This window comes from Haplochromis burtoni, unplaced genomic scaffold, assembly GCF_018398535.1.
Source record: "Haplochromis burtoni strain Fernald_Lab_line unplaced genomic scaffold, NCSU_Asbu1 Contig_391, whole genome shotgun sequence".
NCBI classification, from domain to species: Eukaryota; Metazoa; Chordata; class Actinopteri; order Cichliformes; family Cichlidae; genus Haplochromis; species Haplochromis burtoni.
The window spans coordinates 161,594-221,319 of NW_024582752.1; the positions used below are offsets into that span (position 1 = coordinate 161,594).

Genomic DNA, 59,726 nt, shown 5'->3' on the forward strand with positions numbered 1-59,726 from the left:
CACAACAGCAGTGATGCTGTCTACGGGCAAGCCTCCAGCTAAACCTCTGACAGGCGTGTCATGACGCAACACGACAGCAACAGCTGCATCTCAATGCATTCAGGTGAAGCGCATTTCATAACGCCACCTGAAATAGACACCCTTCCTTCAGCAGTCTCCATTCAAATGAGGCTGCACACTAAGCTCTTCCTGACTGTTTTTAATTTAAGTGTTGCGATTAAAATGTTTGGCTGATAAAGCCGAGAAAAGGAATTAAGAAAATCTCATTAAGGGTCTAAATAATACACATGGAGGTGAAATATTCAGATTTGAAATTAGAGCCTAGGACTCTGGGGCACCTTTAATGAGCAAGATAAAAGGAAGGCAGCAGCTGGCAAGTTTAACTCTTGGTACTGCGTTCAGGAACACTGGGAAAAAAAAGAAGGAAAAAAAAGAGCTGCTTTGTGTCCAGTGCCACTCAGGGCAGGAGGGAGGGAGAACGTCAGCGAAGCAAGTTTGTCCTCTGCTGTTTCTGCAGAGGTACTACAGGACAGGAAAGGGGCCATGGATTGTTTCAAGTCCAGTTTGAACATGTTCCACTATTTACCTGTTAATGAACAGTGGCAAGAGCTTACTAACAAGTCAGCGAGGAAGTAAATTTTGTGTCCAAGTACACACAATAGCCACACAAACCAGCACACTGTTACAATACATGTGCCCAAGAACCCTAGGTCTGAACAAATCTGAAACAAAGGCCTCTAGCTGTGTATGTTACGGGAGACAATAGTATCACCAGGTCCCAACAGGAAAGGCAGAACAGTAACTTGTTAGTTTTTGTGCTGCAGAGGCAGAATAGTGGGGAAATGGATTTATTTACTGTGTTTTGTTAACCTAGCCACAAGAGATTTAACATCATCTAAAGCAAATTCTGCTTCAGAAGACTCACTTAACAAGGGCCTAATTTAATCAAGACAATAGGATCTGTTGGAAGGCACACAGGCCTTCTGTGGGTCTATAACAAAGGTCAGATTTGACAGTGAAGGTACTGTTGTCTGCCACAATAAACACAGCTAGCAAATGCAACCTCTAAAACACTTTACATCGTAAAAAAAATAAATAAATAAATCAGCACCGGCAATAACACAATTCTGATACTCGGGGAAGTCCTGGTGCAAAAAACAAACACCCCTTTCGTTTAATGAAACCTACACACCGGCTAACAAAAAGACGATTGTTATTAGCATGTTATTAGTCTGCTAGTAAGTTTGGAATCTCTAAACAGAATTTTTTTTCATTTGTTTACCAAAAACTGAATAACAAGGCTCCATGCACGTTTTATCCCTTTAAACAGAACCAGAAAGGGCCTCGTACTATCTCTCCGCCATGATGATGCTCACACTGTAACGCACACATCTGCTAACAACCGTTTTCTCTGCCGCTCGTTAGAAGCTGGTAACACAGACCCACACTAACACTTACCAGTCCCTCAATCTGGATCTGCTTTACGGGAGAGTCCAAAGTGCCGCTAGTAGAAGCCATCGCTGTGCTGGATACTGAGCTGGACTCCTTACGCGATGCCATCTATGTTTCGCTCCACGCGGAAAAAGGAAGGAAAGTGCTCGGCGACGGACGTTTCCGGTGATGATACGCCCGTTTCCCTGTCCGTGTAGAAACAAAGGCTGAGAATCCGATCTACTTCTCGTCTAGAAGTTCCAGTTGAAGTTGTTGGGGGTTTTTTTTATTTAGCGCATCGGAGTTGTAAAATAATACTTTTCTACAAGTGCCCTAACATGATATATGCTGACAACCGCCGCTACAAAATAAAATGAAGGAGCAATCCCCATACAGTTGTGGTCAGAAGTTCACATGCACTCATGATGTGCATGATCTACATGGTGCTTTGGGGCTTTTAACGCTGTCTTTGAACTGTTCTTTTTCTTTGATTGTACAGTCTACTAATGACTTTAAAGAAAAAAAAACCCACATAGGCATAAACTCAGGGTCATACACACACGTGTATATATATATATATATATATATATAGAGAGAGAGAGAGAGAGAGAGATATTAGAATGTTTTAGGGCGTTCAGGAACACCCATGAACCATCAAAGCTTAAGCCCGCCATGAAATGGAAACTATCCAGTTTTACATCACCACGAAGTAAGAGGTTGTCAACTAAGAAACAAGTCCCTGCTCTAAAATCGGTGGAGAAGTAAAGGTGAGGTTTTCAATCCTAAAAACAATCTAAGAGCTATCAAGCATGGTGGTGGTAGCAACATGATATGGAGCTATTTTGCTAGCACTGTTATATTGCATTGCACAAAGCAGATGTAATAGTGAATAAAGAGGACTAGTCAACAGCTAAATGGTTAGTAGCCATTTCAATAGGACAATCCCCAAAACACACCAAATCTGATTAAAAGATACAGCAATCTAACATTAAGGTTCTAGAAAGGCCTCCCCAAAGCCATTCCTGAGTTCAAATAAACTCTACCAATCCTGCAAAGAAGACTGATCAAATATCCTTCCAAAATTATACCAGAAGCTTGTTCAAAAGGTAGAGCTTGCTAACAGCTAGCTAACACACACACACACACACACACACACACACACACACGCATACAAGTTTGACACAGTTTACATTCAAGATAACCCCAAATACATTAAAACTTTTGAACCATTTTTTAAGTCATTAAAGATGTTTACTATACAATTGTTCCAACCTTTTAATGATTTTACCAAGTATAAAACCATTAAAGGCCCTACATTTCCATGACATCTATGCCCACAATGTCATCTATGCTCACAACTGTAACATTTAGTATTTTTGATCCCAGTCTCTGGTTTTTGCATTTCAGTGCTTTCTTTACATGGTCAAGCAACAAGAAAAAACTGAAAGCAGTTTTTTCTTGTTGAAAAATTTAAGGTGAATCAATACTCTCCTGTTAGTAATCAAAGTACTTAAAACACTTTATTTCAAATCTTTACAGATGTATCACAACTAGAAGTTACCCAAAGACTAAAAAGGTGGGATAATGAACTTAACTGTAACAAGGACATTACCTAGTTATATAATGCAAAGAGGTGAATAAGCATAAACTTAAAAAGGTACAAAAAAAGAAATTTACATGAAACTTAATCGACAAACTTCCTGAATTATACATCTGATACGTGATATTTAATGCCAGGTAAGATCGACCAATTTTTTTAAAAAACAGATTAAACATTTTGTTTTTCAAAGAACAAGTGCAACAAGGAGAGGATGGGAAAGGTTACACTTCTGAGCAATAAAACAGTACCTTTGCAGAACATGGACAGTCATTACAGGATGTTTTATTGAAAAGTACACTGGGGGGCTTTATCTAAAATCTGCAATATTTCAGTTGAAACAGGGGCAATGATACAAAACTCAAGGAATAAGCAGACAATAGAAATTTAACTTAAAAGTTTACAAATTGGTGACTGAAAAATGTTGCTTTATAAATATTCTGTTAAACATTCTTCCTCGCTCCATTTGAACCAAGAATACTGCATGATTCAATCTGTAGTACAGTAAAATCTGTTATTTTAAAAAGTTTCCAACGCATTCGCGCCTAATCCCTCCCCCCTTTCCCCAGGGAAGAAGAAGGAGAAGAAAAAAAAAGAAGAAAAAAAAAGAAGAAGTGTGTGTGTGGGGGGGGGCATCAGGAAAACACAAAATAAAAAGGAAAATAGTTGAGAATCAAAAATGTATGCCTGTTGCAAGCAGTGTTTGTTGGTTCTTCCAATGTCTAAATAAGGTGGAATTTTGGTCCAGCTGTGGCGATGATGTCGCTGTAGGGCTCAGACTGGGTCACTTCGATGGCTTGCTGCTTCTTCAAGACGAGGAAACTGTAAAACTTGGCGGCTGCCTGCTTCCTGTTGTTGTTCCGGCACAAGTCCAGCAGACTAACAGACTGTGCACCAGTCTTAGCCATAACGCGCTATGAGACAAAAGCATTAAATAGATGTATGATCAAACATAACACAACTTTGAGATGATTCTCACTGTTGAGGTCAATTTGTGAGGAAAAGTTCTTAAAAGACTACCATGTTTCAAATTTAAATCCATACCATGGATTAAATCCATCCAAACCATGTTGCAAGTAAAGTAAAAAGGTTAGTTGTTTTGTTTTTTTTTAAAGCACTCTGTGAACTGCCCAAAGCCTTTTCATTATTACTTGCTAACAGGCTTAGTTATTTAAATTCCATTTTCAGAAATGTGTAAGCACCATAACAGCTTTCTTACCTGGAGACCATGCAGCATCTGTTGGGTTCTCTTGTTCCATCTCTTCTCTTCCTGATCTTGATCTCCACCCTGCCCTTCCTCTTCCTAAAGTACAAAAAAAACAAAAAAAAAAACAACAATGATTAGCATCAACTGGTCCAGACATGTATAGCCACACAGACAGAAAAACTACTTCTCTTGATTGGGAACTTTGGACTAATTGGCAACACTGTCAACTACAAATTCTCCAGTTTTGCATGTAAATAAATGGGCTATTTCCACCCACCTCCTCTTCATCGCTTTCATCCTTCTTGTCTTTTTCCTTCTCCCCAAGAAGGTTGAGTTCAGGGACAAGCTCTGTGAGGTTGAGACTACTCTCCTCTGGGGGCAATTCCACCTGAGGCATGTCTAACCTCGGAGGCACGACTGAGCGGTCAGCCAACTGCTGCGGCTCCAAGGGAACCATCTAAAAAAGGAAAGAAAGCAGAAAAACATCAAAATCAGGACAGAGTTAATACAAAATGCAGTAACCTGAAATGTTTTGTTTCTACAACTGGACCCATTTTGATGTTTCAACAGATTCAAAACAACTTCATCTGTTGGAACCTTTCTATTAATAACATTTAACACAAATGTGACCCTAACCAGGTGAAATCTTTAAGCCTGGTCTAGGAAAACACTGTTTAACAACTGAAAATCTAACAAGAATCAGCTGTCAATTATATACATTTTAGATACAAACAACAGCACATTGTTATACGCAATGCAAAGGTAAACTAGACATCTGTAATTTTGCTGATTTTACAGCATAAATAATTTTTATTTATTTATTTATTTAAAAAAAAAAAAAGGAAATAGATATTCACAGGAAGGGTGCCGTCTTTGTCAAGAGCCTTGCGTTTGACTGCACGTGGGGTGGAGGGAGGGGGCATGACAGTTTCATCCAAGGCCGTTCTGCTGCCCTCCATTGCAGAGGCTGCCAGTATGCTGGGCTCCTCCATGATAGGCTGGTCTGAGGGACACAAAGAAAGAGATTAATTGAAAGTAATAACAACTGTCGAGGTGAACACCACCTTATTTGATGAAATATGGTCTAACTTCTGAGGCTTTAACACAACTAATGACATGATCTCCTCTCGTCATTTCCAGCAGGACTTACCAGTAACATCTCTGTGCTGAGTTAAGACCTCGTCTCTAGGCACCTCTGGGTTCTCCAGTTCTTTGAGGAACTCATCCAGACTGTCTGCTTCGCCTCCCTTCCTCCTCTTCCTCAGCTCATCTGGCACCAGAGGTGTCAGGCAACGTGTGAACATCTGGTATCAGATATGTAAAAGTAAAAAAAACAAAAAAACAACTTGTGAGAGGGGCGGGTGTTAACTTCTTCTTTTTTTTTTTTTACACATTTAAAAACCACTATATGACAAGTTAGTATTAAAACAAAAATGCAGAACTGTTGGGGAGGACTCATGTGAGACAAAAGGAAATTGTCCTAAATTATGCATCGACACATTTTCTATTTAGTATTCAGAAGCAGTAACGTCAGTGTTAAAGGACAGGGAAAGAGGCAAAAACAATCACTTCCTCCACCTCCTGCTCCTTCAATGCTCTCATTGTAAATCCCACAATCTGAACAGAATGCCAATGAAAAAATACTATGTTATAAATCTACTCCATCTCCTCTCCCTTTCCATTACACAGCAACTGAGGCTGACCTACTTGGAGAATTGGACTGCTGTTGTGAAAGCGGTGATAAGCACGCCAAAGTGCTAATATTCCTTAGCAGTGATTTCAGACAGGCAGCTGAAAGTCTGTGTTAGTTCTCAATGTGTGTGTGCATTAACCCACAAATACATGAATATTTATCACAAGCATTTGTTACCTTGAGCAGCCTGGCATTCCAGAGGGGCTGAGCAGGCAGAGAGAAGAGCTTCTCCACTCCTCCAGTTTCCTTCCACATCATAAGCTTCTTAGTGGGAGGGGCAAGGTCCAGGGTGGTGACAATATCTGAGTAGTCAGACAGTTGGGCTCTGATGGTCTTGCTGTCCAACTCCTTCACGCTGTCCACAATCAGTTTCCTTTTACGCTTGGCCTTGGTCTCTTTAACTGAAAAGAAACAAGAAAAAAAAATAAGTTCACAATGGTTATTTCACCATAACTACCCTACAATTAAAATTACAACTTTAACCTCCTAGGACCTGGCGTCCACATATGTGGACATCACATTCTAGGTTATTTAGACCAAAATACTCAATTTTGCTCTACAAGCACCTGATATCCACTTATGAGGACATTATACTGCTGCTGTTCTATCAAAATTTTAAACGAATATCCTCATATGTGGCTCTCATTTTTCTTAGAAACAAAAATTAAGTTAAAAATTTTTTTTAAAAAAAATCTGGTAATTCTTTGTTTTTACATTCATCGAGTCCCAATATGCCCAAATATCAAAGAGAAATTAAAAATGCATGCGATGGAAGAGTTCGGGTCTTAGGAGATTAAATTATTACGATAAGTGCTTAATGATGTTAAAGCTGTGTCTACAGAGAAGTTAGTAGTTTTTTCCCTATGTTTGTTACACCAAGCAAACATGGTTCTGTTGTAATCACTCCAGCTGTATACACAAATGGCACATTTAATTCATTTGTACTATATGCCCGTAAATACAGCCTGCACTGTATTTTCATGCTTCCACTCTATATAGCCCATTATTACCCAGAGAGTAAGAATGTATTACACTAAGCATGTTTATTGGAAGTGAGGACATTATCTTCCTATCAAACCTGTGTACATCTGCAACTATGTGGCTTATCCTGCAAAATATAGACAAGTAAAACTAAAAGTTAATTGCTCTGAGCAAATTATATATCAATATTACAGAAATTTAAGCCTTTCTTCAGTCCTATTAATTTGCAGCACTGCCTTCAAATTTCTCAGTACAACTAGAGACATTAAATAGAAAAGCTATCACAGCACTAAAGAAAAAGTGTAATGTTATTAACTATCTGTAGTTGGTTTTAATTTTGTGGCTACTTGGTGCTTATTACCATAAACTAATCACTTTTAAGCATTTAAAATTGCACAGCGAGTGTGTTTATGCAGCATTGACTATAGAGGCCCTTTTTTTTTTTATGGAGCGCAATTTAAAAAAAAAAAAAAAAAAAGAAGAGTAAAACTGCAATGCTACAAAAGAATAATAAATAAAGAATTCAATTCAATTTTTTCTCCTCTTTAATGCAGCCTTTCATCTCAACAAAAGAGCGGGGACTTACCAGTGATATCAATGGGCTCCAGGGCAAAGGCCTCCTCCTCATTGTGAACCAGAGTGGTCTGTTCTGTCTGGTCAGCCATGGCAGGCAGGGGCTCTGGTGGACCTGAGTCTGGGCTGTCTGGGCCCGCTGGACACACGCATCAAAAGAGGCAATATGGTCACTTATAACGGCACACAACTGAGGAGTTTTATCACCATAGTTTCTACAATTTTGTTTACTTACGTGACTGGAGGTTGTCAAAGTCATCCTCATCATCACCATGATCTGGAGGCATCATGACACTTTCTGTAATAGCTGGAGGATCGTCAAAGATACCGCCGCCGTCTTCAGAGCTCAGCAGTTTGTCAACTAAGAAATAATACATTTAGCTTTATCATGTTATCATATCTCACAGAACAAGAATTGTTTGCCAAGTATGAGAATGATGTGGCAGTGATGATGATGCGGTCACCAGATCCCAATGTGTAAACAAATATGCTTCTCACCCAGCATCCCCCCATCACTGTTGCCCATGGAGCCGTCCCCAAAGTCATCATACTCCATGTGGTTGGATTTGTCAGGAAGATTAGCTGGACCAGGTTCAGCCTCAAGCAACAGGTTAGAAGCCGTCGCACCATGTATTATATCCTCCTCAAATGTGCTGGCATCACGCATCATCTCTCGGTCGTCCATGCCAAAGTCAGCTGAGGAGTACAGCAGATATTATTATAAAATATACACCACATTTCTCATTACACAGAAATGAATTAAACATTTCAAACCCCAATGGATAACAAAGACATAATTAGTAAATCTAAATTTGCCAAGTGTGGTGACCATTACCATGGTTGGGTTGTGCGATGTGTGTGTGTGTGTGTGTACACATGAGAACATAAATAATGACCTACCAAAGTCATTGTCTTGCAAGAGGCTCAGGTTGCCTACATCTTCCCTCATGGTGATCTCCTCTACTCTGCTCTGGTTCAGGGTGAACTGCTGAGCAACATCTATGTCACTATTTGAAGGAGAAAGCAAACAAAGGTATTAGAGATGAGTCAAACAGTTGCCTATGACGTTATTATAAAGCCTCCATGTCAGCCCATCACTGAAACTCAATATACTTGTTGTTAATTGCAGTATTTATTTATTCATTTATTTACAATACAACTTGCAGAACTACATTTTTCTATGTAGTATACAGACTTCCATTAGCTACAATAGCCCATGTTGGTCTTTGTCACCACTGTTTGAATCACCAAATAGCTGCTCTTATTTACAAAGTTTTCATCTTTCTGTTATTGAACAATCTGTGTAATGATGGCAATTGTGCAATGAGATGGGCTTCACTGACAATAAAAATGGTTGATGAAAGCAAAAATTGGGGGCATGCGTTGCTGTCATGCTTAACACCAAGGACTGAAAACACAGACCTTACACTGCATCCTACAAATGACAAAAGTATTTGGTAGAAATTACAAAATAAGAGTCGTTTACATAGTTGACTTACTCCAGATCTGGAAGTGGCTGGTCAAAATCATGGAATTCTTCAGGTAAGGTGATAGCATTGTACGCTGCCTCTCTGTTTTCCTCAGGTAGATCCACTACACCTGAACACAGACAAGCAGCAACGTAGTTTTAAACACACAACTTTGTATGTGGTTCTTATTTATGAGGTGTAGCACAATGGATCAAAGTCAGTACCACAGCAATGGGCTGGAAAATGTTTTTATTTGGGGAAAATGGATCAAAACTTCAAGAAACAGAAAAAAGACCTTACCTGGTCTAAAAGCCATTTTGATCTTGATGAAAGCTTCATTACAGTCAGCAAGCAGATATTTGGCCTTCCTGTGGTAAATTCTCACCACCCCAAGGAGCAAGTGGCCTGATGTACGCAATGCCATCTTCACCTAAAAAACAAAAGTGCCCAAAATGCTCAAAGAAAATAAATTTTTACAGGGTTATTTGTCCTGTTTTAGTATTTCACCAGCTCAAGATCAAAACAAGCATAGAAAGTGGACTAAAAAGTCTACAGTAGAACCACCTGAGACTATTTTTGTTGTGTTACCTTGGGTGAGATGATGCTCTCCACACTGCTCTCGAGGTTGCATTCAAACACATGGGCCTTGGTCAGCTTTTTGTCCCAATGGGCCGCCAGCCAGATCTTGGCCAGCGGCCCACGTTTGCTGAGGACAAAGTGGGCGTAGAACATTGCCCTGCTTCTCCTGGGTCACACGCTCACCCTGTGGTATAATTTACCTGTAAACATAATAAAGTAGTTAAAAAAAAAAAAAAAAAAAAAAAAAGTCAAGACAAAAGCATTACCATCCCTTAGGATTTGTGGAAAAACAATGCATCTTTTGCCCTACTTCAACAATACAATCCTCAATACTTTTGACTGTTCTTGATGTGGGATTAAGAGTCAAATCTACTTTTTGAAAAAAGTCGAAGAAAACACCACTGGATAGTTGCACACAATTATTACTTAGTAATACGCTGCAACTATCATTTGTTCAGAAATATGCTGAATATTTAAGCCAAAATAAAACCTATTGCTTAATTACATATAACCTTGATGTTCCAACAAAACAAGCCATTACAAATAAAACGGATGGACACTCATGCAGATTGTGGAATAGAGATTCAAAATTTAACCAGGCCACCAAGCCGGAGTTGGGCAACAAGTCGCATGAGTCGTTAAGACACTACCCCATATTTTAAATAATAATGCCATCAGAATGCTTCTATTTAATAAACAGCGGTCTATTGTATCTCAAATTAACATTTTGAGACAACTTCGAAAGCCGCCGCTCATATTAAGCAGGGGGCTTGCTAGCTGGATTTACCGAGGCTACTTCATACTTCATCCAATTGAGCTCCCTCGAAACACTTCGTATACTTTTTTTTCTTACAAATAAATTAAAGTTATGAAACTTTAATTGTTACTTACTGCTGGTAAGATACTAACTACACATAGAAAGTGAGATTCGAACGTTATCAAAACATGCGCCGTGACTTCATTCAAGTTCCGCCTATTTCCCACTCTCCGAGGCAAACACTGTAAATGCACATGTCTATCTGTGGAAAGTCGCACTTTGGCGGCGCTTAACTTCAATAATACGACAAAGTTTTACATTTCCAAAATGCAATAATTAACTAGAAAAGCCCCACGCGTCTTTGAACACGCACTTCAGACAGTTTAACACGTTAAAAGCGCCAAAGAGTGGTCTGCGCCAGCAAATAGCCGGCGCCATCAAGTGGGATGAACTAAATTAGCCAGCAGCTAACTACAAAAGAAGCAGTGAGCAGCTTCGCGGTGAAGCAGAAAATGTGGATCAAACTGAATTAACTTAATTTGAGCAAAACCACAAATTTTATAAAATGGCAAGAACACAAACGAAGCACGTGAGGGGGGGGGAAGTGAAGCGCACAGGAACAAGGCGCCCATACTTTTTCCCTCTACACTAGCACAATACTATCGCTAACTGCTGGCTAACGGCTTCTTTTACACTGAAGGCCGCAGTGAATAAACTCACACATGCATGCTTACTTCCTATTGTAAAATACACAAAACTGCGCCCAAATATTTCCGCTGCAAACACACTTACCGACAGTATCCCCTCTTGAGCGAAACCCCAATGATTAAGTTATTTCTCCCAGCAAATTCTTCCCTGTTGTACTCATTAAAACAGCCAAGATGGCGCCAGTCGCCTTCCTCCCGCTCACCGCTGTCCTTTTAAAATCGACAGGATGTTTACAGTCAAAAATGGCGAAGGAGGAGTCTGCTAAGAAGGGTGATACTAACAGACAGCCTGCTGTGAACAGCAGCGGAGGATAGGAGGCGCTGTTGCACAGAGATCGCCAAGGTAATTTTAAATTCTGAAATATATATCGCGTATGTATTATTAAAATTCCAACAACAACAACAACCACAATAATACATATTAATAATCTTTTTTAGGACTTGCTAAGGGGACTGAGCTAATCAAGGTTATGTTAAAGACTATGTAAAGAGCAAAAAATGATCGGTTGTATTCACATGGGATGGTAACACTCAAACAATGTCAATCCTTCTAACAGTATCCTTAGTGGGCAGTGAAGTGGTCATCCATGCAGTCCATAAACTATTTTAGACACAGAGATGAGGAACATGGCTAACAGAATGACTCATCTACAATCAAATTACAAAATGCACTAAGAGGATTTGTCTCATAGGCTACAGCATCTGTTGCATTACAACTGCTGCCAGTTGAGCATGTTTGTAATTTAGCAGCAGCAGCAAAGCTCTGTATCACTATATGAGGGAGATATCAGAGGAATTACTCTGTTAAATTCGTTGTTAAAGAACTGATTTATAACAATATTATTAGTCATCTTCAGTGAACATCAAATCCTAACAAGACAGTATGAAGTCACAAGGTCTGTTTATGCACCACGATCACATAATGCCGCCACATTCCTCGTGCATTCAGTCAATGTGATCTAGGCCAGATTACATTGGGGGCAAAAATACATAAAAAGTGAATATATTTCAAAACTGGATGGAGGTGTTTGAATGGAATACATCACTAATTTATGGGGACATCGTATGAAGTTTTAGAAAATGGTCTATGACCCATTTCAACACACTTTACTCCAGAGCCGCGTCTGGATCGCAACACAGTTTTGAGCTTCCATCTGTTAAACAAGATAATATTATCTAGATGATTGCTGTCTGCAGCTATGATGTGACGGATACGCCTTAATAGCTTTAGAGAAAGCAGCCACTTCTCTGTTGATGCTTTCCTGCTTTAGACGAGCTCCTACGTTTGATGTACAAGGTTTGAGTCAAAGCCTGAATGCATCTGATTATCTACATCTAAAAAACAGAAGTATATTATTATCTGCAAAGCTCTATTTAAGTTGAAAAAAAACCCACTTAGGCTGTACTGCATTCTTATATGCAGAGATATGCAGAGACTTGCAGAAAAGGATGAAGCCTAAAAACAGCTGGAGATTTTTATCTAGGCAAATACTTAGGACTTGTATTCCTTTAATCCTGTGAAATTAATTGATTCTGGTTATTAGAGCAATAATGTCCCTAATCTAAATGTATTCAATTAAGTCACCACAGGGAGCACCATCAACTCTTCTGCAACGTAACTGCTTGTTAGAAGTCCTGTATGGCATTCAGATGAGCTGCAGATGATGTACTCTTCAAACTCTAAATGACTTATTCCTCACGTGCTTAGTTTTCTTTAAATATATGCATTTGCATAGACTAGATATCATCTACTTTTTTTTTTATTATGGATAAAGGCAGTTAAGTGTTTTATACCACTTGCAATAGAAGTGTAACAGAAAAGCAAATGTGCTCCCTCAATATAGTTCAAAATGCACAATGACTCTCAGGATTTTATCCCAAAAGGCAGCATGGAAGAAACATGAAATCCTTTATAATGAATTGTTTTTAGTTGCAGTGTTTGAAGTAAAGTAAGGCAAACAGACACCATGACTATATAAATTCCCATATCCCAAGAGATCTATATTGGCACTACAGAAAATAATATGTCTTATGACTTCAAATGCAGCAGAGATAGAGAGAGGAAAAAAAAGAAGCCCTTTCTTCTCTTTCTGAAGCTTGAGTGTGTCCTCAATCATTTCTCTTAGCATGGCATAATGTTATCTGATAGGGAGTGGCATTTCTCAGATTTGGCCCTGAGTCACAGTGCTTAATCCGACAGCAGGGAATTGTCCTGCCTGCCAAAACTGAGACCCATCACCACAGCAGATACACATCTCATCACCAGGATTAAGGAAAGTTGAACTGATTTGCAGAACATTAAAAAAATAAAAATAAATACAAGAATACTTTTGGCATTGGATAGCATCCCCAAGGCGCTGTGGAAAAACTCCAGCGGTATCATCTCTGTAGTTTCCCACTTCAGTTTATCTAAAACTACACATTTTCAGCGACGCATCTAAATCATTTCTTTCTGAATTGGACCACACCGTGGATGTGGACCTGGTGTGAGTGTCCAAATGGTGTTCTTTTTGGTGTGACATGATAATTCATCCTGACTGGGCATTAGTCCAGCTTTTTCCAACTGCAGATCTTTTTTTGCTTTGAGTTTTGCCCAGTTGAGTTTGTGTGTGCGTGCGTGCGTGCGTGCGTGCGTATTGGAGGGAAGCAATCTTTCCTGTAGCTGTTGCTCCAGCTGAGTTGGCAGCTCTCATGCACCATGGGATCATCCTGGATAGATGCTGTTATTTATGCAGCGTGTCTAAACCAATCATCCTGACACAGATTTATGTAAACACTGCAGTTTCTTGGCATAGGATGAAATTCACACAAGCACAAGAAGGAAGCTGGAAGCATTATTCAGTTTGGCTCTTCTTTAGTGTGCACAGTACACAAAATATGTTTTGGGAGCCTAAAAATGGGTTGTGGGCAGGTCAAACAGGAAAAGGGAACAGAGCAAAAAAAGGGTATCCGGATCGCAGCCAAACAAAATTCCAACTTTAGTTTCAAAGTAACGAAAATTAAAACCAAAAACCACACAAAGAAAACCGTAAACTTATATCAAACATTTTATTAGATTTTTTTTTCTCGCCCCTGATTTGTTTTTATAAAATTCATTTTACAAAATTCAGAATTTTTCACTATCTTTCCAGTTTAATCTCTATAAAATTAGGTCTGCAGTTACAGAAGAGAGTGAAGGAAGCAGGCAGAGATTCATTCAGGTCACAATCCTGTCAGATGAATACCGCGTGTGAAAATTTACAGTATGTGCATTACATGTACTACTACTGCTATGACAACTCGGAAGGAGGAGGATTTTCGGGGGAATTCGCAAGTACAGTAATACAAGGCAGTATGCGTGTCAGGATGAGTTCAAGAAGACATTGAAAAATGATCCTATTACAGAAAAGGCAGGAATGTTTGTATCAGATGTGTGGTTATAGCATTCCAGTGTTGAACAATATCATTTAGGCAGCCACTATGAGTTACTGGATTTTGATAAAGGAAAAAACACTACGAAGCAAAAGGCAGATGAGGAAAACTTTAAACTCGTGACAGTATTTCTTCTGAAGGCACATCAATATGTAACCTCTCGCCCTCTCAGATATTAACACAAGGGCACAGAAAAGAAAAAGATAGAGAAAATGTCACCTTATATATATTGCACCGAGTTTATTTCAGAAATGCAATTCTGTTTTTTGTTTTTTTAAATTTACTGTCAAGCTGATAGCACATTCTCTGAAGTGAAAAATACCATGCAGCACCCTCATCTTTGGACTTCCCCTTCCTTTTTCTCACATTCCCATATAGACAGAAAAAACACACCTGCTGGACCAAATAAATATGAGAAGGCGAATGGAGTTCTTCATATGAGAAAGGGAAATGGAAAAAAACTTATGCTTGTATTGGCACATACAAAGGGCCGAGGAGCTTATCAAACTAATCATATGCTTGATCTTCTTTAAAAAAAAACAAAAAAAAAAACTAACAGAAACAAACAAAACAAATTATTAAAGGATGTACAGGGGTTACGGGGTTAGAGTTCTAAAGAATTGCATTACATTTTGCCTGGATGATGCAGTGATTCAAAAACACATGCCCCATTCTAAAAATCATCACGTGACAACGTTTTAGATAAAATGATATGACATATAAACCAAAAAACAAATGCTGCTAATGGGATCCAACAATCAGAAATTGTTTAATAAAGAAGCAGAAAATCCCGATTTCTTCTTGGCAGTCAGCATATATTACTGCAGAAAATTAGATATGTCTCTCAGATTTAGAAGACTAATACATGTAGCAGAGGCCGGGAGATAATTTACCAGACTGACGTACTGAATTATGGAAAATACTTTCCAGTGTCTTTGTTTTGGATTACACTTGTTAAATGCGGGGTACGCACAGTGTCATAATGCCAATCTGAGGGCAAGTTTAAATCTGTAATTATCAGTGAGGTTTTTGATTGTGTGTATTCTTTAAAAGGAACATTGAGAATAATCCCTTACTACAGGATCTCCAGGACATTCCCCAAGCTGAACATTTCTACCCAGTTAGAAATAATGCAAATGCTCGGTGCAAATGTTTGTCAGCCGCGTCCTATTTATTTATTCTAAGTGAGGAAAAGTGGTAGTCTCCTTCAGTATCATTTTTAAATTAGATAAAGGGTTTAAATGATTTATGAGGATTTAGGCATATATATAAATCTTGCCAAAAAGCTTTTCTTTCTTGCCTTTTCACAGTGGTGTGTGTTTCAATTAGTTGGCTCAGTTTGCTAAGCCTGTTCTAACAAAGGCAAAGCTGTATTGTTCGAGCCAAAACACATGTACAAGTATCCTAGCTTGTTATTTAAGAAGACTTTTTTCTAAAAAGCTCTCAGGGAAGTACAGTCTTGGATTCAATGAGAGATTTCTATTCCTGCATTTGCAAATCTAGTTGTGTAAGTTGGCTTTAACACCATTATAATTATACCATGAGAATGTAATCAGAATAGCACATGACAAGACTCAGATTTTTTCTTTTTTTTTCTTTTTTTTGCTCATATGAATGAATGCATGAATGAAAGAGCTACAACAAAATATATAAAAGCTGACTAGGAAGATTTTACTCCACGTTCCATGATTTCATTTACACAGAAAATAACAAATGACGGGGGAAACCAACAAAATAAGATAAAACCGACAGCAGCAAGATCAAAGTGCTCATTCTGCACCATGTCTTTTTCGGAGATTCCCAGATCCCAACGGCATCAGATAAAACTGTGAGGCACTGTGAATGTCAGATCAACGACCGCAACTCGATTCTGTGGTCGCGGCTTTGTTTCCTCTCTTAGCCCACTCTAAACTATTGGTTTTAAGACAATACAGAAAGAGTAGTGCTGGCCGTTCATCCACTGTATAAAAAAATAGCTAAACACAATCCAAAATAGTGTTATCCTCTTCATAATTATCAGTAATATTCTATCAGCAAAAACTTTCAGAATCCTGTGCATAGTGTACAGACCAGACCTGTCTCTTTCAGCGGGGTTGAAAGTGGTTTGCCACTGACGGGATACTGAAGCAGCAAGCTGTGAATTCAGGCTCCAAGACCGCTTTGCTTCAAGGTCGAGAACCTTTAGCTCCTCAGGTGAGCTTCAGCAGGTGGTAGTCAGTGTAAATAGTGGGACTCTTGTGGTCAGGTCTCTCCAGTACACATTACAGTAGGTCAGAAAGGAGACACGGAGGAAGTACCAAGAACAAAAAAAAGACACAGCCGCATCTGTTCCAGTTTCTTTTTCCCCAGTTCCAAACCCCATTTGCTTCTCTACTGATCCATCCATGCAACTCTGAAAAGGCTGTGCGGTCTGTATGGTCGCCCCCTCGCTCTTTCTTTGTAGTGTCCAGAGAACGGGGGGGCTCAGGAAGGTTATAGCCTCTCTATGTCCCTGTACTTTTTCCGCAGTATGGACACCTGGTCTTTGAACAGGACTGGGTCCAGCCTCATTTGAGAATGGATCAGGGGCATGGTGCCAAACCAGTTGGCAAACTTGTTCATGCAGGTCTGACGCTGGGCAAAATGGTCCGGGTCAGCCCAACGAGATGCTCGGGAGCTCTGTGGATGGAAGGTGCGAGAGACACAGACAGTGGCAGAGGGTAAGAGATCAACAAAATAAATGATTCATCACCAATGACAGTGACCTTTCTGAGGCAATATTGCAAGAATACAAATTTAAATTCAAGTTTACAAATGACGACTGTTTTGTTTTGTTCCTTGACAGGAGGGATTTAGTGGAACTAAAGGCTATCAGAGCATAAAACACTTAACTGTGGATGATAATAAACAAATCCACAAAACCATCAACACAATTTAAGAAAAAATAAATAAATGCCCCACCTGTCCCATCATGGTTTCCTTGTATTGTTTCTTCTGGGTGACCTTGATAGGTGGCAGTTTAGTCACCAACGACACCAAAAAATTCATGAGAATGTCCTCACAGTTGGACATCTGGTCAACCATGATCTTCAGACTGGCTGGAAGGTAGGTGGTGTACAAGTCGTGGTAGTATCTAAACAGGAAGTTTGACAGAGTGACTGATTATAATAAAAGGAGAAACTGTGTAAGCTCTGGACTAAATGGAATCGGAGATGAGTGACAGTACTTGTGATAGATAGCAGCCCCGGTCAGCACCATGGAGTAGTCATTGGTCCATTTAGATGTGTAACCCCACCGCTCTTTGTTGCTGTCCCAGAAGTGGCTACGGGCCGGGTAACCAACAATGCGGTCTGGGAAACTCTGCCACACTGTGAAGGCAAAGTCAACCTGGATCGAGATCACAGAGAAACAAAGTGAGACGGGCAGAAAACACAGCACATGAGGACAGGAGAACAGATGATTCCAGAGAAGTGTACCAACAGCATAGAGAGAGAGATGATAAATAGAAAATGACTAGCTCGAACTTGGGCCACTTTTGGTCTTAAATGAAAACACAGTACAAGTGAAGTATGATGACAGTCTGACCTCTGTAGTGGAAAGCACCGTGTCCTCGTCCAGACTGAGTACAGCATCGGTGGGGATAGTGTTGTAGGGCAGAAAGCGGCTGCTTATCACCTGGTGTGATTTGGAAAACACAAGCAAATGTGACTGGGCGAGAGAAAAGAACAAACAGCTTTACTGTGCAGCTGATTACCAAATGACACTGTATGAATTAGCCTCACATGAGCACAAGTGAGGTGCATGTGCTTAACAGACGGCACCAACAGTCAGTGTCTTTCATGTCTCTTTGTGCTACAGAGCTGTTCATCTTACAGAGTCAGTGACAGTACAAACACACCGTGTTAATGAGGAGCTTAAAAACACAGATCAGGATCCATAAGTAGAAGAGTGCTTTTCCCTACAGTCTCTCATATATCTCTCTAAATATAGTTAAAAATAACTATTTTATTAAGTGATCATAAGGACTAAAAAATAAACACGTGTCTAGACTTCTAAATGTCACTTTTAATCAAAGTGTAGAATGTGGGTTTTTAATCGCTGTCAGCAACAACCTTGTTGGCCACACTGGCATTCGACCCACGGGGCTTTGGTTGAATAAATACCTGCAAGTTTCTTATACACTACAAGTTTCATTTTGCTTGGAAACATGTTTACAGGATAAATACCGATAAACCTCCTTGAATCAAGCTCCAAGAAGTGAGAGAGACAGACACAACGTTCCAGTGCCATGTCTGAAAAGCACTTATGCTTAAAATTTAAGTCTTTTTCATTATTTCTGAGACCTAAATGATAAATCCAACATTTTTGTATTGAATCCCCAGTAAATATAAAATAGGTTTAGATATTGAACCTATAGCTGACACACTCTAGCATCCTCCTGCATTAGGGAGGCTGTGGTCTTAGATTAGTAAGTGTTGAAAGCATAAAAGGTATCACAGGGCATGCAGTAAACAGTAAATTAAAAAGGACCCAAAGGCTGTACTTGTTAGAAATTCACCTGTGCCGTCTGCACTGATTCCCACTAATAGAATTCACTCATGCAGCCCAGGTTGAGCTTTAGTGATTCTTCCGAGAATAATGGGGGGAAAAGAAAATAGGTGTCCTTCCGCTTAAACTAAGCACCAAGTAAAGGTATGAATGCTTATGTAACATTTCAGTGGTTAATTTTAAATTAAACACACACATAACTGCAAAAACTGTTTTTGTTTTGACATTGTTGAATACTGTGAGCAGTCCAATAAATACATTTTATTCAGTTTAAGAAGATTTGTGAAATAAAACCAAATGTGGACAACTTGCGTAATATGACACATACACGCCTAAGGTTTTTACCTTGCTTTCTCCTTCTATTACAGTAACAGGGACTGATGTGGCAGGCCAGCGGTGCTTGGCAGGAAGAGGCTTTTCACAGTTCCACAAAACTATCACCTGCACAAAGAGGGGAAAAAAGTATGGATTAAAGATAAACACCATGAAGAAGACCTCATTTTAATTTCAAAATCATCTCTTTACTAGCTTTGTAGAAGACAACAGCATCTTCATGAAACTGCATATCTATTTTCAGAACTGTCACACCACCTACACGACAGTGAAGTGTCATTACTGTAAATGCTGAAGCAAAATGTACTGACATTTAGCTGTACAGTTCCGTATGAGTACACATTTCTAGTGAATTTGCAAAAGGTCGAAATAATGGATAATGTGAACCCAATATTCACTGAAAAAGGCGACAGGATTGAATGAACACACCGAAACCCGTGCTGCAAAACACAGCACAGACACATAGTAGTTAAAACACTGCCACCATTAATATCTTAAACAGCTCTGTGTCTGAATTTCAACAGTATTTAAGCACAACTTTCACGTCAGCAGAACAGCTGTACATTACATAGTTCTACTGCTAATGGCTTCTTATATTTCCTACAGTGTGCATTACCAGAGTATAAAAGGATCCGGAGAGAGTGGAGTGTTGGGGTGGATGTGTTGTGGCAGGAATGTTGCAAATGCAAATGATTTGGACAGCCTCCCTTCATCTCTCCAGCATGAATAAAATACTGCAGTTCAAAAGCAGCTTTAAACCAACAGCCGCACTTTGGTGATACGATAAACCTGAGCAATGACATAGCAGCAGACCTCTCTTTCCTACCAAAGCGGCTTTGCTTGTGTGGGTTGTCCGGAAAATGTCTTTAAATAATGCTTTGGAAACTTTCTGCATTTTAGGATGCAAAACATTTAAATTAACTGACAGAAGGAAATCACATCAGCGTCACGGAATAACCTCTGTGGATCGGGTGTGTCTGAGCATAGCTGTGTGTACGTGTGTGTTGGGTTTCTATTGACCTGGGCACAGTACTGGGATTTGGCCACAGCGACAAGTAACTTCATGACCGGCTGGGACTGGGAGACCAGTGGAGTGACCACATGAATGATCGCTGTAAACTTAGAAGGTGGCTTAATACCTAGAAGGCAAAAAAACAAAAAAAAACAGGACACGGCATTTAAAAAACAACCTTTTTCTTCTTACACATCTACTTCAAGCTGTGTGGATGCATAGCTGAACAGGTCTAATTAGGTCTGTAAAGGAAAGGAAGCCAGTTAACCAAATCCCAGTGTCAACAACAAGCCAAATATCTGGCCAATTAACACAAATTAGCACAAACACAACATGGCAAGTGTAACTGATGTGCTTCTCTGACAAATCATAAAATAATAAATATGCATTACATAACTTGTCCGTGATTTACATATTAGTTTACAAGCACTTAACACCTGTCACACACCACCTGTTTCTGTGTTGTGCCATAAATAAAATCAGTCTAACCAAGCCTGGGGTCTCTCAGTAATGTTGTTCCTATACTGCATGCATGATTGATTAACTGACCCAGCTCAGCGTAGTAGAAGGGAAAGTCTCTCAGGGAGGTGGAGTACTGAGGCAGGGTGAAAAGACCTCCAGGAAGACTGTTCCACATGAGGTTACTTCTTGAGGTGTGCAGCAGCACCCGGTCCTGAATTATCTACAAGAATAGGAGAGGGGAGTGGGGGGGTGGGGCAAGATCAAATTTTTCAGTAAATTTGTAATTTGATCATAAATAAAATCACAACAGTGCTTTTCCTGAGTTATTTCAAGACAAAGAAACTTCTCACTGTTCTCACAAGGACTGAGGAAATAGAGTTGTGCGTCGAGATTGTGCATGTCCAATCCAACATGCTGCTTGGGACTGAGTGCAGGCACAGATCCTCTGGCACTTCTCAAAATTAACAACTAATATTACGAGTCACTTCAAATAAACAAGGATCCTGCAGAATACAAATGAGGAGCTTTTTGTCTTGATCTTGTTGTGCCTTCTAATAAACGTCCTTTCATTCTGTTATTTGAATCTCTTTTAGGGTTTTTGTCGACTAATTTTTGGCTGTGCTTTGTAATTTCTCATCTTTCAGTTTCCCAGTTATATAAATGAATTTCAGGTTTTCATCGGTATATTTTATATATGTGTAACAAATGACAGAGTTGGATTTAGACTAGAATTGACAGCGACAGATCTATTTTGAGAAATTGAGATGATATGAATCTGTGAAAACAGACATCAGTTCAAAACGCTGAAATCCGATGTTGTAAGATCCTCACACAGTAAAAGCCTTTATGCACCAGATGCATAAACATCGTGTGAATGTTTCATGCATTAAAAATATTTCTCAGACCAAACACATAATTTCGCTGGACGAATTTGCAGCACTTATTTTTTTCAAGTCAAGCTCAATTTTTTAGAATTTTTAAATCCAAATAGAGATCTGATCATTCAGTCCACTGCATTTGACATCAAGTGTGTTTGAAGCTCAAAATGTGCACTGGTACCAAATATAGAAATGGTAAAATAATATTTTACCTCACTGACATCATTAATATTGAGTAACAGCAGTTGTGACATAGCTTTAACTCAAACCATGAAATTCTCCTTGTTGTCGTGATCTTGTGAGAACTGAATGAACCCCCTTTTATTTTTAGTAAAACATTACGATGCTTGATTTTGTTTTCCTTTTTTCTTCTTCCTTTTTAAAAAAAAAAAAACCTAAAATAAATAAATTTAAATAAATCGTTTAAGAACGATTTAAAAAAAAAAAAAAAAAAATCAGAATGTCATGACAGTTTTTCGCAATGGACTCTCTGTAACGAAATTAAAAGTCATGTTTAGTTATTTAGTCCAATATTACATTCTGTATGCTTGTAAGCTTTGCAAGCCCAAGCATCACCTGTTCCCACTGACATTCCCAGATGACTCCTAGACATTAAGAGGATATCCTAATAGAAATGTTATGTGTCCTCAGTAGTTATGGTGCAGCTACAGACCACAACAAACCCAGTTTATTTCTAGCAGAATACATGTGGTGATAAACGTGATTGTTCAGGTTCACTTTTACCTTGTTTATGGCAAAATATCAAGAATCCCCAGATAATGGTAGCTCGCTAAAAGAGTGCATCAGGAGTCAAAACATAGCTAATTTGGTGTTGCACTGTGGGATATGTCGGTACAGGGTTAAGATGCTGAGTGTAAACAGATCGAACATCAGCTTCTCGGGGTTGTAACTTTAGCCCGCTGACACGGAAAAGCCATCTCTGCCTTCTAATGCTCTGACTTACTTACTCTTGGTATGAAATGTCTGTAAAGTTATACGAGCATAGCTATTATTGATGTGAATTGCAGTCAGCCATAAGACTGACTGCATGTTATGGAAAACAGCTGTAACATGATCTTCTTCACCTGCCATTCAGATAGTTTTTCAGTCACTTAGAGGTCACCTTCATTTGTTGTCATAAAATAGTGTCAGGTAAATTTATAGACACAAATATTTAACCATGTAAACAGAGGATGAGTTTAAAGAAAAAAAATCCTCACTTCCACAGCTTTACAATATCCTTTTTGCTTTTTTTCTCGCCTCTTTATCCTTTTTCCATTCTTTACCGCTCTCATCTTTGTCTGTTTGTAACTCTAGCCCAAGAGCAGCGTGATAGGCTGCTATTCACCGGGAAGCCTACAGATAAATGGAGTCTGACAGGAACAAACTACTGACATGATTGATAGCCAAGCCACAGCGATACGCAGCCTCAAAACATGACAGCAGTGCTTAACAATATATATCACTCCTCTTGGTTTTCAATGTGGTTTTGAGCATTTTCATTGTACTAGTGCTACTACACAGTCTGTACTGATAATACGTCACCACAAAGTCGATAAGAATAATGAAAAGAATTGAATCATTCCTAAATGATAAGACAACTAATAGATTTATAATTTAACTGTATTTTTTTTACGCTTGTATTTATGCACAAATACAGAAGTGAAAAATACTAACACAGTAGTGAGGTTTTAAAATATGACAAATAATACACAGCACTTTTACGCCTGTATATAGTGACACACATGTGGAGAGTTGTATGTAGGTGTGTATGTACCTCCAGTGTGGTCAGTACTATCTTCTCCACAGAGTTGAAATAAGCCTCCCACAGGAACTGTGTCTGCTGTCTCAGAGAGAGGATCTTATCTTGGTGGATGGAGCGCACTGTTGAAGGGATCTAGGGAACAGGTAAGATATGCAAGAACATTTATTTTAATGAAGAAAGTAGAAAAGAACAGCTTAAACTGGATAATCTCAATACACAAATCAGTTCTGCTGTCATATCTGCTGTATAGTAGTTTCAGGTTAAAGGGGTTAAAACCAATAAATCAGCACTGAACAATTCATGGAGGTCATCGAAGATGTGCCCTCAAAATGCAGCAATATTCAGACACTTTGCACTTGCTAGCTGACATAAACAAAAACTGGAAAAAAGAAGCAAGGAACACCTGCATGCTGCTGTTACCATCTCTTTTTAAGACATGCCAAAAACCTTCAGTGTTTAGGGGAAAAAACTAAAACTCACCTTCAATCTACATCATCGTCATCTATGAGAATTAACACCCTTAGAGTTGTATGTAAAATGTTATCATATGAACAAATAATAGATAATGTATGATGACACTTTACTAGAACCGATACTGACAATGTTCATCACAAGCACTGAAGTCTCTTGTACATTTGGCAAGTATGAGTACTACAGCTTCCTTCATCACAGTCACCTCGGAGCAAAACAGGAAGTCAAAATTGGTGAAAAAAATTAATACAAAACTGAATAACCAAATACTTTCATGATAACAGATTTGAGAAGCCAGCATTGTTACTTATCCCATTTCTAAAAAGGTACACGTTTATTAAACATCAAGTGTGATCACATGTATAAAAGCAGAAGTGTTGGCAGTTTGTGCATTTTAACACAAGGCCACTATTTTATCACGACTCAACATCCTAGGAAATTCAAAATAGCAAAATTGATGGTGACCACATTCGGCATGAGTGACAAGCTTGGTGTCAAGACCTATGGAGACATTTCAAAGCAAAGCCCCGAAACACAAGCAGCCATTGAACAGGAAGACTGTCTGACCATTGAACGAGGTCAGACAGTGCAATGTTTAGAAATTGGGGGTGGGTGGGCTACGTAGGCCTCAGTTAGCAATTTAAATGTTAAACATCATGATAGTAAAATTTGCAAAAGCCTGAACAAGCATGGCTTGTTTGGAAGGACTGCCAGAAGAAAGGTTTTTCTATCTAAAAAGAATATTTTAGCATGACTTGCAAAGTCGCACCTGAACAAACTACAAAACTTCTGGAGCAGAAGTGGAGACAATTCACAGCACCACATTTGGAAAACAAACAAAGGAAAAAAAGAGAAACAAGAACATATCAGCACAAATGACTCATACACACTATCAAGCACAGTGGTGGAGTCGTGATGATTTTGGCTTGTTTCAAAACCATAGAACCTGGGCACCTTGCAGTCATTGAGTCGACCACAAGCTCCTCTGTGTGTCTAGAGTCAAACATGGGGCCCTCTGTCTGACAGCTAAATCTTCGCTGAAAATGAGTCATGCAACAAGACGATGACCACAAAAAACAGCAGCAACTCACAGAAAACTACAAATGTGGTTCTACATGCTACTAAATCATGTGGCGTGCTCAGTTTTTTATAGTTCTTTGACAACCTTCTTTTTCACATGAATGTATGCATTGAAATCTGTCCAATGAATTAGATTCTGATAAAATAACCAAAAACATCAAGACAGGAGATAATGCTTTTATTATAATAACTTTCACTGGTCATGAGGGATAAAAAAAAATAAAATAAAAGTAATAAAAATTCAAGAAATGGCAATATGACAGTGGTGTTTTTTAGTGGTATTCTAGGAGGTTTTACTGAGCTATTATGGCACTCGACCTCTATATGTATATAGAGTATCCTGCTTTAGGTTTTTAACTTAGAAGCTCTGCTTACCTGTAATAGCAGCCTTTCATCCCCAATAACAGCTGCCCTATTCCAGTCGATGATCTCTGAGAAGGGAAGCTCCCAGCCATTACTTAGCATCACTGGCACGCAAGCTGCCTGCAAGAGTAACACCACAAATACAGAGAGAAAATGAACTGTTAATAAGGTGAACCGCTTTAAGAATGGAACCTGTGGAACTTGTGAGACCCACAGTATGCTAATAACGTTTAAATTTACAGTAAACATCTCAAGCAGGGAGGAGAAGTTGGATAAGAGTGCAATCAGTTTGCCAGTGCCATATTGCCTGCTACCTGAGTCTTAAAATATTTATACTCAATATTCATATTCAAAGGGAACAACCAGGCATCGGTCTTGTGGAATAATTTCTCTTTTAGGAGGCAATAAAAAAAAAGGAGGTACTCATATAAGGCAATTTAAACAGTTGGATCGACACTTTTTTCACAGCACATTTCCGTAAACCACAGAATCACTGCAATACTGTGACGACTACCTCTCAAAGTGACTAAGCAGTGTGGCTTCATAAAAATGATCAATGTACTTAGTGGAAAGGAAGATAAACTTTAAAATGGCTTAACTATCAAACCCCTGTGTCTAAGAGATGAATGAAATTCTTACTGAGGCGTGTCTGTTGGTGGATGTCTTTGTGTCTTAGTGGTGCACAGCAGCCTCCTGTAATCTGTTAAGCGGACTACCAATTACTGATTGGTCTTGTGCATCCAGGAACAAACACTCGTGCATCAGAGCGCTGCAGTATTCATCTAATCATCTTCTTGTCATTAGCAAAGGTCTTTGCATGCTTTACCTGCCTAGCTGCTCTCACAGAGAAATCATCTTCAAACCCTTGTAGGTAACTCAGGATATTACACAGCCAATATGTGAAAGAACCATTATAAAAACTCAGTATGACAAACTTTCTGCTATGATATATACTATTCTATACCAAAGTCTCAAGCCACTGTTCAGTTCTCTATACTTTGCTAGGAAAATAGGTCATTGCTGGATTTTTCCTGTTTCTTTAGGGCATGACTTTCATATACTGTTCACGTGCTGTAGATGGGTTTTTTTTCCTTTTGTTTTGAGGTGTGTGCCAATTCTTCTTTTGTCCTCTTTGTCCTCCTGTCCTGTTCTCTTTGGTAATCCTATTCTAGGTGGAAAAATATTATTTTTTGTGTTTCTAACTTTTATCTTTCGCATTTTCACTCAACTCAGCTGAGGAAATGGGAAAAAATTGTGCATTTTTGTCACATGATGAAGTGCTTAAAGATGCTATTTAAAATTGGTTGTTTGCCATCTGTTGTGTGTAGACACAACATGGTTCATCAATTAAGTACTTTTTTTAATTCTTGAAGACTTCATAGATCAGTGTTATGTGGTTCAAAAGAAAAAAAACCTTTGAAAAATGATCAAGTACAAGGACTAGACTGAAAATCAATGGAAAAGCTGACAATGGCCAAAGAAAAAAATTTGAAAAACCTTCAGAAAGCCTGGAGAACTACTGCTTAAAACCACTTTAAAAATCACAATAAAAACTGGCTCCTTGGAACCAAAATATAAAAGTAAGAGGGGTGACTCAGTCCTATAATGTAGTTTTCTTCTAGAGGAACTAAGCATTAAGCATTGGATTTCCTTAATTACTTTGCAACCAGGTTTCCAAAAAAGTTAGAAATCTGGGTAAAATGTTGTGGTCTGCATGTTTTCCAGAAGCTCTGCTTTCTCCCACTAAAACATGCTGGGTTAATGATACCTGTCTTGGACGATGGCACTACAGCAAGAGATACTGTAAATCTCAAGAGTTTCACTCTAATTAAATAAAGATTTAAAGAAAATCTTCACTCCAGCAGGGAATGAGGATCAGCACCTCCAAATCTGAGGCCATGGTTCTCAGCCGGAAAAGGGTGGAGTGCCCACTCCGGGTCGGGGATGAGTTCCTGCCCCAAGTGGAGGAGTTCAAGTATCTCGGGGTCTTGTTCGCGAGTGATGGGAGAAGGGAGCCGGAGATCGACAGACGGATTGGGGCTGCAGCTGCAGTAATGCGGACGCTGCACCGGTCCGTCGTGGTGAAGAGGGAGCTGAGTGTAAAAGCGAAGCTCTCAATTTACCGGTCGATCTACGTCCCTACCCTCACCTATGGCCACGAGCTGTGGGTAGTGACCGAAAGAACGAGATCGCGGATACAAGCGGCAGAAATGAGCTTCCTCCGAAGGGTGGCTGGCCTCTCCCTTAGAGATAGGGTGAGAAGTTCAGCCATCCGGGAGGGGCTCAGAGTAGAGCAGCTGCTGCTCCACATCGAAAGGAGCCAGCTGAGGTGGTTCGGGCATCTGACAAGGATGCCCCCTGGGCGCCTCCTGGGTGAGGTGTTCTGGGCATGTCCCACCGGGAGGAGGCCCCGGGGCAGACCTCTGCTTAGGCTGTTGCCCCCGCAACCCGGCCCTGGATAAAGCTGAAGATGGATGGATGGAAAATCTTCACTCCTTACACTCACTGACTTCAGACACTGGGGCATTATGCCTCACAACAGCCTGTTCGCTTTCACAAATTCCGTCAAATTTCCGTGCGTCTGTCCTACTCAACTTCTTTGCCTCTTGTATAAGTGTTTCATGTTTTGAATTTTTCACTCCTTACACCACTGGACTTCAGACACCTGGGAGTGCACATTTATATGTCCCCACAAACAGCCTTTCTTTTGTCTTTTTACAGTTATGAGGGGGGTTGCGGCTGCGGGAGGCATTATGCCTCACAACAGCCTGTTCGCTTTCACAAATTCCGTCAAATTTCCGTGCGTCTGTCCTACTCAACTTCTTTGCCTCTTGTATAAGTGTTTACACACACCCCAGTGCCTCTCCCTGCCACAGCCCAGCCCTACCATCTAGCCAACCTCTGCATTCTAACTCCACTGCAGACACACAGCTTTCTCCTCTGGCGTCCTGTCTATGCGTGGCCTCCCCTGTGATGTAATCATCTTCCAATTTCATTCAATACAGAGGCAGTGCCCATTTTACCTCTGGTAAAATCAAAACTCATCATTTTAGTTCCATCTCCTACAACATTCATTTAACAACATAAATTGCCTCAAGTAAAAGTATGCGTGAAATAAAATTAACTTAGGCACTCTTCAACGTATGACCTGAGCACGCTGTCACTACATGAGCCTGACCATATCTGTACACCTAAAACACAGACAGATGGTGTGAATGAGATAATTACTGTGTTGGGGTTGAATTAGGGACACTTGTTGGATAATTGAGGAACATTAAATGCAGGGTAGCCATTCACATAAATGATTAGGCACATGTTTTCTGCCACACAAAAACAAAAATGGAGGAAGATTTGAGTAGGTGGGGGGGGGGGGGGGGGGATGGCGTAGTGGGGGGGGGGGGGGTCATGGGATGTCACCTAAAGGAATGGAAAAAGCTGAACCAGATTAAAAAAAGAAAAAAGGAAAAAAAGAAACAAGATGGCAGAAAAAGCTGTGAGTCATACGCAGCTAAAGTAAGACTAGCTGCACATTAACAAAATGACTGGCACTGGGTGAGAGAGCTACTAGGACTAAATAAGCACTTCACTTTTTGCACTCTCGAGTGCTGATGAGGAGCTTCATTGTTTGATCAGGTTTGGTGTTGACACACAACATTATTTCTTGAATCAGTTTAATCTATATTTGCTTAATATAAGAAAGACTGTAAAATGATGATGCCTTAATGATCTTAGCACCTTACAATTTCTGTGGGCTGGACATCAGCTGAGATTTATTCATGTTCAAATTTTAAAGTGATTCCTTAAGAATAATCTGACTCTGTGTTTGTGTACCATGTTTACATATCTTTGTGCGGACCAAAAATTGGAATGTCAGTATACTTGTGGGGACCAACAGCTCTTGTAGGGACAAAATGCCCATCCCCACGAGCTTGAAGGCATTTTTCAGGCTCAAAATGTAGTTTTAGTGTCAGGGTTACAATTAGGTTATGGTTATTTTTACGCTAAGTGTTAGGGTTAGGCATTCATTTTTGATGGTTAGGGTAGGCTGCAAGGAAAGCATTATGTCAATTAGATGTCCTCACAAAGATATGAAAACAACTGTGTGTGTGTAAAATAGCTTCTTCAAGCAAAATTAAACATGTTGCAGCATATGATTTGTATTTCCTGAACTATTGTACTATACAACCCTGTTTCCAAAAAAAAATTAAATATCAGTTTAAGTAGCAGACTGTTTTTAAATATAAGTCATTTAAAAACTATACATAACTGTAGGATGGCAGCATGCACCGCTCCAAACCCTGTCCAATATTAATGATGCCCTCACAGATGTGCAGAAGAAACAGCGTTCTTAAATTACTGGACCATTTTATCCATGAAGGGTGATGAAGACTACTTCCCTATTTCTGAAAGACTGCCTTCTCTGGGATCTACATTTGGTGAGATGCCACAGCGGCTCCATAGTGTAGTGATCACACATTTGTCTAACAAGGAAAAGATTCCTGATTCAATCCTAGGAAGAAGAAAAAAAACAAAACAAAAAAACAAAAACAGGGGCTGCATCAGGAGGAGCATCCGATATATAAGAAAAAAACCCTCCCAAATCAAGGCATGCTACCAGCTGTGATGACTAAAGTGTAATATAGACTTTGTAAAGCCTATGACACAGAACATATTTATCCCTAAAGTTTTTTCACTTCTTTGTACATCCAATATCAGCATTCTCTCTCCAGGAATTTGCTGACATTTGTGAGTCCTTGTAGTGACACTATGATTAATATTCCTTATACTGACAATTGTTGTTATTCTCTCACCGATTTAAAAACTATGGCAAAAAAGTATCTAGAAATGGGTGAGAGGAATCGACGGTAGTGAACAAGCCAATCACAATTGTTCCAGACTATGCTGACGCGATGTTTAGCTACATTTCCAGGGAAGTCATATTCGTACAGTTACAGATGGGTTTACGGTTACAACATAGCTACTGCATAGATTCAGGGAGCAGCTGTTTCTTTTAGTTGTGAGACGTCCCACTTAGTCTTTTTTTTTTTTTACATTTGTTTTAAGATTACATTTTCACCACCCTAAAATATTGAATAAAATTCACAATGAGCCTATATTCTAACAAAATACAGTCGGCAGTAAAAAGCAATATGTAAGTTTTTAATCACTGACCTGTAAAGCCTCTAAGAAGCGAAAGGAACCCAGCCGTCGTCCTCGAGGTACCAGACAGAATGTGGAGTTGTACAGCATTTCTCTGTAGTCATACCTGCAGAGCAAGAAATTAGAGAAATCAGCAACACATGTTCAGAAGATGAATTTAGGCAACCATACAGAAAACAGAGCTGTGTTTTTGTTTATCGATTAAAAAAAAATCTTATTTAAAAAAAAAAAGGAAAAAAAAGACTTAAGGAAGAAAGCAAATGCAGAACCAATTTTATTTTATTTTTTTTACATGTACAAAAGACATGTTACCTCTCTTTTTTGGATAAAGGAATACCTTGAAAGAACTAAAACTATGAGGAAAAAGCCCATTCTCTGATCTTGACTTCTGTCCACTCACCTATAAACCCCTTTGCCCTTTCATCTGCACATCTAAACATCTCTCGTTCTTCCTCCATTCAATCTAAGCCTCAGTCAGCACTTGCTTGGATTAAGAAGCTGCTTGGAATTCCTTCGGTGTCATTATTATGTGCAAGAGAGTGAGTGTAAAAAGGAGCGTTTTTTGTGTGTGTGTCTTGGCTACTTGTGCATTCAGTTGAGTTTTATGAAGGATAACTGGAAGTGTAAATATTTTATTTCTCAGTATTATTTGCAAACAAGGACAAATGCAAATGTGTGCTACATTTAAAACAAGTTGTGGTTACATTTGAATGAGACTGCAAATAAGCAAAGGTGAGTCATCATTTGTGTTTGCCTACTGTGTATATCTACCTGGATGTCCACAGCCTCTCCTTTACGGTTTTTGTGTGTGTGTGTGTGTGTGTGTGTGTGTGTGTGTGTGTGTGTGTGTGTGTGTGTGTGTGTGTGTGTGTGTACACACACACATATATTATGCTTAAGGTTTCACTGCTGGGTGTCTCACCAAGTGTACTGGTAAGGCTCAATATTAAAAAGGCACGCTGCTCTGCAGACTTGATCCATGAACTGATTTACATCAAGTCTACAGGGCACTGCACAGTCAAGACACATCCCGGCATACTACTATGCAAACTTGGTAAAAGTACCACACAGTAGTACACTGTACCTCCAGCTCTTCCTAAGCACTTTCATAACATAAAGCACAACACTTTTTCTTGCTATACCCAATATACAATCATCCAAACCGCATTCTTAGAAACACTAAAAATACCTCAAAATACCTATGACCATAATACGATATTATTACACCACTATCAAGTCATTTACACAGCAATACAAGGGACATGCATTATAGTGACATAAAAGCAACAGCTAAGCTTGATGCTGTTGATAATACACTTAATACATAATACACTATAAAACACAGAAATCCATTATCAACACTGGAATTATTAGTAGGTCAGAGCAACTAATGCTGCAGAGTAGGTAGCACAGATGTTGCTCTAATCTGTGCATCCATTATGAAATAGTGGACTTAATGATAAGTGTGACTACATCACAGATGGATTGCAAGATGACAAACACACAATCTAGTGAGAAATATAAAATCAGAAATGTAGGTCTGTATCTGGGCCCGGCGGGGTGTAAGTTTTTCACATCCATCATCTTTTCTGTCCGTGCAAACTCAGGGAAGACCAGATGTTCCTCTCCCTGCATACCTCCATTCTTCCCTACTCTTCCAGATGGCTGCCTGCAGGGAGGAGCAGTCTCACAGTATGCTACCTCATGTCAGTGAGGACGTTAAGGATGAGTGTTCAAAAACATCTTCCTTTTGAACCAGCTCATGCCTCAGTGTTTTTCTTATATATTTCACAGTGCAATTGTAAGGCATGAAGAGGTTTAACAGACTGGTCTCAAACAGCATAGATGTCAGTGAGAAGCTCATTGCCCGCATCTCACAGCATTTAACTCTGCATGATATGAGGCAAATCCTGCCTTGTCCCATATTCCCACTATGCAGTTAGCTGCTGGTGAACAGAGCAGTTTCACAGTAGCAGATTGGCTGTAGGGATGAGCAAAAAAGAAACAAAAAATAACAACAACAAAAAAAACCCACAACTTTTCCCTGTTTGCTTCTCTTTTTTGTACCTTTAAAAGAGAAAACTGTGCTAGTCTGTGCCATTTTTATGCATTCTGGTCATTATACTCAAATGAATGAGTCCAATTCTTCCTTTTTTAAATCCATTTACTTTCATAATTCCTTCAACCCCTTTGTTAGGATGGGTGAGGGTGAGCTAATAACATGAAGTCAAACTACATTGCAAAACAATACAGCTTAGCCTAAACCCACACAGAGTTATAGTATGTATGTGGTAGACAGACACATTCAATTTGGACTAAACCTCGACCAGCTGGTCAGTCAGAGCGACCACACCGTTGACGTTTACTGACCACTGTGTTGTTCTTGGTTAGAAACAACCACCTTTTAGAAATGGTAGCTCCTTTTATATGACCAGTCTGTGTTGTCTATCTGTGAGTGACACAGGGAAGACGGGAGTGCAGACTAGTAAAAAGAAACCTTAAAGTCAGAATATATACCGATTTGTCAACCAGTATATTAGTTGTTAAGCTTACCAAAACCCCTCTACTTTCTTCCATAGTTCGTCAACATCGTTTCTCTTTTGTGTTTGTGCGTTTAACTAATTGCCATCTTTCACAGGTCACTGAACTCAGCTGGAAATTCCATCAGTAGGGACCAACCCCTATTGGCCTGCTATGCTATGCTGTGCGAATAAGCATCCTTGTATCACTTTTAAAGGAAAATAAGTAACTGTATTTTTAAACGGCATACACTGGTTTACCAAGATACAGTGATGACAAGTGTTATGCAAGAAGAAAAGCAAATCTAGGACACACTGTACACTGATTCCAGTGAAAATATTATGAGGTGTTTGTTTACTTATGTGAAATCATTTTACATTAATATTTGAGGTTCAAGGCCAGAATGGCACATAAAGGTGGAATCCTGTTATTTGCCAATAATCAGTGCATAGTTTCAATTGACAGGAAGAAAGTAGACCGATCAAGCCTCAGTTTAGGTGCAAACACTCTCCTCCATGTGCAAAAGAAGAGATGAGAGAAACGCACTAATGCGGCCTCATCATTTCGACACTTTACTTGATATTAATACATAACTAGTCCAGTTCTGACAAATGTCCAAACTTTCTCACTGAGGAAAACAAAAAGGAAAAAAAGAAAAGGAAAAAGACTTGGCAGTAAAATGGCAAAACATCAGTTTCAATGCTGTGACCTTCTGTTATGCCTCTTTACATAAGTCTATTAATTTTTGAATATAATTTAAAAAATAATTTTTAGTATTAGAGTTAAGGAACAAGAATGATTCAGAAAGAAATGAATAACAAGAAGTGAGCTGGGTCAAGAATGAACATCAACCAGTCTCCTAGCAACCAGAACGGATGGTGTGAAAAAGAAATGCATAGCACACTTTGTCAAGTGCCGGAGGAGACTTGGAAGAAGAGCCAAAGTGTTTGTCTCCCATAATCCATGCAAGAGACCACACACATTATCCACATAACAACTCACAGAGAGGGCTGCAATCAAAAGAGCCATTGACGTGGCATTTCAATGTGCTGATATTGGTTCCACCAGCATGACTACCAGGAACTACAGAGCAGTTTCCTTTAATTTATGTAATTGTTGGTTCTCTTAATCCTCTACACAGTATACATTTACACAACAACAAATATTTGATTTCATGAATTTTCAGAAGGGGTATTGTTAGATTGATACAGATAGGTTAGGTGAAGCAGGATGAATTTACTCATAAAATAACCAAGGACCTTTTCATAGCTGGGCAACAACACAATTTCTGTAACCTAGATTTTGGATATACTGAACCATCAATTGGTTTAATTATGCCAAATTCAAAATAAATTTGGAAAGGAATGAATACATATCGAACTTCATTTGGTCGTTTGGGTTTTTGGTTTGTTTGTTTTTTAAGCTTACAAACCAACAGAAGTGGGTTTTTATCTACTGGCAATGCCAAGATCAAGGCATGCCAATGACAAATGCCACTGTACATGCAGTAATTTGTTATATAAAGCAGAGAAAAAATTCTAAAGTATAATAAGAATGGGGCAGTTATATATAACACTAGATCTGTGTACAATATGCTCTTTGATCAAACCAACTGCTGTCAGATGAGAACAGAAATTCTGAAGATTTTGGCAGAGCACCAGTTTTTATCTGCGTGACTTTGTTGTAGTATCTGTAAACTCTGGCTCAAGTTCTTAAAAAGAGAAAATCAGTAACAAGGTTCAACATCATCAATGATCTGATGGCCTGGGGCTAGTTTTAAAAAAATAAATTATATTGCTGGTCATGTTGGTTAACCAGCTTATTGCTCTTTTAGGATCAGTGATGGTGTTTCCACAAATTCATTCACCTGTAGCAAACTGACTAAAATGTATTTTCAGTCAGTTACAGTTAGCATTATCACATTATGGGCGATCATGGCTCAAAGAGTTGGCAGTTCGTCTTTGTAACCGGAAGGTTGCCGGTTCGAGCCCCGGCTCGGACAGTCTCGGTCGTTGTTTCCTTGGGCAAGACACTTTACCTACCTCTTACTGGTGATGGCCAGAGGGGCCGATGGTGCGATATGGCAGCCTCGCTTCTGTCAGTCTGCCCCAGGGCAGCTGTGGGTACAACTGTAGCTCGCCTCCACCAGTGTGTGAAAGTGAGAGGGAATGAATAGTGGAATTGTAAAGCGCTTTGAGGGCCCTGAAAAGCGCTATATAAATGCAATTATTAAAATGCCAAAAAAGCTTCATGCCTGTTGAGATCTTTAAATTTGAAAAAGAACGATCTAGCGTCTGTTTGTTTTATGTAGTGAAAGCATAACTGATTTAACCAGATGCTAAAATGAAACCCGCCTGCATACAAACTATTTATTTTGACACAGTCTTAGGAGCAGCTGATCATCGCACTACTTCGAGCAGTGACAAGGATGAGTACTACTACTTCTATAGATTTATCTTATACCTCTAGATATTTAGATACATTTCTCTGGATTAAACTAGCACTATACTAAGAAATTACATTTGCTTCTTCTTTTTTTAAACAAAAACTCCCATTTAATGGCCCAGGAGCCAGTGGGAGAAAGAATGTTACAGTAGACATCGGTTAAAGTAGAAACTGATTTAACAATTGTCTCCACAACAAAGGAGAAATTGCATGAACTGAAACGAGAAGGCAGCTATACGACTGTGCTGCTCTCCCACCCCACAGTACCAATACTAACTTCATATCTAATTTTACGCCTTCTCTTTTCTGTCACAGTTGGACTAGGTTGATAGACATTTGGCTGTTGCCAGGACCATTTCTCTGAGCCCGAGGAATTTGAGCCTGAAAGGCAATGAGTGAAAGTGAGTGTCATCAGAAGATAAAGGAAAAGAAGGATAAACTGCAGCTGACAACTGAACACTAGATCCAAGCCCCGCACAGCCAGAGCCAACACATAAAGCCTAATTTTAAGATCAACACACATCGGAGCAACTTCAATAGTTGAACAAATGGACCATCTTAGACTCCGCTGTTTTGTTTCTTGACAAGACTGCACACGAGGAAGTAGACGTGTACACCACACAGTGATGGGCCTAAGAGGGGAACACTTTTGGAGAAATTGAGAAAAAAAAACAAAAAAACCAAAAAAAACCCACTCACTCTTATTGAAAGACTTGCATCTAATGTAATATGAATTTACATATAGTGATTTTTCGTGCATGGGAAAAATCATTAACTGACCGTTTATCTCTACAAAGCATTCAAACAGATGCTTTGAATATGGGACTAATAGCATCAAACTTGCATGAGGGTATTTTGCAGTCTATATACTGGAATCTGTGGTAGCATGTCTTAAAGATTTTATTAGAGCTTGGAGAAAACTTGCACACCAACCAAAGCGAGACTGAGCCTACACAAATTTATTCTGTGTTTATATATCTGAATATTAGTTAAACTGTGAAATCCATTCCAGTAATGCAACACAACCAAGAACTTCAACACTAGGGGACACACAAGTTATTGGCCAGAATAACCAAAGAGAACAACTTAAAGCTTAAAATACTCCATTGGCCTGAGGATGAAACATGACTGATTAATGTCTAAGACTGTTATGAATGAGATTCCCTGCACTATCTTGCATTTAATAGGGTAGTTAATCTTGACCGTTTTTAGCTGCAGCCATGATAAATGAGAAACTTTTTTTGAAGCATTGGTGCCTCGAGCAAGGATGGGGACCTAATACTGGGTCCACGGAAAAAAGAAGAATCGGACGGCAATAGAGCTTCAGGGGTAAAGGAAAAAAAATCTAATTGAAATAAACTACACATTTACAATGTCACCTAGACTTGGCTGTGCTAGACTTTATTTCACCGAAAGTCTAACACAACTGTTTCCCACATCAGCACAGTAATTTACGTTATGGGAAATGATAATTTATTTTTAATAAGAAAACAGGATTGCATAAACATATTGTAGGTAGCTGGATTGCTGAATGTATTTTTTCCATTGAAAAATTTATGGTTGTTACACTTTATTAGACAAGAGGACAGTTTTCCAGCGGTACAAGAATTACCATTGGTGCTTAATGGAGTTTAACAAGGACTGTGTGCTCAAGCCCGAGTCAATGGAGCAGAGAGAATGTTAGAACCAATATGGCTTTTTCAAAAACAAAGCCTTTACTCATTTCCTCAAGGCGCCTTGGATTCACTCATCTTGCTCTGGTTAATGAGTTCAAGACAGCTTTATAAAAAATTTACAGACACACAGAGGGGGGTCTAAAGCTCCACCACATTACATGACCTCAGGTTAATTTACCCAATTACTATGCTTTGAGTCTTCTATCACTCTTCTTTTTTGTGCCCCTTCTCAGTCTCTATCCATCTTAAGCCCTCACTAAACAGGAAAACCTAAACACAAAAACCTTTGATCTGCTCAAATGCTGCTACGCACACCCGTAGGTTTGTACAATTACACTCAACATCCATGCACACTGACCAAATCAAACTGATTTTTTCAAAACATCCATCCAAATAAAAATGCTTGGATCTTAAAAGAGCTGCTGATTTATTTTGGCAAAAGCATCTCCCACATCTCTAATCAGCCATCCATCAGCTTGACGAGGCTGATGAGTACGATGCTTTGAAGTGCTCTCTGGATACCATAACCAGAACAAGGGACTCTTGGAGATAATGAAATGACTGTTGTTAATGGAACAGCCATTAGTGCTGGAATGTCAGGACTGGCTTGTAAAGTCAGGCAACATAAAGATGTTGGATCAGTCGTTAGGGTCAAATTACTTGACTACAATGACCATGAAGGGTCTAACGTCTCTAGCAATAAGGATCACTGAGAGTAATATACATTTATGCTGGCTCTGGTGTGTATTTCCAAACATTAAATTAGACCTGAGTATTACAGTATAATCTTTAAGGACTTTTTTTATAGCCTGCACCAAGGTTGTTATCATTAACGAAAACTAACGAAATAACGAAAACTAGAAGTGAAAAAACATTTTCGTTAACAGAAATAAAAATAAAAACAAAAAAAAGGAAAAACTAAAACTGTAATGAGTGTTCACAAAACTAACTAAAATTAACTGAATTTATAACAAAAATGTGTCTAGTTTTCATTGATGTGTGCGTGTCATACAATAGTCAAGGGTGAAAATGAAGTTACAGTTTACAGATTTTTTTCTTGCTGTCTAATTATGCCAGCAGGTGGCCAGTACGTTAGTCGAGTCGTCTGTGTTGCTGCTCCGTCCACGCGCAGAATCATGTCAGGAAAAGTCGGGAGAAAGCGCCAGAGTCCAATTTGGGATTACTTTGAATATGACTGTTTTGGATAAAGCAAGTGTCTTGTAGTGAAAGAGACAAATTATGAGGGATGATAGGTTTGTAGCTTGAACCTATTCGCTGGAACGTTGAGGACAATATAATTACACAGCAAGCAAGACCCGAAGTAGGCAAAGTTCTTCATGTTACTCATGCATGAGGGAGACCTGCCTGGAGCCAAGTGTCGTTCCACCACTTGACCTCCGTCAGACTCTCAGCCAGGTTCCCCATAGCACTCCTTTTATTGTGGTTACATGAATATGCATAGGGTCATTAACATATAACATCTTACATAGGTATACATGTGAACAAAGAATACTGTGTGTGTGTGTGTGTGTGTGTGTGTGTGGATTTGTGTGAGGTCAAGATGTGACCCTGTGAAGAGTCTAGCGGGTCCATCTGAACAAAAGGCTCTTATACTTAAAAGATATACGTGTGTTTGCTATACCATATATCAACAAGAGAAGATACGACCTCTCCTAGGAGGTGTGTAATCTATCCAGAACACTCTGTAGAGGAGTGAACGCACTCCCCTCTTCATGCTACACAGAGTTGTTACAGACCTCCTAGGATGAGACATTCTTTCAATCTACAAATGATTATACACCTCTAAGCATATATGGTTAAATATTTCTAAGCATAAATGACAATGAACAATACAAAATCTAACAAGGGACATTTCTAAAGGGAAAAAAATCCCACAAACCTTAAAGTGCACTTGAAAAGCTCACACAAGAAGGCTAACCTAGCTTACCTTGAGAAGGTAAGGGAGCACACTCAACCCTCATCCCCAGAAAACAGAAGCTAACCCCAGGCAAGGCAGCGTGATGCATCCCGAGACAACAGGACGGGGAATCTACATAACTGTGTGAGTCAATTGCCTTCAAAAAGTTTATCAATTCACTTGAACCAAAATTACGAACACCCGGTGCTGCAAGAGTTAATAGTCTCATTGGGGCCAAGATATACATTTTATAGTTGCCTGGTATCAATGGTTGTTCATCTGCCTTTATTTATTTAAAGAACCCATAGGTGGGAATGTGAGTTGTCTGTCTCTGCGTGTTAGCCCTGCGACAGACAGGCGACCTGTCCAGGGTGCAGGGTATGGTAGCTGGAATAGCAACATACCCAAGGATAAGCAGAAGAGCATGACTGATATGATGAAACTGGGATTTTGTTACACTTAATTATTGCAAACACAACTAAAACTATAACTGAAACTAATCAAAACTAAACTGAAACTAAGGATTTTCAAAAAATAAAAACTAAACTAGCAAACAATTGGTAAAAACTAATTAAAACTGATATAAAATTGAAAATCTGAAGTCAAAACTAAATAAAAATAAAAACTAATGAAAATTGCAAAACTATTAAAACCCTGGCTGCACTAAGAGATAAAGAGTATTTCTTGATCTTAATAGGCACTCGCACTTTAAGCTGAGAAGCTTACTGATCAACTAATAACATGGCTTTGGTAAAAGCCAAAGCAAGACATCCACAGAGCTTTAAGTGTGTCCCATTAAGAACAAATGTGGAAGTTGAACAGATTAATCTAAGCAGCCTCCATGCTTCAAGGAAGGGTGTCAAACAGCCAGCAACAGGCATGTGTAGGACACAAAGCCTATCTGGTGGTGCAGGTACAGGAGCTGTTCTGCAAGAGAGATAAGTCCAGGTCAGGAATGTCTCTGTTCCTGGGCCAAGTAGAGAGGATGGCTGCAAGAAGAGATGGAAGTGCAAGAGGGCAGATAATGATGGAGAGGGGGATTGAATGACACAGAGGTGGAGGGAGGGGATGAAGGAAACAGGAAAACACACACAGGGTGATGAATGGATAGGAACTGAGAGGGGAAGGAGGGGAGAGAGGAAGAGTGATGAAAGATGGGATTATGTGAGGAAAGAGTAGAATAACATATGCAAAGATGGATATGAAGAACAATGGAAGAGAGCATAATAAGTGACTAAAAGTAGGTTGAAATTAAGTGATTATATTTGATTTAATGTGTTTAAATCTATCAGTACATTGACTACATTTTATCTACATTTTGTTAAGGATGGAAATGGTCCTAAATTCATAGGCAGCCGGTCCCTTTACTAGTACAGCTGCCAAGATAATAGCCATGACAGGGAGAAGAGGGATTGGTAATGCCAATCTTAATTCAGACTATGGAATGATATGAACCAACTATGAGATCAATGCACCGTCAAATGGACTTGTGGGCTGTGTCTGATCTGAGCCAACATTCATCACGCTGAGAGAGGGATTTAGATAAAGCCTGGATGCTGAGACTGAGGAGTTTGTTTTTGAAACATTCTTTATTTGTTTGTGTGTGGGTGTGATTCTGGACAATATCTGAGGGGTAAGGCAAGAGCTGAAACACAGGGCCATGTATGTAGGTGTGTGCAAGTATGAATGTGTATGGGCATGACTTGTTTATTTTAGGGCAAAAGTGTATGCTTTAAGACACAGAAACAGACATTTCTTGCAGCTTTTCATTATGCTAATGTGTGAGTGTGCTGTGATTATTTGTGAGTATTATGTGAAAATGCATAGTTTTGGGGGATTGGAACCCCAGGAGTGCAATCAACAGTATCCACAGGAAGCATTTCTTTAAAAGTAGAAATAGCGCTATTGAAAAGTGTTCAACCCACCTGAACACCTCAGAAACAGATATCTCAAAATTTAACTACAAATAAAACAGAAGGGGACAGGCACTACTAAACCTAAGTGAGAAAACAAATTTTTTAATTTTGGTGACACAATCAAAGAAAAAAAGAGAAAGGAGTTTTTTTTTTTAATCCAATCTGCTGATGGCATCCAGCCTCAAACGCTCGCTAGGTAAAGAATGGCTGAGTGTGTGAAGCCAGTGTCAAGTAATCAGAAGAGCAGCTTCATTCTGCTGCTGAGAGTGTAAATTAGCATCTCACCAAGTCGAGCCGCCAAAAAAATCCCACCAAGTGTAAACACAGTCTTTTAGCTCTCAAGAGGGAAAAGATGATTACCTCACAATTACGAGACCACAGTGCAAAGAGAAGCCCCATTGCCTCAGTGACAGAAAGAGAGATTACAGGGTGGCGGTAGTACTAATGATGATGGGTAAAGTGAAAAATACTGCAGTTTATCCCAGGGGACACATAAAATTGCAGCAACTAGCTGAAATTTCTGGCACTTGGCTAGCACACTGGCAACGCTCTTCAAACTGAAACATGAAGAAGAGCTGGTTGCGAGTCTGCTGCCAAATCGAACGGTTTCTTTTTCTAAGGGTTTCTTTTTCTGTGAGGTGACACTGTACCACAGACTCGTTAAATGTACAAACATGCAAATTTTGTGAGGGTTTTTTTCTTTTTAACAAACTTACATTTAAAACAGGAACTGAGTCATTTAAAGTCCTCTTTTGTTTTGTTTTTTTGTTTAATGTTTTTTTATACCAACAACAAAAAAATCAGGACTATTTTAAACTGTTGGATTCACAAATTTTACTGATGCAATAATAGTAAAAGCAGAAAGTTCACTGTGTCATTAGGAGTATGACCTGCAGAGACTTTGACTTAGCAGGAAAGTAAAGAAATAAACATACATTTGACAGTACTAACATCCAGCTGCTCTCTGAAAAATGAACAACAGGAATCCATTGGGAATTGCTCAAAATTTCAGATCAGAATCAAATAATTTACAACAGCAGGCAGCAGTGGAGTTTGCAGAAAGCAAAGCACAGATGGGCTTTGAGGTGGACGAGAGAGAGAGAGCACATATCTGAACCCCAGTACAGCAGCTTTAGCAAACATTAGGGGGGGGGGGGATAGCTGCATTTCATTTCCATTTCTGCTTCTTTTCCTCCATGCACCAAACCTTTTAGAACCAAGCTGGTTTGACAGCACTCCGTACTTTCTACCATGCTGGGATGACGCTCTCTCCCCTACTCCTAGGATTAGGTCACTACTCAAATCCTCATTACTAATTTGGTTAGTACTATTTTTTTTATTAGACCTACAACCAACTGACAGATGGATACTGCTGGAGAAACTGTGGGGAAAACATGGCAGATCATTTTCATATATTTTGGAAATACCCAATAATCCAACCATACTGGAGTGAAGTGGTCAAATCAATTTACTTGGTGACTAGTCTCAAATTAAATTTGGATTTCTGTACTGTGTGTTTGGGCAATATCCCATCAGCAGCCTCCTTAAAGGACAAATATTTGATAAACATCCTGTTGGGAGCGGGCAAAAAAGCGCTTACCAGGAGGTGGCTGGAGAAAGAGCCCCCCCAACAAAGAAAGATTGGATAGGAATAATGGAGGAAATATATAGAATGGAAAAATGTACTTTTTTTTTGAACCTCAAAATGGACCAATTTCATAAAAACTGGAGGAAGTGGGAGAGATTTGTTGAAGGTGGTAATGTGGGATGATGGGTGGCGGGTTATATAACCAGAGCTTCACTAAGTATTTTCATGCCACTACTGGAAGAAGGAAGGCCTGCTAAGGACGTGGTCACTGTTTTTTAGAAGGCAGCTGATAAAAGAGACTGGAAATACCCTTCCGAATATCATCAGGGATGGACTGTAAAGTGCTGTGTGGACAGTAGCAAAAACCTGACGACATGGGACCTGTAAAGAGGTGGAGGGGAGCTCCCCCAGACCGGGCAGATCTGAGGGTTTCACTGTGCCATTATGTTATTGTCAGTGCGTATTATGTTTGTTTGTTTGTTTGTTTTTTGGGGTTTTTTTGCTGTTTTTGTGTTTTTTCATGTGGATGACTGTCATAATTACAAAACTTTCAATAAAAAAAAACAAAAAAAAAAACAACCTACAACCAGTATACAAGCTCAAGTGTTTTCATACACTGAGGTAAAACTGAAGGATTATGAGCGTTATTCACAAATCTATAGTGCAAAGTTAAGAGCTTAACATTAGCTGGCATGTTTTCTATCAAATATCCTAAAAACAATTATTTATGTACCTTTAAAGGAAACAAGAAAATAAACCAAAATTACGACGTGACACACATTTAAGGTTCAAACGGTGGTCAAAAATGAGCACAAGATGAGCTAACAAGGTTTGTAATTACCATGAGTCACTTAAACTACTGTCACAACATGTTATACTCAGCACCTTTTATTTAATAAGACAAGGCTAGAAATACCTAAATCCTCATTACCGTTTTAGCAACATTACACACAATGACAATTTAGCCTGTTTTTTGGGAGGAAAATGCACAATGCACACAAAGTCTGATGCAGCCGATTTCCTGTACATACTTGCAGACACACTTGCCCAGAACAAACCTTCATCATCTGTTAATGAATTCCATGGCCAGCAGTGTTTGCTGGTGCAAGCAGGTAATTAGTTTAAACAGCGGGAAAGATCAAAGACAACGCTTCCTGTCTCGCTCCCTGGTTATGACCTCGCAGGGGAAAGTCACAGATTTCACAAGCAAGAGAGAAAGAAAATGTGTGCAGCTCAGCATACAGAACCAAAATCAGAGTCATCATTTTGGTCTCAATCATAGCAAAATATCCTCTTTTGTTGTAATACACAAAGTGTTTTGTTTTGTTTTTTTAAAAAACTGTACCCTTGAATCGCTATCAGCAAACTATGCTTTTAATCTTGCTAAAGGTTGATACGATTTACCGTACGTGATTTTTAAGTCTAAAAGGCACTTAATCTGTTAAGAATTTCAACAAAGGACGAGTAGAATAGGGCCATCATTCCACTGAAGAGTATCACTTACTCTGGGTTATCATCAGGTGTGCTACAAGTTCCCCTTTCTCTCACCGTGCCAAGCTACAGCCCTTATCTGACAAAATGGAGTCCAGAGAGGACAGCGAGAGATAACATATCTCTGCGTGTTTGTGTGCCACTTGTATCTGATGATCCAAGTCACTCCTAGCAAAGCGCCACAACATGGTGGCTGTTGATTTTTCAATGCTGCCAATTTTTGGTTACATTTAAACAGCACAACATGGCCTCACATGGTGACAATGATCCACAGCCAAAGTACTTTTGAGAAAATACAAGGACAATGCCAATCATCATACTACGCCCGCCACTTCCCCCAAAACACACTTTTTTAAAAAAAAATTATGAATCCTCTCCTCCCTTACAGAAATAACACAAACTGAGAAAAAAAAACAAAATTTTATTTATATTTATATATATATATATATATATATATATATAGTGACGCCAAGCCAAATGTCACAGACAATGAGGGACTTCATATCTGTGGGCTTTGCAGGTCTCCTCTTCATACTGACAGAAGGATTAAAATCCCATAGGATTTAACTGGCACTGGTGGAGAGTGGAGCTTAATTCTTCATGTAGCTCTCTCAACATATTTCACTGTACACAAGGGATAATTTGGAAAGCTCTCATCGTGCCAGCCAAGCAGGTTATCTAAGCGAAAGGACTCTAATGTATCTCATGGGTCACGCAAACACTGGCTGCCTGAACGATGACTCAGTTCCATTAAGTTACATCTTTGTCCTTAAATGCTCTACCAGCAGCAGTTCACATGACTTTGCTAAAGCATGCTATCAAATATTTATACCAAATCTTCTGTGTCATCTTCTGTCCTATTCTATGTTAAGAGCATTTTACCTTGCACAAAGCAGAGCACAGACTGGGTTTGAGGTAGACCACATATCAACTTTAACATTATGCACTCCATACTGTACAGTAATGCCACTGTTTTGCACATGTCTCACTCTGTATATTTTATTTTATTTATTTTATATATTTTATTTATTGTTTACTCTATTTAATTTGTAAAATATGTGTACACACACACACACACACACGTAGAAAAATATTTAGTATACACATCCAGAAATGCATATACTATTATATATTGTACATATATTTATTAGTTTCAGATGTAGCCATTCTTGTATTTTGCTTGTTTACATTATTGTATTTTGCACAACTCTGTTGCTTGTGAAGCTCGCACACAAGAATTTCACTCACATGTGCTGTACCAATGTACCTGCACATGTGATGTGACAATAAAAGTGATTTGATTTGATATCACCTTTCCGCACCCTAGTTTAGCAGCAGCTTTAGCAAACTGACCCTTCACAAATCTCATGCTTTTCGTCTCCATCACCATACAGGAATGACTGCATTTTCTTCCCAACCCTCTCAGATCCAAGCTGGTTTGGCAGCACCCCTAATTTTTGTCCATACTATAGGTTGTGTAAATTCCTTTCCTTATTCCCAGCATTACAAGGGGAATACATCACCTGCACATGGCTGCCAAGGATAAGACATATATCAACCTGTCAGGACTGGAGCCAAGCTAGAGGAGAAGCATGGAAAATAAATAGCACTGCCCTCTGTCCTGAACAACTGGCCTCAAAAGAGGGTGAGAGTGTGGCTAAAACCTATTCAAGCAAATAAAGCATATTTGAATCTGAATTGGACAAAGAGTGCAAAAGAGAAAGGGAGGGAGAAGGGGAAACTAGTGCAAACATATCAACAAATGTTCAAGTATACAAGACTAGGCCACCAGTCATCACATAATTTGCCATATTTTCACTGTTTTTAATTTAGGTTTCACTCAGTCGTTCAATGATAACTTAAACTTGAACTAACTAATGTGGAGATACAGAAATTCTTTTATTGCTGCCATATAATCTGCATCATTATAATTGCATTAATAACATTCTTTATAGCATTATTCCATTTAATAATATTTCTCACAGTATTGATATAGCATTAAAGTTGCTTATTGAGGATGTTTAGTTAAGGATCCTTCCATTATGTTAACTTTTTTTCTTTCTTTTTTTTTTTTTACAGGTACGGTCAGAAGTATTTCATACACATTGCATATTTGTGCTTATTTCGAGTTGATGTTCGGTTCATTGAGGGTCTTAAGCTTCACTGGTGTGACTGTCCAGGTGATACATGCTGAGGGAAACTAGAACATAGAAGGATGATTGCATGCATGCTTACAATACATATAACACATATAATCTAGGAATGTGTCAGGCCTGAGGCCTTAACTGATTTGGTGTCTCACTATATTTTACTCTACTTGGCAACAGATGACCAGAGTCAATAATTAGCCCCAGAGACCCTGAGGGCTTGAAGTTTATTACCTTGTATGGAAGGTGTTATAGAAAAGAGAAGTTCTATGTCTGTTTATAGCCATTAAAGATGTACAAGATGTACCATTAACTGTGACTAATGTCTGGACCCTATTTTAATCCGTAATTGACGCCATGGGGGGGCGTATACCCCACAGCTTTATAAGTGTTCTCCATATGTATTTTTGTCAGAAGACATAGGCTGATGTTTTCTCCTGGCTGCTAATAAACTCACCGTTTGATTGCACTTTTCTGAGGCCTCCGTGGTTTGTCTCACTGCTCTACATTCGCAACACTAACTAGTGGCAGTACTGAATGACTGGTGATGAGATGTTAACAGTACATAAACACAGATTTAGCATTGTCTATATAATAAATATCTGTCACGTTATAGATAGAATAGAGCAGTAGAAAGTCAAAGGACTTTCTGCACAGGGCATCGGCTTGACTAACTGGTGATGCCGAGAGTAAACTCAATAGGTTAGCCCCTGAACCCGTCTTTACTCACCAGACAGAATCAGTTTGGTAATTTCTATATGACTATTATGTAGAGTAAGAATGTTGGTCACATTATAGCCTGGTAGTGTTTCTTTAAAAGTACCGCACACTGCAGCATGAGTGATTGACTGGAGTTATTTGTCACCAAAAAAGTTGAATCAGCAGAGATACCGATTCACTGATCTAAGCTGCCAACATTAAGGTGCAACCATACAGCAACACTACACTTGAGTCTATATATATTACATAATATGTATAAGCCAACACTGAACAGGAGGTGGCTGTCTTCGATGCAGCTGCCACAAAAAAATTTTGTCAGCCGTCTGCGATCCACTAATAGCCTGGTTAGTCCTGAAGTTGTGCGTTGTTCCTTTTTACATGCCAAGCAATGGCAGCTTTTCATTAACTCCGGGACGGCTAATCAGAACAATTTCAAACTCAACACTGCACTTTGTGAGAGTCACAACTGTCTGGTACACGGACACTAGGGTCTGCATGGTTATTACAAAAATCCTAATTATGATTATCTTAGTCATAATTAAATTCCATTTATGTAAAACAATTACTCATTAACAGTAGTAACATCACTGTTATCCTGGCTCAAGCTAAACTAAAATGAGGCAAAAGCTCACCAGTGAAAGGAAAAGAGGTGTACTGGATTTATATTACAAGACAGAATGAGACCATCCTTGCAATAATTAAACCATAACTACCGGTGATCTTGTTTTCATAGTTGTGTCGGGTCATATTGAAAATACACACACAATCATAGGATCTGTTCAGGAGATAGCCATCACTTCCCATGAGCTTTACAAATATAATAAGCAGCTTCTTATTTGTAGCACCTAAAGAAACCTTTATTATCCATTTAGTTGAGCCCATCGCCTCATAAGGCTGGTGGAACCCGAAAGTTAACAAAAGCCTTCAAATTTTTTTATAATAGAGAGTTTATAAGCCAAATGAATCCTCACTACAAATTAGGGCTGCACGATTAATCGTTAGAAAATCGCGATCTCGATTCATACTTATGTGCGATCTCATTTCCAAATGACAACGATTAAAAAAAAGACGACGACGACTGTACCGCATTTTGATCCGGGACGTACTCTGCATGAAAACAAGCGCTCACTCTTCCTGCTCAACAAATGACAAGGGCGGAGCCTTGTGATACAGAAGCTGTGCCGTGTGATGCTAAAATTAGCAGGGAAAAAAAACAACGGAGAGCACGTCAGGGATGACGAGAAAGTGACAGGAGAAAATCCGTCCCGGTCAACCACCCAAACACCAATAACGGGAACCTTATACAGCGCTTCCCTATACCCGTCGAACTCCCGCAGGCACCTGACCAAAGATATGGCTCCCATCAACACTGTGCAAAACGAGGGATTTAGGAAAATGATCAACACCCTAGACAAACGCTACACAGTGCCGTCCCGCAACTATTTTTCTATTGTTGCACTACCTGCTCTATACACGCAGCGTCGAGCAACGGTGGAGACTGAATTTCAAGCAGTACAACATTTTGCGGCAACAACAAAACGTGAGACATTTGTTGTTTTTATGTTTATTTATTGTTTTTATGTTCAGTCTCAACTGTTACGAAGTTGATGTGCAGTTAATAAGTGCAATAAATATTTATACTGGAAAAGAAAATCGTGAGAGAATCGTGATCTCAATTCTAAGCCAAAAAATCGTGATTCTCATTTTATGCAAAATTGTGCAGCCCTACTACAAATGCCTTGTGGCTGACACAAGGCATATTTTAAACCAACAATCTAACCAACCTTTTTTCTCATGATAAAAGAAGTTTACAAATAATAAATAAATAAACAAAAAAAAAATCAGCTTCCAAATATCACCAAAATTCTACATTCAAAGGAGCCAAACTGATGCGGTAAAATGTGGTGGGAAAACTGTAGAGATAAAGATAAAAGGAGAACGGAGGCACAAGCTCAGTGCGTCACTCTGACACATTTCCTGCTCTACCGTCTGTCATCACTCTGAAAGATGAAGATCGGCAGACAAAGATATGAGAGTAGTTTTCAATCACAGCATTCAGAAGAGCTCATCTCAGCTCAATGCTGTCAGTAACTGCTGCTGGTAGCATTTTCCTCAGTGGGATTCTGCATTATGGTATATTTGGAAATGAACAGCCAAGCGGAACAACTAAGCAACAGCTGAAATTATACAACTTTTAAGTGAGAAACTGGTAACATAGTTTAACAAGTTATACTGGGAACACAATGTACAAGAGTTACATAAATACTGCAAAATGTATTCCAACAACCACTTCAGTGCTGTAATACACTATACTATTCTCTTGAGAAAAGCTCATAGCTTATATATGGCTATTTGTCTCAATAGTTCAAATACAGTCACTATGTTGGTGTCTGTAGGAATCTGACCTGCTCCACAAAATACACCATAAATTTCTCACACAAACCTCCCAATCAGAAAAACTATTTCAAACACTACCACACAATTTTGGAATGGTCAATGTGAGTGTTATTTCTACACCAGTGTCAATCAAAAATAAACATAATCTGTGCAGTGTGGTTTTGTGGCTCGCCAGCCTCCTTTGCTTCTTGGAGCATCATTCAGCCCTTTATAGCAGGTCCAAATGTTTCGTGGACAATTTCTGACACATGTGCAAATGTCACGCCTGCTGTACTCTCTACATATGAACAGACATCCCCACACAACACGATGTCCTGCATTTTCAGCACAAAGCTGTCAAACGGCTTTTCACAGTTATGTACGCATTTTAGCACAAAAACAATACAATCGGCTACAAGTTTCTGTGAGCAACTCTGACCCTCATTCACCAACAACATTATAAAACTACCATTTTTCAATCCAGCTACAAGCAGATTAAGAGTCCTGACACACAAACCAAACACGGGCAGCAAAGCACCACTTGGCTGCTGTTAGGTGTCTAGTTTTATGTTTTTTGTCTGTGTGTGTATGTGTAAAGTGAGCTTTCCACTGAGGTCTTTAGCTTCTACTTTAGCTACGACTTTGTTCAGTGCAATTCTTTTATTAATATATCTATCTATCTAGTGCTGTTTGTAACCATCTTTCTCAGAGATCAGAGATCTCAGGCACATTCTATGCTTATACAATATCTACCTCACCGTAGCCATACAGGCTATGGGTCCCTCATATTAGCTGCGAAGCAAAGGAGCACATTTGTGTGAGCTTTTTAATTTAGGAATGACTCATTAATCTCTTCCATTTTAGCAATGTTTAACTAAAGTTCATTTTGTGACCTATTAACACCACAGCGCAATCTAGCTTTTAGATGTGCTTAGTTAGAAGCACTCTTCACAAATACGACTAAAAAACAAATTCTGAACAAGTACACAGGAGCCAGTGTAGTTGCGGAGGAGAAAAAAGAAAAACACGTGACCTAATGAGTTGAAATGGTAGACAACATGATGAAAAGGGGAATTTATAGATAATGTACAGGAACTCAAAAATCAACTTTCCTCCCGCAATAATTATCATTTTCCCCAAGCTCAGTAAAGCCTGCATCAAGTTGGCTCGCAGCCCTCTGCTAGGGGCTTTGGCCAGTACTGAGGATTAAAACCCTGCAAGTCTATAAATACACCTAGTAGAACAACGTCAGCATCCAGCCAGCTATTGCACTCACCTCTCAATGCTGGGTAGCTGGCATGCAGTTTTTTCTTCCTTTCTCACTCTTCTTTTTTTACTTTACACCACCAGTATTTTAGCCTCTCAGACTGTCACTATTTGTTCTCTTTGTGTTCCCACTTCTCTCTCCCCCCTGAACTTCCTCTCAGCTTGTTTCCCACTCCTCTGTGACTCTCCCCGCATCTTTCACACAGTCCTGCTCATACTCCCGCGCTTGGCAGGGCCTCTTAATTGGAAACAAGCTGTGAGCAGGCTTTCAGTTTGAGGTTAAAATTGCATCTGACCTGCCTCCTGCTGCATCTTCTCTTCTCTCCTTTGGCTGCATTACAAGCTTGTAAACAGTGGCTGAGTGCAGATATGAAAGGGACAATGTGTTGAAGAGGGGGGCAAAAGTTGACTCTCACTGGCTATAAACAGCAAAAAACAAAACAAAACCAAAAAACACATCACAGATACACAAGCAAAATTGTGTCCCTGTCTTCATAGTATACTTAGTAAGCCCTTACTAAGTATACTATGAAGACAGGGACGGGCTATATAACAGAAGATTTATTTTAAAAAAAACAACAACAAAAAAACGTCAACAACTCCGCTTTGTTTGTTATTCAAATGAGCTGAGCGTAATCAGGTAGCCAAGAGAAAAAGCGTAACTTGGAGCTAATCCATTGTTTTCAGCAAAAGATCTTTGACAAATAAAAAAAATCCAACAAATCTCCTGACGTGATTTTTTTCCATTTACTGTAAGCAGTGCCAAATCATCTTGACAGCCAGTGCTGATGTGCACGTCTGCCTCATCAAGAGAACTGCACAAGCAATAATCATGACAGAAGCAAAAGACAGAAAAGGATGCACTTAAATTGTGCATGTGATATGCAGACATGGCACATCAAAATATCCACATCAACCAAACTTCTGAAACATAAAGTCTGAACTGCAACACAAAAAAAATGACATGACCATTACATGGTAATTATGATGAGAGGCTGCATTTGGTCTGTCACAACTTCCTTGTTGTCAGTGGGAGAGGATAAAAGGGATTTGTTGCACAAAGAGCCACAGCCAGGCACAGAAACTATTACTTCCACCCAGTTAGACCACAGACTGCACTGTCTGACCCATAGAGCTGCATAACAGGATAGTGCAACTCATTCACAATCACACACCAACCTTCACAGAGAGCTCAGCTAACTAAAGATGGGGCAAACGTGCATTAGTCTTCGCGTCTGATTTGTACTTGAACATAATGAGCTGATGCCATGTGGAGCACCTGCATTTATTTAATTATTTAACATGTTAACAAATTGGTTAATGTCTTAAGAAGAGTTTAAAGCCTTCTGTCTGACAAACAGCTGCTTAATCCAGTGAGATATATTTAAAAGCTCAACCCGTTTAACATTTTCCCAATTTGTAACATCCTCCAAGCAGCTTACTCCAGCTAGTGTGTTGTTTACATCCCTGTACAAGTCAGAGACATTTTTTCATTTAGAGAGCTGAATCATGACCAGAAACAAATATTTATCTTCTTGGCAAAAACCTTCCTTAACTACTGTCCCATCTACATCTTTGACTCCATCAAGACTAACTCATTTGGAAAGCCAGGAATGCCAGAATGGTGTACACAGCAGTTTTAGGTATTATTAATATCTGAAAATAGCTTAGCTTTCAGGGAGTTTTTAGTCATCCCTGTAAAAGATACTAGAAGTCAAAGAGCAAATAATTAAGACCAGTACGGTAAGAGAAACAGGAAAAACGTCTTGTTGAAAGCTACCCACAATATGGCGTCTGCATGTTCTTATAAATATGTCAAACACTTCCAAGTGGATTATTCAGCCTCAAACCAAAGTAGTCAATCAGTAAGGGAATAGCAGAAGTGATTTGATCTGGTACTGGTCATCTCATTACATAACAAGGTGATGAGAAGAAAATCTGGGGAAGGAACAATGTTATACAGATACGTGTAAAAGAAAGTTTTTCAAAGAACTGCATAGATGCCTATGAAAGCAAAGTACACCTCATGATTTAGTAGCTTGTAGAGCAACGTTTAGCACTAGCCTGCCGTCTGACAAAGGGGGAATTTTTGCCCACTCGTCTTTACAGTGCTGTTTCAGTTCATTGAGGTTTCCTGGCATTGTTTATGCACAGCTCTCTTAAGGTTCCAACCACAGCATTTCAATCAAGTTGAAGACTGCACTTTGATTGCAACCATTCTGATAAACCCAATTTTGGCCAAGGTTCAGTCTCATAACTGAACCCTGGAACATTTTGGTTCTCAACTCAATGGTCCCATTGCAAAACAAGCCCAAATCATCACGCCTCCACCACTCTACTTGACAGTTGGTATGGGGTGTTTGTGCTGATATGCTCTGTTTGGTTTTTGACAAACATGGCACTGTCTCATATGTGCAAAGGACATTATTCCAGAAGTGTAATGGTTCTTTTAGATGCAACTTTGCAAACCTAAGCTGTTTTGTCATGATCTTTTTAGAGAGAACAGGCTTTTTCCTTCTAGAAACCCTTCCAGACCTTTTCAGTATTCTTCTAATTATGTTGTCATGAACTTTAACATTTAACATGGTAACTGAGACCAATAGACGTGCTCAAGTCAAGTGTCAAGTGCATTTCATTAGCAGCACCTAGCTGCTACTTGCACTCTTAAATCCTAATGAAAGCTGTAAAGGTGTGGTTAGCTTTTCACAAGAATGCAGTTTTTCTTGTTGACATGATTATATAAAAATTATGTTTGTTTGTTTTTTCAATAAGAACCCAAACAAACCTCTTTTAAAAATGAACATGAAGCTGCAAAATGCAGTTTTCTCTGCTTTCTCTATAAAATTGAATAATAATGAAACATAAATGATGAAAAACTTTTCCATGCAGGAGTTACTCAAATGTTCTTTTTTTGTCATCAGATTTCATTGAGCTAATGACACAGTTCAGCTGCCATCATTAACCTGTAATATTCTGTCAGGCAATCTAGTGATATGAAAACGATGACATTAATTTTAGCGTTTATCAACTTACCTTAGTTTCCCTGATGTTAATGAGACCAACTGTATTCTGAACTTGAGAGCAAGAGGTGGGAACAAATGGGGTGCAAACAATGCTGTCTGCATTTCTCTTATCACAGGTCTTCTTGGTCACTCTCTTTATGTCAAAAATGTACATGGAAAAAAAACAGACACACATAGCAGCTCACAAACTGCAAGACTCCAATTCTGGAAATTTATTGTGTCAGCTAAGCTGAGAGCAGGTGTGCCTGAAATGTTACAGTTTTTATGTTGCAATAAACTAGACAAAAGTGGAGTCCTGCAGGGTGCAAGCTGTTGGTCTTTCCATGTACATTATTGACCTAGTTTTGGCCAACCTCCTTCACCATTTTTTGATAAGGATATTCATTTACTTTATCTATTTTTTAAGATAAGTTAGAAACAATTTTAATTCAATTGTTAGTAATACCGGGCATTTATGTAGATTCATTCACGGCTCACAAACCCAGCAGCCAGCCAGCAAGCCACAGCAGTCATGCTGCAGCATGATATAGTGCAAAGTTAAGGCAAACAGGTCTATAAACGATGACAACACAAGGTTTGGTGAGACTACACAATCTGCCAGTTCTGCTCTGTGAAGGCACTGCATAGAGGTTACTCTGCCTTAGTGACAAGAGTCACAAAAGCTGCCTCACAGACATCAATGTGAAGGAAAAATAAAATGACAACCAGCAGTGATGCCTTTAATCTATGACAGCTGATCTGATCACCAAAAAGCAATTGTCTAAAAAGACCAGATTACATCCTGTTTGAGATGTAGCCGACCTTGGTGGTCCATGCATGCACCAAGGAAGAAAAATAACACCCACATATGTTCTTTTCTTCAGTAAACTGCAGTGTCTGATCCTCACTATTTAAACCTGCAGGGTTTAATTTTTGTCTTTCCCTTTTTGCAGTGAAAATAATTACATAACAAAAAGCAAAAACGACCTCAGTGGTGACCCATGTTTTTCCTTGCTATTGATCGCTTTCCATTTTACGTGACAAGATTTATATATTGTTTTTTGTTTTTTTTTAAATCTGAAGTGTTGGAAACTTCTCTTGAAACACTTCTTAGGTGTTTTACCCATACTCCTAGCTTCTGTAGCATACCCTGTCACTGTGAAGTATTCAGAGAGATGACTTTAAAATAAAGCAAAGATATTTACTTGTTTATATTTGTTTGATAATAAATATAGAAACACCAGCTTAAAGGTAAGGAACTTTTAAAGACTCAATGTTAGGCAGCTGCCAGGGCAAACTAACCCTGGTGTTAGTACATGTTTTTCGTCAAATATTACAGAATTGTGCATTGGACTTAGCACCAAGCTAAAGCTTGTTAACTGGGGAGGTACCAAACACACTTTAACCATGCAATGCAGCTAAGAAGCCAAGGGCAAGAGATACTCCAAGCCCGTTTCACCCCCAGTGTACTTAATGACAGGAGGATTAATTTTTCCTTTGGGTTATAGCTCTGATGCCACCCATCTCACTGTGTAAAAGCACACCCTGGCAGCACTTGGCATCAAGCACTGAGCTGGTAAATCGTGGCAGAGAGAGCAGATAGTTTAAGTCTATGGTCTGATATGAGGATTATTTTTATTGGCTGGGTGTGTAGAAGAGCTTTGGTGTTATTTTCCAACCAAGTCAAACATTAAAGGCGAATCCTGTGAGGTTTAATGGTAAACAAATGAGATCCAAGAAAACCCCTCAGTCATATTGTTGGAGCAGCCAGGTTTCAGAGCTGATTCCTTCACAAACTATAGAAAGGAGGATCCCCAAACAAGCAACTCACACCAACAAAGAGTTGAACCCCAAACAACGGCAGGGGTCACGCAGGACACGGGTTGGGGCCAGGGCATTCCTGGCTGATGCAGTTGGGTTTGTCTGGGAAATGACTGAGCAAACAGAGACCAGAGTGGCTTCCCCTTGCTGGCACCAGCGCTTTGTCCCTACTAATCCACTCCAAAGAGCCACAGTCAAACACCCAGCGCCATACAGTCACCAATAACAACATAGCATGGTCTGAGGGGACACGAAATGAATCCCACTGGCCAAAGCTGGGAGACAGACGCCAGTTTACTCATCACATTTGAGTACAGAATACAGTGTGGCTTAGTTGTGGGACCGGGCAAACAGATCTGAGTACAAGGTAAAGACTAGTTACACTGAGTATTATGTGCCTGTTTCATTATAAAACTTTTATTTGTGTGTCATGTAGAGAGCATGACATCTGTCAGACACTATCAGGAAAGTCAGAGGACCAGTTATCAAGAAAAATAATAACAAATCCTAGATCAATGGGAATATCACCTGAATTCAGCAGTTCTTGTGTTTGACATTAAAGCTACTTAACTGTGCCTCGTGATGCATACCTTAGTAAATAAAATGATATGGCATAAAGAATATTTAAAAGTGACATATCAAACCGTGCCAACATTTGGACATTAGATGCACTTAATGTAATGACACCTTATCTTTTTGACAGCCCAGGCTCAGGTCTCCTTACTTAACAATAGGAATAGTTTTAATTTAGACAACACTGGGAAATTCAACAAGAAATATCACTGGTATTTGCCAATTTTATGTACAACTCAATGAGCTGACCGGACACAAACCTGAAAAAAAAAGTTTCAGTCAGGAGCAAACAAGTGTGCTGACAAAACTTTTAACACATGACACCACCTGTTTTGTCATTATTACAGTCACACATACAAGCTTCACTCAACTAGTTAAAAACACCATACTGACAAAAATTAGTGGCAAGACAGACCTAGACTCTTGCAGTACAGCTAACCGGAAGATAGTTGTGAAGTACTTACTTGTCATATTCTGCATTGTCTTTGTTACAGCGTGCATCCTTGTGCTTCTGCCAGTCCTTCCCATGCTTACAGGTGGTGAGGAGGACTACATCCTCTGAGTTATGAATATGATATAAAGCATTCCTAGTGTCCGAACCTATTCCAGTTAGGTACCTTTTCCCCTTAAAAACAAGCATGTACTTTCTATAAGGGGGGATTGTGTTGTATTTCAGATAGCCCTTTTCCCCACCTGTCCTTGGGTGGTCTTTGGAGAAAAGAGGGATTGAAACGTCAAAGTCAGGCCGAAAGTTCTCTGTGCTGATGCTGGCTTTGGCCAACATGGCAAGGCCAATGTCAAAGCCAAGGTCCTCTGTGTAGTCCGGCCACGTGCCAGAATATAAATTAAAGATGATGTGGTTTTTGCCTCCATTCCACAGAGGGAGGCTCTGGATTTTTGCTTTCAGGTTGTGTACATACTGGGGAGAGAGCTGGTCCCGATCCAGAGTGTCCAAACTCAAGACAAACAGGCATGCCTGCCCTGGGTCAGATGTGTAGAACCTGGAGCCTTCGATAGAGGACAATATGTTCTGATAACTCTCTGAAAGTTTTTCCCCTTTTTGTTGGGGGTATACGTAAACTTTAAAGCCATTCCTCTCACACAGTGAGAAGTCAAAGCAGGACTCCATTCTGCAGCGTTTTCCCGTGTAAAGGCCCGAGTTAGCGTCCCTCTTCTGCCTGGGAGATATGTGTTCAGTGAGATCATCGCTCCGGTCCTGCTCCCAGGAGCTGAAAGGCTGCAGGTACCCCGACATGTGACGCCATCGCGCCCCGGGGCCATAACCGGAGAGTCTGCGGTCATGAGGCCGGCTGGGACCCCGTCTGGACAGGGGGACTTGTATCCCCCCTAAACAAAACAACAGTATGAGACACGCGCCGGTGGAGAACAGGATTAAGTAGCGTTTTTTGGCCTGCATGTGTCCTACAGTTTGGGATGAGATATGCGGCGCTGAATCCAAGAAGTCCCAAAGTTTTGGTTTCACCACCTCCAGCGGGAGCGTTCCGCCATCTTCCCCCGGGCTGCAAGGGCTGTGCGTTCACGTCTCCCTCCTGCTTCAGATGCCTTTCACAAGTCCGAGAACTGATCCAACGCATGTGGGCGATTTATAAAGTTCATCCACCTCGTCTCCTCGTCAATAGTGGTATCGACTAGCTGACAGCAGGTTTTCCTATAGAGGAGAGTGACCCGGTGCTCTCAAATTCGGGCATCTCAAGACGCACCCTAGTTGCCTCTGTGTAATGCCACCTTCACTAAGCCATGTGCCATCGTTGTCACACAGAGTGTCGATTTCAAGTCAGCGACAAACAAACACAGCACCGCACAAAGTACAAACTCAACGTTAAAGCTGTGATGTATTTCCGACTTGTTGCCTGGACAGCTACAACTATTGTCCCTACTGGAAATTAAAGCCGAGCGGCCACTTGAGCTCTGGACATTTACACAAACCTACACTTCGAGACACTGCCACAGTTCCCTCACAAACTGCACACAAAGATACGAGTATCGGTGTGGCTGTTAAATCTACACGGCGCATTGCTCCAGACTACAATGCTAGCTAGCCGGCTAACTAACTAGCTAGTTTCTGAAAACATTCCCGGTTAGCCTGTTAGCTCAGCGAGCTTCAACGCTGGTTGGAAGTACAGGCAACCAGAGACTCTACCCTCTACCTTTAAAAATAACACGTCTCTCCATTCAGCTCATTCTTCTCTCTTGTCGTCAAATCCACATATTCGTTCCTCCGCGAATTTCTCGAGTAGTGTAAAGTATTCAAGTGGTGTTTCTCTCTCTTTCTCTCATACACACATACACAATAACAGGAGTGCAGCAGAGACTGCAAGCCAAGCAGAGCAGCACGGCCGTCCCACTAGGACGACTGCTGATGGTGCTGTGACGTCCTTCCACGGCGCACGGTGCGTTACCATTGGCTCCTGTCACACCCGAGGCGGGCGGGGCTTTCCTCTTGCACCCATTCACATCTTGGAAAAAAAAAAGAAAAATCGAGGAAAGAAAAGATTTCTGTTTAGAGTTTCCAAGAAAAAAATGGAGTGGGCTTAAAATTGTGGTTTGACTATTTAACCATGTGATGGTGTATGGGTTGTCAGTTATATAGACATAGATAACGAAAGTCCTTTAACTTGCTGGGCACACACTAAGGAGTTCAGAAGTCGAGATTCAAGATTTTGTTTTCGGTGTTTTCTTTTTTTCCATTAATGCTGACTTTAATGTGTAAAAATTAAATTAAATTTTATTTACCAAATCACAAACAACAGTCACCTCAAGGCCCTACAATAACAGTACATACAATAAATAACTGTATTTGTCATCCAAAATTAATTCAGAGCTAATATCATCAATATAACTAATACTTGCACCTCAACAGACTCATGAAGGTACTGGCCATAAAGATGCAGGATGTAGGAAATATATTGTATACTATATTGTATTGGCTCATACAAGTATTTGCAGTTGTGTTTCAGTTTACAATAGATGATTATTCAGGAGATGCATCACTACCCTCTATTAAACACTCTCCATCAATGAGAATGAGTCAGACAGAGGGCTGATGGACTTTAACAAAGAAAGTTTGGAAGATGGACTAGTTCCTGTGGATCACTATTCTTCTCTACTTCACCACTCAAAGGACTTTATACAACATGCCTCATTCACCTGTTTTTTCTATGCCCACGTGCTTTCTATCTGACATTCACACTCACTCACACTCTGTTGAACCCATCAGAGAAAAACTTGAGTTTCAGGATTATGTTTAAGGATACTTATACTGGAGCAGCCAAGGATTGATCCACCAGCTTTCCAAATAGTAGATTACCTTCCTGAGCTGCAGCCTTTGGTGGCATTGGGTCTCTGTGTTAACAACGTTGATTAACAAAATGATTTAACATTTGAAAATACTATAAAGGAGCATGTCTGCATTTTCCCAACCCCATCGATGCTGTCTGCTGGACAGTTCCGGTGCATGCACTGGTCCTGCAGAAGTGTCGTTGAGCAAAATGTAGGATTCCGGGATCACACCAGTGCTTTGAGTAGAACACTGATCCCACTGTTGAGTGATAAATAACAAGACAAATCCATCATTTTGGAGCCTGCAGACAAATGGAAAGTCATGCAAAAGGTTGAAAGCAGAATAGAGTTTGGCCTGAGAGGAACTGCTGCACTAAATGAGGACCAGCAGGACAATGGCACTGTGGTGCGTTACTCAGGTCTTTTCTGGCATGTAGTATGCCATAATGTGTTTTCACAGCTGCTGTGGACTGAAAGCCTAGAAGTGATTTTGCAGAAGCGGGGAAAGAGC

The 59,726-nt window shown here is 39.6% G+C and overlaps 3 protein-coding genes across 3 annotated transcripts in view; all 3 read right to left on the minus strand.

Moving 5' to 3' along the window:
- Nucleotides 1-1,615, minus strand: part of LOC102289470 (eukaryotic translation initiation factor 3 subunit H) — a 67,176-nt gene extending 65,561 nt beyond the window's left edge. The window contains exon 1 of the mRNA XM_014340807.2: nt 1,459-1,615. Within this exon, the coding sequence (XP_014196293.1) occupies nt 1,459-1,560 (102 nt within the window). The 5' untranslated portion in view covers nt 1,561-1,615. The remainder of the gene's footprint in view (nt 1-1,458) is intronic.
- A 1,310-nt stretch (nt 1,616-2,925) lies between these two features.
- Nucleotides 2,926-11,234, minus strand: LOC102289767 (double-strand-break repair protein rad21 homolog A). Its single transcript, XM_005944528.3, has 14 exons — nt 11,080-11,234; nt 9,540-9,730; nt 9,252-9,381; nt 8,982-9,081; nt 8,383-8,489; nt 7,981-8,178; nt 7,718-7,843; nt 7,496-7,621; nt 6,106-6,329; nt 5,386-5,539; nt 5,093-5,238; nt 4,513-4,692; nt 4,248-4,331; nt 2,926-3,942 (listed from the first exon to the last, which is right to left on the minus strand). Exons 2-14 carry the CDS (start codon nt 9,681-9,683, stop codon nt 3,751-3,753), a joined length of 1,911 nt encoding a protein of 636 aa, XP_005944590.1. The 5' UTR covers nt 9,684-9,730; nt 11,080-11,234; the 3' UTR covers nt 2,926-3,750.
- Nucleotides 11,235-14,028: 2,794 nt separating this feature from the next.
- On the minus strand, nt 14,029-58,308 carry LOC102290269 (exostosin-1b). Its single transcript, XM_005944530.2, has 11 exons — nt 56,380-58,308; nt 30,469-30,562; nt 25,309-25,416; nt 23,395-23,514; nt 20,827-20,959; nt 20,286-20,404; nt 19,278-19,373; nt 17,970-18,059; nt 17,611-17,771; nt 17,346-17,517; nt 14,029-17,063 (listed from the first exon to the last, which is right to left on the minus strand). Exons 1-11 carry the CDS (start codon nt 57,330-57,332, stop codon nt 16,878-16,880), a joined length of 2,232 nt encoding a protein of 743 aa, XP_005944592.1. The 5' UTR covers nt 57,333-58,308; the 3' UTR covers nt 14,029-16,877.
- Nucleotides 58,309-59,726: the final 1,418 nt, after the last annotated feature.

Bases quoted from the DNA above. Each gene is read 5' to 3' on its own strand.
- LOC102289767 (XM_005944528.3), bottom strand. From the start codon at position 9,683: ATGTTCTACGCCCACTTTGTCCTCAGCAAACGTGGGCCGCTGGCCAAG. The intron at 8,179-8,382 runs GTAGGTCATTAT...TGTACTCCTCAG, and splicing joins CTTGCAAGACAATGACTTTG to CTGACTTTGGCATGGACGAC. The intron at 7,844-7,980 runs GTGAGAAGCATA...ATTATTTCTTAG, and splicing joins CAGTGATGGGGGGATGCTGG to TTGACAAACTGCTGAGCTCT.
- LOC102290269 (XM_005944530.2), bottom strand. From the start codon at position 57,332: ATGCAGGCCAAAAAACGCTACTTAATCCTGTTCTCCACCGGCGCGTGT. The intron at 25,417-30,468 runs GTCAGTGATTAA...TTACTCTTGCAG, and splicing joins GCTTCTTAGAGGCTTTACAG to GCAGCTTGCGTGCCAGTGAT. The intron at 17,518-17,610 runs GTACTGTCACTC...CTTCCTGTTTAG, and splicing joins GGGGCTGCTATCTATCACAA to ATACTACCACGACTTGTACA.